Source organism: Sitophilus oryzae, unplaced genomic scaffold (assembly GCF_002938485.1).
Source record: "Sitophilus oryzae breed Bouriz unplaced genomic scaffold, Soryzae_2.0 scaffold_467_pilon_pilon, whole genome shotgun sequence".
Classification (NCBI taxonomy): Eukaryota; Metazoa; Arthropoda; class Insecta; order Coleoptera; family Curculionidae; genus Sitophilus; species Sitophilus oryzae.
In genome coordinates, this window is record NW_022147048.1 from 2,239,561 (window position 1) to 2,311,649 (window position 72,089).

The window sequence follows — 72,089 nt, forward strand, 5'->3', positions numbered from 1 at the left end:
TCTAATCCTATGGATATATTTGCGGAAGAATAAAGGTTCCTTATTCTTCCGTATAATCTAGACAAGAATTAGAAATACTTAGCAGTTATGAGAGGGTATCTTTCACCCCCACTGAGTTAATGAATTCCGCGAGAAATGTTCAAAAACTGCCCCGTCTGTCCATAACAGAAGACGGTCGATATGTCGAAAACCTGTAGCAAAATGTCATGTCTTGGTTTGCTGTTTATTTTTATTGTTATTAGATATAGTTTAAATGTGTTGATGTTGGTTAAATATATTTTAAATTGTTATAAAATTCTGCATCTTTCATAGCAAATATCATTTTCGTTTTAATTGATGCTCACAGCTAGAATTTTTTTGCATTACAGCCGGTGCCGTTCAAAGCCTACTTATTTAAAGCGGGCGAATTTTTATCTACTCTATATATCGAAGAGGAATCGAGTTTTTAAATTCTTTTCAATAAATTAAAATTATACAGGGTGTCCCATATAAAAAATATTTTCTGTTGATAATTCTTAAATTATTAATTTAAAAAAATATATACTTAAACCATTAAATTCTACGTAAAAAGGTGCTTTGGAAATGTTTTCATAAAAATACAAAATTTTCCATAGCAAAAAAGTTACAGCGATTTATTAAAAATGCACATTTTTGAAAAACACCCCGTAACTCCGAAACAGATATCGATATGCGGTTTTCACCATCATGTTTTTGACAAAAATTGAGCTCCAGACACCGATATTAGTTTTTGTCTCCTACAGAAAGTTTCCATTTAAAAGCGTCGAATTTGACCCATCCTGTACATTACTTTTCAGAATTAATTCTTGTGCTAATGATATATAACCTTTACTGAAAAATTTTAGCGCCTCCTTACACACATACAGGGGTACCAAAAATTGCTGGATCTATTTTAAATATACTGATGGGTATTCCATAACACTTTGGTGTGGATCTTAGTTCTGACATACCTTGTACGTTTCAAAATACTTTTAAATTATGCACATTGCCCTTCCCTCATATACCCCTAAAAGATTTTGTTTCTAAATCTTTCCATTTTCGTATAATCAACCGAGGCGAACTCTGTATTTATCATAACAAAAAATACACTAGATAGATAGATATTTTTAAATTGGTCATAAAACTTACCGATCATTTGGTATCTTAGATCACTATGTATATTATGTTTAAACAATACATAAATTATTATACAGGTTGTAACTAGGTAACGTGAACAAAATCAGAAGATATTTAAAAATACTGGATTTTTTTCGTATAAAATTCTTCAATTTCATGTCCATATAAATTAATAAGATTACAAAGTAAATTGATAACGGTTTCTTTAGGAGATCTGCTGCAGATACTTATATATTATTAATTAATACTAATTGATTAGTTATGTTCTAAGCTTCCTCTAATAAAGCCTCTTCACGTCATATATTTCGGGTACTTATTTATCTCAATCTTTACAAAACAACATCCCTGTATATACCTACTAACCCACGGTATTTCTACTAAAAACAACTTTTATACGCTTGTCTCAAATTGCATTCTCCATATAATTCCTCTAATTATCCTGTCTCACGTAGTATCTTCTTTCGTCTATTCCATCGGTTTCCGTAACCAGCGCCCTCTCTAATATAACGCGGCCTTCTTTGTATTTCTGATTGTCTTCCGTTGCGAACTCGTACATCCATCCCAGTTTAGAGTCGCAGGATTTACAAGAAACATCTCGTACCTGAAACATATCGGTGTACAGGGTGAGCCAACGATAAAGTTCATTTTTAAGATTTTTTTAAAGTTTTAAGTAGTTGAAATTTTTAAATATCTTTTGAACACCCTGTAGCATCTGACTGAACTGAAATATCTTTACTCGTATCTTTTTCTTCGCCTCTATAAAACCCCAACCAAATTTTAGTACTCTACTTAACGTCAGAAATACTAGAATTACTGACAATTTGTTACGAAGTTACAATATATAAAAGTTAACAAATTAAAATATTGTTGGGGACCCGCAAGAACAGTTAACCTAATAGGACTGCTCATTCAGCCAAAAGTGTCCGCCAGGTGCATGCGAAAACTACTCGCTTTGTGACGTCATTGTAGCCCTTGTCATGGTTATCAGTCCTTATCCGGCAACCAATAATACACACACGTGCATTATTGGTTACCGAATGCAAAACGTTCATTATTTAGTTTATTTATTTAAACACCTTATATGTATGCAGTATAGAAATTTAACTGTATAAATCGTATTAAATACTCGGATAATGCATTTTTAAGAACAGCAGTTCCCAGCATCACCTTTTGCAAGCATTTTTTTTAGAGTACTTCCATATTTTGCTTTAAAATAATTAATAAACAAAATCGTGGGCACTTAGTATGCACTTTGTCACCATCCACAACACAAAATGAACGTATTTATACACTCTATAGCTCTAAAAACTTTAAAGACACCTTTTTCACATTTAAAATATACAAAATAATTAACTCAAAATTTCTCAGCTGTTATTTTTATAAGTTTACCATAGGCAACTAATAATACACACTATCATGACAAGGCTTTGACAAGGACTACAATGACGTCACAACTGTCAGCTGAAGCGCGGGAAGAGGCGAACGTACGTCTTATGAAGATGAGCAATCCTATTAGTTTACCGTTCTTGGGGGACCCGATCCGTGTGGACTCGACCTAACCCAACTATATGTCCCGCCCCCAGATGACCTTAACATCGCAAAATAAGGACTAAAGAATAGACACCGTAATGATTCATTCGAACGTTCGAGAAGAATCGAGACGACACTAAAACTCACCAAAACCTCGGAAGCACTCGGATTTTACACGGAGAGTTCGGTTTTGTTCGATATACGATTTGTTTTTAAGCGACAATGTCAAAAGTTGACATATGATATGTCATTCTATTCAGAGTGTCATTTTTTATCGAATAAAGTAGCAATATACCGAGGGTGCCTTTAAAAATCAAAAGATGTAATAATATTGGTGAAACAGGAAGAGACCAAAAACAATTGAATACGTCAATAGATCCTAATTTATGTCATATACCTACTAACATACAAATCTGTTTTTTTTTTATCTGAAAAAATAAAAAAATTATAGGAGGTGAGCCACTTTTGAGACGACCCGGTATATTAAAAAATATTGTTTCATAATGTAATACCATTTTAAAATTCTTGTATGTTATTTCAGATTCTGAAGATAATTTTAGAATAAACCGGAATATATTTTTAATAAAAACATTATTAATTATTAACAGGGTTATAATTATGATTTTGTTACAATGTAAGTAAGTAAATAATGTAATGTAAAAGAAAAAATTCAGATTTTACATTTTACTAAAATATTATCTAAATAAGCGCCTTTCTACAACAACGCCACTGACTCCCAATGGGTAAATTGAGAGTTGCCTACCAGTCGAAAGTCGTTTCAAGACTTAAATGGATTATTTAAGTCAAATTTCTTGCAAATTTGGCACTGGCGAATCATATTTTATAGTTCTTGAACAGAAAAGGACTACAAGCTAAGAAAATGCGTTAATACAGCCGGGGACATAGCGGCAACAAAGCTTTACCGCACACGTGCGACGCGTACTACAAGGTAATAAATGAATGAATAGGCTCCCTCGCCTCTAATCGGTGTTGTCATATTGTAAAAAACTTATCCTTTTTAAACAGTATTCGACTTATAATTTAGTAGTATACGGACTATTTAATACATCTATGGAATATTAAAACCTACTTTATTAAAATGTAGTATTAATATCTCAATATATGTGTATAACAAGAAAAAAAATATTGATAATATTAAAGACGTGACAACATAGGCTGGATGAGGAAGGCTCGGTTGACTGTACCCAGAAGTAAACATGTGTACAAAAAAGATTGTTTGACCGCGTTGAGATGTAAATAGTGTAGTCTATATTTTATTTTAAGTCTGTGGAGGGAACTCATTATTCTCGAATTCTACTCTAGTTATTATCATTATGTCCTATATATGAATGAAGACCGGTTAGAAAAATTTGTAATACAGTACAGGGCAGAGAAATATTATGTTCCGAATCAAGATGGAAGTCATTTAACATATCAGTTCTTGAATTGAATCACATTTTCATGGGGGAATGGGGGAACACGTAGAATGGAAGTCGAATTTGTTATCATTGAACAGGGAAAAGAGAAACTGTTACTCCACAGTTATTTGTATAAAAAAAACGAATAAATTTTGGTTTTTATTATATGGACCGTGAGTTTAAATGCCCTGTATTAGTGCCCCCAATTAACTAAAAAATTACTAAAAATATATTAGTTAAAAAAATGCATTTTTGTATAAAAAACAATATTATTAAAATAAGCTAGATAAGAGTATTTTAATTGATTATTGTCTTTGCTTCTGGCATGAAAATTGTCTTTGTTTTCAGTTGATCTAATCCAACGCGAATAAAAGTATTTAAAAATATTTGTTTCTGATTTTTTGGCGATTTTCAGATTTTTTCTTGTATGTATGTATTGTATTTTCTTGTAAGTATTCCATAATGTGAATATTGTATAATTTTTTTTCTTATTAAGAATACTTTACCGTCATTTTTAAATTTATTTTACATGGGCGTATGCATACTATTCGTTCGGAAATAAATTTATTATTATTATAACAAAAAGGCCTATCTCTATTAACCCATTAAGGCCCAAATGCAAATTAATAATAAAATACCCAATTTTATTAGAAAAAGTAACTCAGTTGGGTGTAAGTAATAGTTAGAAATATAAAAAAATGGCAATCTGGGCTTTTAGGAATGCAATATGGCGCCGTACTCAAATAAGTACACTGGGCTAATGGGTGTATAAAAATACTACTCCTTTAATACTACAAAACTATATCTATTTAAAGTATTTTTAACAAAATAAGTGAAAATATACTAGTTATTTTTGTTATACCTATACAAATAAAAAACTTAGGTCATAAATAAAATATTTTTAAGTATGATATTTCTCAAAACACTCTCTTTCTACGCAAAGTGTAACAATGCACTTTTTACAACGCCATCTAATACGCAAATGGCACACGCTACATCTAAGCTGTTTCTCAATCTTCTCTGGGAAGTGACCAACATTGTCATATCTCACAGCACCAGGAACTTGACATGGTCGATTAGTTTTACGAGTTTTATTGTTCAAGCGGAGATAATACCGAGCAACATATCTTGTAAAGTCAAGAAGGCTAATTTTTTCTTCCGGCGAGGCACAAATTTGATGTAACTTCCAGGAATTTGTCATGGTTACATTGACCATATGAGTGAATAAACACCACCACCATTTCTTGCCCCTTATGCTTATTCTGTAAGTATTTGTTGCCTGGTCATTCAAGTCAACGCCGCCCATTCCAGCATTATAATTTTGAAAAACCAAAGGTTGTTGGACCGTAGTTATCTCCTTTTTGGCTCGCGACCATCGCTTGACGTAGTTGAGAGGTTCAATAAAATCGTGATTACTAGCCATTGAGCAAACACTATTGTCTTTCCATTTCACAATCAGTAAGTTATTCTCACAGTTAAATCTATAGTCGTATGTGCCCCTTTCCTCTTTGTCCATCATTTTAGAAGACTGAATGTTACAATTCTTCTGCCGATTTTCACGAATAGTGCCTGTAGCACGTATACCTTTAGCTGTCAATTGGTTCATGAGACGAAGAGTGGTAAAAAAATTGTCAAAGTACACTATGTGGTCAGCTGGGTTGTCTAGATGTTCTAGCAATGAAATTACCACATCAGCACCAAGACCAAGTGATTGCCCCTTCTTCTCACTGTTTTTGCCACAATAGGTGTCAAACGCGTAGCAATACCCGGTTGAACTGCACAACATCCAATCCTTGAATCCGAAGCGGACTGGTTTTCCGCGGATAAATTGTTTGGCGGAGTGGTGCCCAAAATATTTCACCATTGCTTCATCCACGCTCAGAGATTTATGAAAAAATCCCCACTGTCTAAAATTTTTGTTCAAAATGTCCATAAGGGGCCGTAACTTGAACATTTTATCATTTTTATTTATTTTATCATTATCTGCAAAATGTAGGTATCTTTTTATTTCTAGAAATCTATTGCGTGAGATAGATCCCGAAACAATTTTGACACCTAAATCTTCATCTAAAGACCAATACATCCTCTGTTGTGGCAATTTGTGATACCCAGAGAGCAACAAAATTCCAATGAAAATTTTCATTTCTTCCATGGTAGCAAAAAAATCATGATTATTTTTCTGTCGAGAGTAAATAATTGATTGCTCTATCATAAGTTGGAACACATTATCGTCAAACAGTTTCTCAAAAATTTGCACTGGATTATAGCCACGTAAACTTTCCTTTACTTTTTCTAAACGATCATTAGCGCCATTTTCTGTGTCACGTGAGAAAACATAAACCGGCTCAATTTTCTCCCATACAGGATTTCTCTCTTCGGCACGAGGACGCTTGCTGACAAATATTGATAATGGCTCGTCGTCACTGTCACTCCATTCGTCTGTATTGCCAAAATTTACTTCAATATATCCGGGCACATCGTTTGGAATATGGCTTTCCATAATATTATCATCATCAAACTCTTCTTGATCGGTGAGAACATCCGGTTCTGGTGGCAGGACTATTACATCAGCCTCGTCTTCGTGACTCTCAATTGCATCCGCAGCTTCTTGCAATGTAGAAAATATTTTTCGACCATAAAAACTTGTGGTCGTTATTGGTTGAAAGTCGTCATCCATTTCTGAAACAAAACGTAGCTTGAAATTAAAAATTCATACTTGAGCCCACTGTACTCATTTGAGTACATCCGTGTTTGGCGCTGATTCACGTTTCAGGAAATGAGGTTATGAATCTATGGCTAATTTTTACCACTTGTTTAATACATATAAAATAGATATTTGGCGTAATTTGTCAATAATTATACAAATAGCCTCCTAAATATATTATATTCACTTTACTTACCAGGTTCAAAAATAAGTCATATTTTAAAACTGTAACTAATCTTTTCAAAACACACCAATACCTGTCAACTATCAGTAAACACTGCCCAGAGATTAATAAAATATGGCGCGATAGCTAACAACTTAATATATTGCCCATCAGATGGCAGAGTTTGTCCAAAATAACTGTACTCATTTGAGTACGGCGGGCGTTAATGGGTTAAACAACTAAAAATAAATTATTTATTAGAATTTACGCTCAATATATCTTCAGAACGTTTCCTCAATGTCTCCGTTAACACTATTAAAAAATTAAAGACTTTACATTTATTGGCCAAATAAAGAAAATCACTCAATTGCTTAAATTGCTCTCCTGAAAAGTAGCAAAAATCGAGATACGCCTTTTCGTCATAAAGCCGACGATATATGTACCCAATACATATGCTCCCAAAATTTCACTTCAACTGGTCATTCTCCTTGGAGCCTCCGACTCATATGAGAGGCGCCACCCAGTATATGTCGTCTCATGTAATTTTCTATAATTAGGATGTATTAAATTGTTAATACGTACCATATGACGGCCGGTAAGCATTACCCTATCCTGGACCTCGCTGTACGTTAAATTTACTACTCGATTGAAAAGGAAAGCTCTCCCAGTGGCTCCGGTAAATCGGGTACTAATTAGTTCCGACCGGTTAGTTAGATTTGTGTCGCATCTGGCGCAACAAAATAATCGATTGCCGCCCATATGCTCCAGAAAAATTCTTCCCATTTTATTATGGATGTTGAAAACTAAAGATTTTTATATTTTTATGTACACTCATATTTTTTCAAGGATTAAAACTTACCTTATTAATTGATATAATAACTACTATTAAGTTTGATCAGCTTAGATTATTCTTTGGACGACTTTTTAACAAAAATTAGACAAAATTTAGATAAAGGCGTAAAACACGACGGTATTCATTTGAAAAACAAAGGAATTCTCTTTAATCTTGTTGTTTACTGTCAAAATCATCTGATTGGAGCGGTTTTCGTCTGATGTATTACTGGTTGCCTAAACGATTATAAATAGAAGAAAATGGTTGAGAATTGGATGTTCCGCAAAACATTTTTATGATTTTGATCAGTTCTTGATTTATATGTCAATTTTATGTTTTTTAAGGTCGAGCCATATCAGGCCAAAAAAAATCATCCCTTGCAGCCACAGTGAAGAAGACTCTACCTTGAGACCTACCCTCAATGCATGTAACATGTAACGGAGTTTTTTATGATAAATTAATGTCATATTTAGTAAAATGCATATTTAGTAAAAAAATATAGCTACTTTGGAAATCTTTATTTTATATAGCATAATCTTATTTTATTTCTTACATCTTTAAAAGTTGTAGGCATTCAGGACTATATAAATTTTAAGTACTGGTTCATAATTAATTTAAGATTTTTTACAGGTCTACCCATCCCTGGTAAAGTAGTTAAAATATACCTATATCAGAAATATAGAGCTTCTATCAGTGCGCATATTAGAAAATGTGCTTCTACCAGTTTCCAAAAATTTTCTTCTGCTGCCGCCATGTTCGCGCTTATATTTACAGGGGAAAATAATAAATAAAAATATTAACTAAAATTTAAAGCTTTACGGTGTTTTTAATAGCTTTTTCATTATAGAATGACGTAAAAACATTTAATATAACGATGCGAACTAATTTTTGTTCGAAAATATATTTTTATCACAATAATTTTCATTGATTTTTCCGGGTTTAGAAGTGCCAAAATGTGATAGGAAGATAAAAGCTACATATTTTTGTTTGATTAATAATTTGTTATAACTTTTCTATATAACTTTTTCCGCGGAAATTTATCATAAGGGCGGTGTAATGGTAAATCTTCAATATTTCGAAGTTTTCCATAGTATTCTCAACTTTTTTACATACTTTCGGTTTGGTTTTAGTTGGTTTGGTTTGGTTGTTTTTATTGGGTATGGCTCTAGTGGGTTTTGTTGGTTTTGTTTGGTTGTTTTTTAGGTTTTAGGTTGGTTTAGTTGTCGTTTTTATGCTTTATTGACAATTTTTTTTTAATTTTATTTATAGCATTTATTGACGATCGCGAAGTTGATAAGGATAGATATTATTCATTGATCTGTGTCAAAGGTCGGGAAGAAGATCACTGCATACTGGTGAAACAACGCATTTCCGCGGATTTTCATTTTTCTATCGGTGCTTAAAGTAAGTCGATCTACAATATAAAATATAATTTTTTTATATGTATATCTCATTTCGTTACTTCTAAACCATCTTCTAAACCGTATTCAGTAGATACAAAGGTAGTTATAAAGACGTCTAAAATATGAAATAAAATTAATTTTTCATGTATGTCATTTCGCTACTTTGAGCCCTGAGGTACAGTACATCTGCTGGATCTGTGTCTATGAAAGGAATGCGGACAAAAAACATTTAAATAAACAGCAATATATTTTATACGTCGATTTGACGAGTGCGTCACCGCAAATCGCTCCACCCACTCATTTTATTGGCTACTTGCAAATTTGTTGAATTTTTATTAATGAGACGCGTCCGTACTATTTCTTTACGAACAACAATCGAGAGATTATCGTTTCCTCACGGTTACCCAGCTGGCAGAACGGATTTTGACGAAATTGCAACCTAAAATGCCAATTCCTTTTCTCATTTCTAATGGATTTCATTAAATGAAACCTGACCCGAATGTAGTATAACAGCTAATATTTTCTAATTTGTTTAGGTCTCCCTTATATCGCTAACTAACCTACACATATAAAGTACATGGTTATAATCTTGTTATAATAAACAGGGAATTTATACTGTTATATAAAGTTAGATACAAATTTTATTTTATATGATACATATATTATTTATTTCCTAGATTTTCTATATTATTTTAGGTATTCCCGTTCCATTGTAGTGTAATCTGGTATTTCAAATTTGAAAGGGACACTGTTTAGTTGCTTTGTAACTGAGTAAAAGGAGAATAAGAACGCACTCTTGAAGTGAATCGCAAGTATACTTTGTAAAAAAAATAACTGAGAAAGCGATGGCATTGCAGCGCAATGAATGTTACGAGATATGAACTATTATTGACGATGGGATTGAAGAGTTTCTCTGTAAACGCTCACACAAAACATAGCACAGTAAAACGACGCCGAGGATCCCACAATATTCGTATAAACATATTCATAATACAAGCAAGACGCGTATCCCAAAGTGAGTAACCGAGAAACCACTATATAAATAATACCTATATACAATAATGATTTTAATATATCACGAAATTTGAAGAATGTTAAACGCCTTGAACATTCAAAAAAGAGATCACGGTATAACCGGCCCAAATAGAGCCCTAAAAGAAAAGGTCAAGCACCAAATCTTGAAATTATATATATTTAACCTAATGGAACCAGATAAGTAGTTTAACTCAAGCGAAAATATATATCTGAAAAATATGCCATATAATCTACCAAATATATACAGTATGAGTAGAGATACAAAAAATCCCACGCGAAACTAATATTTACTATGAGTACACTAAGAGTTTTCATAGAGGACGTTTTTTTATCCTTTCATCACCTGAATAAGAAACAATGACGAATGGCTGTCTTACGTGGGCCCTTTGTCGTGATCTGTTTTACAGCCCGTCTACGACATAGATTAGAAAGAAATAAGATAAAATAAGAACTAATAAAAAACCAACACACAGGGGCTAACACCCTTACCTGTTACTGGAAACTTCGTCAAACACCTACCCACCTTGAGCAATTTCACGTTATTACAGGGCCCCGATCCTTGTGAGTATATCCCGTGCAGAAGCGGACATCATCCTGTACAGCGCGGGCGACACGGGCTACACCACAGATAGTTCACTAAGGCCGATGTGTCCTGGCATGTAGATTGCGGGCCCCAAGTAACAGGGCTCCGGCCCACCGCAAAATCTTGTGTAGACACACCCGCAGATATCGGGATAAAAATCGTAGGGTGAATCCCGGCACCGTAAAAGCAAATTTACAAGATAATACTGAGCCCTCACGCCTCGATGTTTGAGACTCGAAATGGACTGTCTAACCCAGTATGCTTAGGAATCCGTTAAACTAAAAACGATTTCCGTTCGAAAACAATAAAAATATATACCGCTATGTGAAAAAATAACGGCAGTCAAAGCCGGCCCGGAGACAAAAACGGATTATACTACAAACAGGATGCTCGATCCCCATAAGACTACGTTCGCCTCTTCCCGCGCTTCAGCTGACAGTGTGACGTTATTGTAGTCCTGCCAAAAGCCCTGTCATATAGTGGTTAAGAGTCCTAGGGAAAACTATAAAAAAACCAGCGAAAATTTGAGGTTAAGTATAATGTCAATTTAACAATGGTTTGAAAAAGAAGTGTCCTTTAAAGTTTAGAAGCATCTAGAGTGATACAAATACGTACCATTTTGTGTTGTGATTGTTACAAAGTGCTACCGCCATATAGCAAGCGGGCCAAATACATTACGATTTTCCAGCAAACCAATAGCCAAAGCAACATATTGAAAGATAGAAGAACCTGCAAGTACCATCAGGCGAGACGATGCATACGATAGACAAAGACACACCGACCAACGCAGATTTGGAGAGAGAGAAAGAGCATGTGGTGATAACAGTGACTCGGACCAGGATCAACGAGAAGTGAGAGCGGAGATCCAAGGCGCGAGAATGCGAGGAGAGCTAGACCGTAAAACGTGAGAAGAAGTCATAGAGAGAAGGGATATGAGAAATGCGTGAGCGCGAGAGCACGGGTAAAACACTACAAACGAGACCAAGAGAGGCGAGGCAGAGGAGTGTATGTGTCACTACTGTCGGATCATAGGCGACAACCATTACGAGACAAAACACAAGCACACCACAAAGAGAGAGAGTATGGACTTACACAAAAAAAATCTGAGACAGAGGCAGAGTTGTGGAGAGCGGAATGATCGAGCGATCAAGCGAAATAGACGAGAGAGAGTAGTGACGCGAGCAAGATGCGAAGACAGCAGTCGAGAAAGGCGAGAGAGACGAGAGAGCGAGAGTATCTTAAGTGACCTCAGCTTCCTTTCTCCTTCTTAGAGTGGAGAGGTGACTACGAGGCAGACCACTTCCAGCAGGTGACTTGATATCATCGCATCAAAGCTACTATAAAAAGGCCTACTAGTCTCAGGTAGGAGACATAAAGCCGAACGATTTTTCAGAGAGGTGAGAGAGAACAGAAGGACACGCGTTAAGAAGAGAGCGTAACGAGCGACCGCGCGAAGAGGCAAAAAAGAGTGGAAGAGGAGAGGGAGGGCGGAGCGCAGCGACAGAGAGGGAGCGCGGGCGAGCGACAGAACAGAAGAGCCAAAAGAGAGAGCGAGACGGAAGGAGCGAGAGAAAAGAATACCTGGTTGACCTCCAATGAATAGAGGAGCCGGCGGAAATGAGTCTCCGATAGGAGAGAGAGAGAGATAGGACGCTGAGGAGCGCAGCAACAGAGCGCAAGTAGTTGTGAAGTGGAGAGACAGAGGTAACGAGAAATGAGAGAGAGAGCAGGAGGGAGAGAGAGAGAGAGCACATCCAACAAGGCGGAGAACGTCTTACGCAAATGATATGAAGATAAGTGATTATCACACGAAGTCAAGAGAGCGAGAAGATGTGTCATCTGAGAAAGAAAACGGAAGAAGTTAACAGTTTCATATAAGAGAGTTGACAAAAGGGTGACGTTAGAATTCGAGAGAGGGAGGGAGCGAGGCGAGGGGGGCGAGGCGAGCGGAGGAAGTGAGTAAGTGCGGGCGAAATGAAGCCGAGAGCTCCTGGAGGGAAAAGCAGGGGACGGAAAACACGAAGAGACTAAGGAGCGAGAGCGCGAGAGCGCCAGCATGTCGGGCAGAGAGAACGGAGCGAGGTAGAGTACCGAATATCGAGAGAATAGTTGTGAGAGCGTAGAGAGGGAAAAAGAGGACGACTTATAACTCGAGAGAGCGAGATGAGCTAAATACGAAAAGTTAGATGATACAAAGGGACGAACCAAATTCTATCTTTTAAAACAGTGTTTCAGTACTACTGGAGTATGGAATCTCAGGCATGCTCAGTGAGTAAAAAGTAAATGAGGATAGCAGATGATAGGAAATAGTTAAGGGACAGGCGAGCGTGTGACGAGAAGTGCGAGGCAGACATGTAATTAAGATAAATATCCAGCCAAAATTCAATATTTGTAACACAAGCTCAAATAGTAAATGGAAGAGAATGATAGTGTCTAATACTAAACAAAAATTGGAAGCGAAGCAGAGCGCGATCCGCAGGCGTGAGACTCTGACGAAGGGTCAGAGATACGCTGTCAGGGAAAACAAAAGTTTGGCCCTCCGTAATGCAGCTAAAAAGAGTATAATGAGTACATTGAGAGAGATAGTTCTAAAAAGAACGAGAAGAGTTAGGCAACAAAACATGATCAGTGCCTAAATGCCGTGTCAAAGCGGCGAAGGGCGGAAGAGAGGGGAAGAGTTAGGCGTGACACGAGGGGGGAGGAGAGCAAGAAGAGCGAAGGGCCATGAGAGTAGATAGCCATACGATAGAAACCACGCGAGCACACAAGAGCCACCGGAGAGCGGGCAGAGGTGAGAGAGCAACGAGCGGGAGAGGAGAAAAGCCACAAAGCACGGGGCAGGATCGGAAAGGGGAGTACGCCTGGGGATACAAGGAGTTGAGCGGAGGAGGACAAGAGGCGCCGGGCCGAGCAAGGAGGTAGAAGGGGCGTAACGCGGTCAGAACCGTGGGGACATGGGGGAAGACAGGGAACGACACTAAGGGACGAGAGCGAGCCAAGAGCGAGGCAAATGTCATCGAGAGCGACAGGGGCATATGAGCGAGCGAGCGTAAACGGATAAGTAAGAGAGCCACAAGCGAGAGAGGAGGGTAGGGGGAAAGCGAGGAGGAGCGAGAGAGGGATCAGAACGCCGAGAGAGTCTGCAGCCACACGGAAAATGAATCGAGGAGCGAGAAGAGAGAGCGAAGAATTGAAAAAATAACTGTGATGTAATTGAAACGATGAAACGGGGCATAAAGGCAAGACACAAAGAGCATAGTGGATTATTTTATTTCTACTGAAAAGCAGGAAATAAATAAATAAAAAAAAAAAAAAAAAAAAAAAAAAAAAAAAAAAAAAAAAACAATACAAAAATAAAGCGAGAAGTATATACTAATGAGCGAGAGCGAGAGGAGAGAGAGAGCGACTATAGAGAACGAGAGGGAGAGGAGAGCGAGAACAATTCAGAGAGAGGCCGAGAGCGAGAGCGAGCGCGAGATATAAACTGAAGAGTAGAGACTTAATAGAACATAGAACAGCATTCTACAGTATTTGATTTTTAGATTTACTACAAATCACCTGAAAACATGCCTCGGCTTTAAGTCATCGGCAATGAGTTGTAGCAGAAGCACCAATACCAGCGAATAGGATCCCTTTATTAGAAGAAGTTAGAGAAGAAAAGTTCAAGAGCTGTCCGTATTATGATCATGAATCTTGTTGCAGAGAGATAAAAGGTGTAATCTTGACTTTTGACTTAGGTAAAATTAAAATGGAATGGGCACGCTCCAACCACTCGCAAGTTCCCTCGCACTTAAACATGGCAATCCAGCTACCCTGTATACGCAAGCCGTCTCCCGGTGTGAGATCTTGATGAGTCAGTAATTAAAATAAGTTACACATATTAAGTGTCTTATTATTAGAACACTTGAACAAGATGAGCCAAAAATTCGCGACAAACCACAGGACCAGAAATAGAGAGCGGAGAACACCAAACAGGACTAGATAAAAGAGTAAACCGAACAAGCATTATACAACGGTTTTAATCGTAAGAGTCCTGTAGAATGGTAAGCACAATAGTGTCCCATGACGCCGAAACGTCTGCATCGAAGCGAACAAAATAAAGGAAATTTTTAAGCTCATACAGTAGGAATGACCCGTACCCAAATAAATTGATAATTTCAATGCCAAATATTTAATGATATTACTCTCGTAGAGTAAATCTTTGTAAAAGATAATATTGTGAGCGTACATATTGAAACCGTACAGTAGTGTTTCCACATCTAAAATACATAAAATGTAGTTTACAATATTAAATTTAAGCAGGTTGCAGTAATAAACCAGCCCACATAACAGTCCAGGTCCCCATACCGTAGGACTCAATGTCGTATGATACAGTCAGCCCCACTAAAAGTAACAATCACTGCGAATATGCTAAAATAATGGCCATAGTACCAAATCACATGCCATGAACCACTAAATACTAGTACAAAGAATACAGTAGACCCAGAACAGAGCCCTGCGGATACCCTGTACAGTACATTACAAGTCACTAACCCACCATCAAAAGCTCCAACATAACTGCGTACGCCAAAGGTAATGTTATAAATTTAAATATTTTTTTTTTTTTTTTTGTTTATTTTTGTAAAACATATTCATCCAGACAAAGATACCACAGCTCACACAATCAAGCTGTTTTCCAAGTCGATAAAAAAAACGGCAACACAAATATGTTTCTCTAACTAGTCGTGATAATAATATAATACAGTCAACCACTAGCCTCGGAGTTCCAACTATTGTCATAAGAACGATCCACAGTCTGTAACAAAAGGGATCTCATACATTAACGCATGGTATCAGACTATCAAGTAGAAAAATACGCGTCCAATGTCCTGTTATTGAAATGACCCATAGTTTCAATGAAACCTTAATCGAAAAACAACACTAACACACTGCTATCAAGACGGGGATCAGATAGTTTACTGACAAGGCTTTACGTCACACAAAAAATAGGTTATTCACCGTGTTTAGCTCCGCGGAAATATACCGGTTCAAGAGCACATATTGAATGAAGCAAAATAATATCCGGGAATAATCAATGCAAGTTTTAAGGTACCAAAAGAGAGTCCTGAATCGCGCCAGAGGGCCCGAGATTGTACAGATCTTGTAATTAGTCACGAATGAAACACTCTTCACTCGAAAAATTGTAAATGAATAATGATAGGAAACACACATTCATTTATATATTTTTCACAAATACCAAGCTGAGTAGAATGCATGCCATCCGCTGTGTTTGTGTTACATTACGTACAAAAGAAGTCTAAAAAAAATAACTTCTGCGAGAGTATTAACTATAAGTCGTAACACCTAACTCACCAAACAGATACAATCAGGGAATTAAGACACTGTTTGCTAGGAGTTTTAAGCATACGCTGTATGAAATGCTCAACTGAAAAAACAACAATATGAGTTGTCTTAATGCCGACAATGCTATAGGCACCAATTTTCCGTATACGACACCATATTTGGTTATCTTTTATTCACACAAAAAAAGTACACTGAATCCATTGTTTTATTTAGAGACAGACTCCCATGCTCTCCCATTTCAGCAAAGAACTTTAACGTATTATAAGCAGTTGTTAAATATTGCGTGAGTGTAGCACTATCTTCAGGATCTTGTAAACACACACGGAGAAATTTAAAATACCAGCAATCTGTTAGGGAATTGTTGTGTTCTTTTTTTAGTGTTGAATAGAGGCGAACCAACAGCATTCCTAGCATGCGCAAATGAGACAAGTCCGTGGTTCGTTACACCATGGTATCGTCGTGCCAGAACGGATTAAACTCTAGACTCGAGCTCCTTCCAAACATGTTCGTTAACATTAATTAACTGCCAAGTCAATTAATATGAGTTTACACACTGTTTCTTTCAAAATCGGTAAATATATCTTGATTTACGTGCACTGAATCATATGCTTGTTTTGTAGATGTACTTTATGGCATCTGCTAAGAAGTAATATAGTTTGTTTCATGAAACCATAATTGCTATTATTCCACTGAAAACCTGGTGCAACGCTTGCTTTATATATTCGACTTCCATACAAAGATGACTAATTCAATGGAGCGGATAGTTGCTTGTCTTGTACATAATCATATACTACTGTGTTTTTTAAATAGTTTGAAATAAAGTCGAATGGTGCTTAATGTATTCTGCATGAACATAAAGAGTGAGTTCATCTAGTTTACGTTCAGATACTCATCAGTAAGGATATCAAATAAGCAACGACGAGAACTATAACAATTATGTGAATCGGCGGTCTTCTCCATAAATTCTAATGTGAAAAAGAACTGGCAAAGACCATAGGATGGGACAAGTAATAAGACAAATAAATCTCAATTTCCAAGAAGGCCAACAATCCAGTTAATAAGTGCTGGGTTGTGAATCACAATCCATTAATTCCCATTATGTACATTGATGCACCGCCGCCCCTAGTTTCTCTGCAAGAATGTAAGGCTTTGTAACCGTCAATATCATATAAGTATGTTTCATTTTCAGATAGCCACGTTTCTACCAACAACAAAATATCACACTTACTTTCAATCACATAACATTGTACTTCTTCAAATTGGTCTTAAGCTCTGTGTATTATTTCACGGTAACTAGGCAGTTTTTAAATTTTTTCGACTAGGTTTTTAAATCATTTACACCTATTACATGAACGTTGCCGTTTCGGCTTTTCCATAGGTATAATGGCATAAAACCACAAATATATATTCCAACCGCATTTCTAGTAAACAAAATATATAAAAAAAAAAATAAAAGATTTTTTTGTCAAATCTATTCAATTTAAATCGTATTTATAGTTAAAACCTAGGTTGTGAGGTAAGAAATTTGCGTCGGCCCGACCGCGAATTAATTATTTACCCAAAATGAATATCTAAAAAAGAATGCCTGCAAAAGCGTGACTCGGGTTTGAAAAAATGCTAGGACAACTAACCCATGCACAAGAGAATAACAAACGTCACACGCAAGCGAGTAGTTTTCGCGTGCATCTGGCGGACACTTTTGGCGGAATGAGCAGTCCTATAGTAATTCTTGGGCGATGACAATGCGGTGATAATGGCAGGCAGGCCAACGCATCGTTACTGGGCCCGGACTCTTCTATTCCTGAAGGACGTACTTACTGCCATGGTCCTTAAAGTTGAATATTTTATAATAAAATATTTAAGAAATGAAAAGTTAAAAACATCAAAATATATTATATTTTTAAACAATAGATGTCGTTGTCCCTGAAACGTGCCCCGCCCTGTTGATACAGATCCCTTCACTAATCTTAATTATGTGTTAATGTTGACAAGTTTAATGTCAATTTTAGTAATGACGATTTAGAGATGACCCAGACAAAACTGAATAAGGGGTTGTAGCATACCCATACATTGAAACCGTTTTTTTCATGTTCCATCAAACTAATAATCGAGTTATTTAACTACAAATTAAAAAAAAAAAAAAAAAAAAAAAAAAAAAAAATACTAACATACCAAAATTAGAAAAATAAGGATGAGCAGGGAACTACACAACAAAGAAGGTTAGTAGAGAACTTTATACGTAACCACTCAAATTATATGAGCAGTAGACCATTATTAACCACTCATTCTTTATTCTATAGAGTAAATAGATCGCTTTTCCTTCCAGTAAATTTACGCCCTGAAATTGAAAACAAACGACAGAAACCATTTCTGATGTATTAGTTAGTTGAGAATACTCAAAAATGGACCTGCTGGAATGACATATATAGTGAAAAAATATCAACTCACAACGCAAGATATATTACCTAATACTATCATAATAACAAAAAGGCTAGTAAATTCCTTAGTTTCCATAGATTACTTATATTCACCTTGCAGACAAAGATAATGAAATAGAAAGCAGTACATGGAGAAGTACTAGTGTAGTGGGTTTATTCTCCTTCACTATGAATAATAATTAAAAGAAAGTAGGTATGTTAATGAATCTGAAAATTCGACTTTCAAGTGGAGAAAGATACGTCAAAATATTTTTTTAATGCATTTTTTTTTATGGGAAATTTTATTCTCTTAATTTTAAGAATCAATTAAAACTGGTGTAGTGCTAATAATAAATTATCAAACAATAAGGTAACCAAAGGCAAAACACCTCTTCCTGAAAGGTCGGGTAATTTCATGTAAATTTCTTGTAAAGACTGTAATCAGAAATATAATGGGCAAAAATCTAGCACGATCAATATCTAAGATTAAAGAAACATTTGGCTCAGAATAAGATTGAACCCGATACAAACTTGCGTGCCGGAACATAGTGTGTATAAACGAAATTGTAAATCTAAACTGAATTAATTAAACAGTCTCAAATTACAGGCTATAGATGCATAATTAAAGCACATCAGAATAAAAATGTAAACAAAGAAAAACAAGACAAAACAGGTCCAAATCCTGCCAAGTTTGTTCCTACTACGCTAGTGGCGGAAATCTAATTATTGTTACGCTCAGTGGGCTCCGACTTGGTTGGCTAGATTTTGCCAAGATTTTGTAGATTGTACTTTAATTTATAATCATCTGCTAAAACTTTAGTTTATAATCATCTCTGATGATGCTAACATGGTTGAAACGCGCGTTCAATGTAAAATTAAAGGTGTTTTGGTGTAATGTGGTGATGTAGTGTATTTTTATGCAACTTCATAAGTTGACCAGTTAAATAAGTAGTCTATCTGTCAAAAGTGTCAAACACGTCAAAAGAGAGAAAAGAAAAACTAGGCCCCACCACAGCAAAAGAGCCGACGGTTTACCTACTCTCCGATCCCTACGCCGCTATAACCAACCAAAGCAGACTACTAATAACGCAACGTCTTTTCCCATAGACCGCTCAAATGCCCGGCCGTCCTGCTCTATTAGGATATCAAGTTTAATTTCCAACGTTTTCCAAAAGCATCTAAAAAAATATTAATTTTTATTTTTGTTTTTTTCTGAAATATCACCATCAATAACTACCTTCAAATGATTTTGCCACTACGTTACATAGTCCACAAATACAGCTCTGCACTTCCATATTGCTCCCATATGTCCACTGATTTTTTTCCTACGTGTGCATCAATATCGGCTAACGTAACAGCCTAAAATTTTACCTTTATTTCTCTTCGGATTTTATGATATTTTTCACAAAAATTTATAAACCCTTTTTTCTGGATTAACTCCAGTCAGCACAGTCATACCTTCTTTCCGTATGTACAGTGTGTCCCATTTTGGTTGAAATCACGGTATCTCCGTTACTAGTGAAGATAGAAAGGCTGCGGTTTGCACAAATCTGTCCCACTTTTTTGTCAAATGGAAGATGTAAACAAAATTTTCATAGCCCTCTTCGTTTCCGAGCAACAGGGTCTTTTTGAAAATTTTGCAGTTTGGGACACCCCCTGTATCTCTGTTATTGGTAAAAGTATCGTTTAGCTACAATACAAAATGGGACATACTGTACAATAGAATGTGAAAAAACACTTAAAAATGTAAAAGAATATTTAAAAAATTTAAAAACATAGAACCAGTGATATTTTCTTATAAATATTTTTCGATTTATTTTTTGGAAAAACTGCTAAAAAGTTGAAATTCTGCGACCCAAAATTAAACAGTCTACAAATTTTTGCGAAAAAAATGTTTTTTTTTCTAGTTACCTCAATCTTTAATTTGACTATTTTTCAGTAAAAACTAAGAAGATATACAACGATTTTAAAACTTACCCTAGCTCCAGCTTCTAATAATTCCACTGCAAATCGAAATCCTAGGCCCGCAGCTCCACCCGTGATAAGGGCCACCTTACCTTTGATATCAAAGTTTACCATTTTCAAGCCAAAAATATTCAATCGGTCTTCTACGTGCGACTAATACTGCACACAAATTGTTTATGGTGCACAACAACGTCCTAAAAGGATACGAAACGTCCAAAAGGTTATCGCAACGGCATTACAAACAGTTCACACGTTTATATAGCGATTAAAAATGGTTCTAATCTAAGTAACAACATACAACATAGGAAAATTATTATAGACATGCAGTTTGACAATCAGATCTCATCAAAAACGACGGGGCAACGGTAAGGGGAATGCAGTTTTCTGAAAACATGGGTGATTTAATTCATAAAATGTTCAGAGGCGTGCGCTGTTTTGTTTAAGTATACCAAGTATTTCTATAATAATATCCAGCAAACTTAATACTATTGTTCTACTTTAAACCGTATCTACTTTGTCTTTAGTTTCTGAGAGGTCCGCATTGGATCAGAAAAGATTAGTAGGCCAGTGCAAATAATTTTGAATTTGCAAACATTTTTAGAAAGCTGCGACCATTGAAGATAGTTAGCCTTAGTAACCCTTATTAACATACTAAAAGTCTCCATTTGTCCGATGTGTGCGTCATCAAAAAAAATCGGCCGCCATCTTGAATTTTGGTACTTTTTGGGAAAAAATGTAAATAACTCGAAAACGGTGCCTTATAGCGAAAAACTTCAAGAGGTAAAAATTAAAGAGAATAAAAAATTCTATAAGAATCAATAGAATAATAAATAATAGTTTAATATCCTAACGCAGTGACCTAAATCGACTGCTCTCAATCATTTCAGATCATTGAGCCAATCAGTTATCCGTATCAGAAAATTGCCAAAGAACTTTAACTTCCGAATCTCACAAGTACGAGTAAAAATGTATTTTGTTAGAATGGTATTTTCCAAAATTTCTTTCCTTTTATTTATTATCTTCTTTTTAAACGGTTTTATTTAGCTCGACCCGTACGGTATTTATTTATTTGTTTGGGTCAAAATTAGAAATTGAAATTTAAGTACCTTCCTGTTGTCAGATTGATCTGAAATTTGGTACACACCTTTAGTTCCGATGACAATACAATATAGTAACATCAATAACATCGTAAATCTAAGATGGCCGCCGGTACAAAATGGCGGATTTCATATTTTTCCACAACCCCCTCAATATGGGTATCAAATGAAAGGGCTACACTAGTAGAATACTGTGATTATGACAAAATTTAAAATCCAAGATGGACGTCGTTACAAAATGGCGTATTAGGTGAGGGCATGAGTAGTCGTGTCCAGAACAGTTGTGTCCAAGATTGTGTGACGTTAGAAGGACAGATAAAAAAAATAGGTGATTAGAAGTACCTACGTAGTTAGCTTTAGCACCCAAGTTAAGGTAATAGGTTAAAACGTGCTGAGGACTGTATGGCATTAGGGTGGCTAAAAATGTAATGTCGCAAGCGTTTTCCCCTCAAGATTGGGCGCCTCTTGTTGTATATTATAGCCTTGCCCCTCTACTGAACCTCTGGGGGGTCGACCGTTAAAATGTCCATTACTCGTGGGAACAACATGGAAACGATAAATAAAAAAACAAACAAAAATAAAAAATCGGTAAAAAAACTTTTAAGTTAAACGGTTTTATCTTATGTGCACTGAAAACTAGAAAATAATAATAACAATTAGGTATTTTGAACTTCTAGTTCAGAAATATTTTAGTACTAGGCAGAATAGCTTTTAGGCATATTAGACTAAAATAAAAACGTGGGGCCCCTCTGAAATCCTACCTATGGCAAAGCATATCTTTATACTTTGGTAGATCATGAGCTCGGCGTTCGCTGGTGAAGCCGCCACGGCTGGTTATTGATTGTCAAAATGTCCAGTTACGATTATAGTAAGTCGATGCAATCCACACTTAGTATAGAAGAAAGTATTACAGCAATAGTTAATGGGCCCCACGTTTTTATTTTAGTCTAATATGCCTAAAAGCTATTCTGCCTAGTATTAAAATGTTTCTGAACTAGAAGTTCAAAATACCTAATTGTTATTATTATTTTCTAGTTTTCAGTGCACATAAGATAAAACCGTTTAACTTAAAAGTTTTTTTACCGATTTTTTTTACAATTACATAGTAAAAGGCATTTTCGGCGCATTAATTTTTTATTTATTCCTCCTTCTCCTAAATCTTTTTAGTAACCAATTTTCTGATCTAATTATGACTAATTAGAATGACCCTTTTCTATCCCAGAGTCGGCGCTTATGTTCTAAAACGGTTGGGTTGGGTTACTGATTATTGCAAAAGTTTTGTTGATTTTTAATAAATCTTATCATTAATCCTCTAAATTGGTTTTTCAATTTATTTAATGGTTCGTACAGTAAAAAATAAGTATATTAATGATTTTGCTCGCTTTTATAATATGCTGTATTTGTTTATGATATACACCCATTTTTGCAATTGATAACATATGTATTGCCTTATTACTGAAAGATAAGACATAATATTCATATTCAGGGTGTTTTAATGCTTTAAATATCTCTATACAGGATATGAGTCTCTGTATAATATATTCCCTACGTATATCATGAGTGTTTTACTCTAATCTTTCTTATAAAGTATACGGAAATGACGTTATACATTATTTGTAATTTATGAGAAAAATATCTCTTTATAATATATTTATTTCATAGATTACAAATTTACAAAAAAAATCAAATTTATAAAAAAGTATATAACAACAAACTCTAATGGAACTTCCCATAGGAGATGCAAGACCTTGTAGTTGGTGGGGAAGCTCCTTGTAAGGTGCTAGAATAATCTCCTCTAGCACTTTGGCTCGGTCTAAGAGTCTAAGAAGCATCTCACTGTCTTGTTCCTGGCACTTGCATGGGAATTGGTGGCCAGGGAATTGCACCAAGATACATAACGATGCCGGACGTAGCTATCCCGTCCCTCATACCAGGCACTCTCTACTGTCTGTGGTCATGTCTCACGGGTAGAAGGTGTGGAGGGGTCTTGGCTTTACCGCCCGGACAAAGAGGAGACAACCTCACCAAAAACCTAAATCCTATCCCATACAGCACATCAAATCACATTTACGATGTGTTTACATTATTAGATGTAGACACAGGGTGACACAATTCCCCCGATGTAAATATGCTACGTTTACACATTGTAGTTCAACACGTATGCACAAAGGTTAAACGTCCGCCTCACAATGTAGCCACAGTATAGCATTTACGTATACACAAAGTAAGGGATACACAGTGTTCCGTAGGATACACAGTGCTTGTGTATTACTTTTAAACTCTGTTTACACATTGCAGTTGTGACTACCGCGTGTATACGTATGTATTTTGCTTCGTATATACATCTTGTGCTAGATAAAACTACTTCTTATGAACGAATTTAGGAAATAATACAAGTTTTGATGCCTATCTTTTCGTTCTTTTTAAGAAATATTTATTCAATGATACCAATTATATCTTTTTAGAATGAAAATTACGAAAACAAAACTTTGTATTTTCCAAAAGTATCTCGATCGTCAGTTCAAGAGAAGTAGCCTTAAAATTGTTCCTTTTTTGTTATGTATGTACCATTTTTCTTCCATAAAATGCATTAAGTGGTTAAAAAATAAAATTCGTATATTTCTATAGCGCAAATAACACAATAATAATAATTATTTACACTGCAGAAACCAGAACTAAGAAAACACTGTAAAAGAACAGAATTTGTATCAAATTGTATTAAAAATATAAGTACCTAGTATAACAACATATTAAAATGGTAAACACTGGTACATCGCCACGATTTGGTGGACCTCGTTTAGTCATTTTGTCTCCTCTTTTCCTTCCAAACAGTTGGTTTGTTAGCATACACTTTCATCGAGCACTCTGCTGGACTTTGTTGTATTTTATTTCCAGATTAACAATCTCACCCTTAAATTTTATATGAAAGTGATTATTGAATATTAAACATATCTGTATATTGACCCATCAATAACTTACCGAATATCAGTGTAAGAAGTTCTTTGAAGTGTTTAAATCTTTCTTTCCCTGGTCCATTTAGATTTTTATTATTTCCAAATTAAAAAAAAATATATTGCAGAGCTAACCTCTTTATCATTATACGAGAATATTTGGAGTTTTGATTTATTAGTGTCAAAATTTGGTAAATTGGGTATCGAGTAAGGGAAGAGTCGCTGCTCTAATATTAATAATACTCTTAGGAAGGTGTAACAAGGTAATTAAAAACTTGTGCTTACCTTAAAATCTCTTTTAAACTACACACAAACAGAACATTTATATAGAGCTTCCGAATGATAAAACAATAATGACTGCTAACACATACCACTCCTAGAAAGGAGGAAGGAGAGAGGACACATAAGATACACTTGGTCGGTGTGTCTACGCTGAGGCTATCCGCGCGTGCGCACACCTTCGTTTCATGCTAAAATGTAGACACAACAGTACACTATTACAAAGTGTCTATACAGATATTTATATTATGTGTATACGTCACATTTTTACAAGGTGTGTACTATAGGCACAACTATGATACAAAGTATCACACATACATATGACTTATACATTGTATGTCTCATATACCGACGTCAGATTTCATCATTTTAATAATTATTTGTTACGTTACAAAAAACTCTTTAGAATCTTGAGTGCATACGGTATACAACTAGTAAACACTGTATCACAGAATTCTATCAATAGAAACCTGCGTGTATCTCATATGTATATGCTAGAACTAGATGAACACTTAGGTTCACTTTAACATATTTTGTTTCTCATGTGTCTCCCTTGTAGAAACGTAATTTCATTTGGACGTGCTGTATGGGATATTTGTAGATTTACTTAAGATTTAGTTTCATTAATTTTTATTATTGTTAACAAATATTTTCTTCTCTGTGGGTTAGTTGAACAGGGGGGGGGCTAATATCTAATCTGCTCAACTGAACCTCGCCCTTTTGTACACTACTTTTTTTCTCTTTCTTCTATTATTGTATATGGCACAGTTGTACAAATAAAGTCCTTTATTATTATTATTATTATTAAGAATCTCAACATAAGCAGATCAACAAGAAGAAGAATACTCAATATTGGTAGAGTTCCTAACATTGGTGGCAGCAGTTCATTACAGGGGACAGTTTGCCAGCAGATTTCCTAAACCTCTTAAAGAAACTGACATACCAATCCAGCCACAAAGCCATCACACAGACAGACAGGAAGAGCAGGGCCAAATACTAACCCCTGCGGTACGTCTTGGCGAGTTGAGGTCTCATTGCAGTTGGAAAATCCCCAGTAGAAAAACAATGCCAATTTGTGATTAAACTGACGATTTAAATTAAAGTATTTACACACATATTTTGTTTTCAAACAATTTAAAATAAATTTTCTTGTTATAAATAGAACTTGAATTGGTTTTATTAAATTGAAAACAATATTTCCAGTACATTGACACCACACGTTTCCCTTTGACCTAGCTTTGATAAGCTCCAAATGGAGATTTTTTTTGTTATACTTAATATAGCTGGCCATGAATATGAAACAAATAAATATATCAAATGGTTTGTGGTTATCTATATAACTATATAACTGTTTTATTTTTTTTTATATGAAAGAAAATTAGTCATCAGACAGTTTGTCACTTATTAAAGAATCTTATTGTATATTACAGTTGAGGGTTGGAACCTTTGGTGTTACACAGCAAAATAAAAACACTAAATCACCACAATACACCAAAACACTATTACTTTTACACGGGACGCGCGTTTCGCTAACCATGTTAGCATCATCAGCAGATGATTATAAACTAAAATACAATCTACAAGTTGAGCGTTTATATACTCGCTCAGTGGGCACCGAGTGGGCGTGGCAAGATCTAGCCAACCGAGTCGGAGCCCACCGAGCGTTACAGTTAAATTTCCGCCCCTAGAGTAGTAGGAACAAAGAACTTGAAGGAATTGGACCGTTGTCTCTGTTCATACTATCTTTACATTTATTAATTCTGATGCTTTCATATGCATCTAATTGCGTGTAATTTGAGACTTGTTTAATTAATTTTAAATTATTAAGATCTATACAATGTTCTTTATCAACAATATGTTCGGCAACGCAAGATTTATCCGGTCTACCATATCTTATCTGAGCTAAATGTTCTTTAAATCTAGTTAATATTGATCTTCTAGTTTGCCCAACATATTTCTGATTACGATCTTTACAAGAAACCTCATAAATACTTAATAGAGATATAAGATATATATAATAATAGATAAATAATAATAAATATAGATACCTAATATAGATAAGATATGGTAAGAGATATGGATAATTCGATTTCAATCAAAATTTCAGTGATTAGAATATAAGCAGAATTGGTATAGCTTATGCATTAGATTCATTTATTTCAATAAAATTTATTGAAAATTAAGAAGGAAATAACTAAGAATTTACTAAAATAAAAAATTAAAAGCAACGAAAAAATGGGTAAACATTTTAGTATTTTATCTATAAAACACAATACAGAAGGTTCCACATTAATACATTCACAGTAATTGAATTCCGAGGTAAAAGTATCTGGGCACTGCACTAATATGGAAAATACTTGAATCAAAATGTAGACAAAAAGATAGAGAAAAAAATTGCAACAACTGTATAATCAATTGGTCTCAGGTACCACCAGATTGACAAAAAAATCAACTTCTCTGTTAGGTAGTACGAAATTAGCAAGGCCCACTGGTTGTGAATAAAAGGCTGAACTGAACTAAATGATAGTTATCTTGAATCTTCCTCCTCTACAGAATCATCTTGTTGTAGTCCCAAATATGAGGGACAGAAACAGAAAACATAATTGTAGGTACAATAATTTACTATTTCTGAGCTCTGGTACGAATATAACATATACGAATACTGTAAACAAAATAATCTTTATTGTTTTTAATAACGTTGTAATGTGTATGTAATATTATCCAGTAATATAATAGGGTTATAAATTTTAATCAGGTAATGCAGCGTCTAAGTAACGATTATACACAACACACCAAGGGTGTATTGTGTATTACACTAATAATAAGTAAACCATATCTTTGTTTGCGATGATATTTTTTTTTATTTTCAAGTCCTTACTTATCGTGATTGAATTGGGCGAGCCCCCAGCAACCGAACCGTTTACACAAATCGTTTTTGATCCGAACACACGACAAATTGCTCTTAATAAAATGAAATCTCATCCAATAACGGTTTAATTTTGTCCGACGGCAATAGTGATCCATCTTCAAGATCCAAACAAACAGAATTAACGAATTACAATACACACATTGGCGAGTATACGTACACTCAATGACACCTCGTACACCCCGGTATCACTTTACGCGTATCAGTTTGTGAACGATTACAACTCGACCAACATGAACCAGAACGAAAAGCTGAAGAAAGTTGTGTCGCTGATTAAGGAGAATTGTTTCTCCAAATTGGGGGAAGTCCAAAGCGATGGTGGTAGTACCTGCGAGAGGATTTTCGACGGTCTGTACTGCTGGCCTCGAACTAAAGCTGGACTCTTGGCTGTGCAGTCCTGTAATAATGATCTACTTAAGTCTGTAAATAAGGTAAGATTATTCTATACAGGGTGTTTATACATGTGCAAATATTTTCAAGGCTGATAAATCTCGATAAAAGAAGCATATTTTCTCTTTCCCGTTTTTCAATTAAGTCCTAAATAATCGAGTTATTTTACTTTGAAAATTTAAAAATAATCATTTTTTTACTTAAATTTTAAGTACAGGGTTTTTGTCCTTAATTTAACCTACCATCTATGTTGCTACATTATCAAGATATTATGTTTTTAACTAAAAATTAATAACATTTCCGAAAAATACAAAATTTTCAATTTTTTTCTTTCGCGAAAAGTCATAGTCGTGTTTATTAGTTTTATTATTAGTTTTTTCGATGTACTTAAACAGCCGTTAAACGGTAGCCTACTAAAATGCCGTTAATAGATATTGTGACGTCGTTCATGTCGGCGGAAAGTAAAGGTGCGTATTCATTATCTGAACGAACGAACGAACGAGCGAGCGAACGAATGGAATTCGGTATATTTGGACGGTGGACCGAACGCATGCGGTCGTTCGTTTGTTCGTTCGCTCCGCGATCCGTTTCGAGTCGGTACATCAAAGGCGTTCGCAAACTAATGGGTTAAGGTGTTTTCGTTTGGTTCTAAAATCCGGTCCCGTCCATACTACTACCGAACGAACGAATGAATGAACATTTGTTCGTTCGTTCGGATAGTGAATACGCACCTTAATGCCTAGCCTTAAGCATTCTACAAGAGCACCTGTGGACTGTGGGTCAGTGGCTGCGGCTATCGCTTCGTAAGCGAATGGTCCGTGGTTCAAATCTCACGCCGACCAAGACTTTTTTATATTTTTTTTGCTTGTAGCGTGATCTTATTGCATTGGTTTCGCTCTTTTTAGTTGGATTGGTTTAGTTATTTGGCGGGTTGGTTAGCGTGGTTATTTGGAGGGTCTTAATTCATTGGTTCTTTTTTGATGGCATCTTGGTGAACATCTCAAAGCGCAACTTTGCTCCAATTTATCCATGTTCAATGTTCATATCTATTACGGATTAAGGTTACCGAGATACCAATTTTGTACCTCGAATTTGGCACCCTGTATATACAGTATGTCCCCGGAGAGTCTTCTTTATAAAAGGAAACTTTTTATTATTAACTTTTTGAGAAAAATGATTTTTTTGTGGAAATTTTCGCTTGTTCCAAAATGGTTAATTCTGTTTATGTTTTTCCAAGTTTCCATACATAAAAATGAAAATATGGTGGTTGAATTTTTAAGCTCTAAAAATCAAAACGCATTTCTATCCTAGATTTCTATATCATTTCGTTTTCATTTATTGATGGTTGGTTATAATATTATTAATTTTGATTAACGTCATATTTTTGCTATATGTATCACCAATCAATTGGATTGGTCGATTGGTGTAACATCAGCGTCGCAGCCACCATATTTCGAAGAGCCGAAAACGGCACTCTACACATTATATGAAGAGTAGAGACACAGACTAATCCAGGTGGATGACACTTCTTATGGGAGAACTGGAAATGGTTCAAAACTTGACTACAAGTGATTTTCTAGGAATCTTCCTTACCGATAAATTATTGACAAGAGTGACAGATAAAACCTTGACGTTCTGTCAGTATTACAGTTCACCTCTTTTTCTTTCTAAAGTGTGCGTTGAAAGGAGACGAAAACAATTTTTGGTGACTACTTTTCTCCTTGTCGGGTCGTTGACGTTGACTTGTCGCCATTTTATTTCTTTTGTTTGCAATATGGAGTGTAGAGGTCCTCTACACTCCATAGTTTACAAGCTGCAGTTTGCTTTGCAAATTTAATACATAAATTATTTAGGCAAATATAGGTTTTTGATAAAACTTCTCGAACTAACGTGTAGGTAAGTATTGATAAATAATTTTTTTTCATCTTAACATGCTCATTGTCATTCTCCTGATTTAGGTGACAGAAAAGGACCACCAAATCAAATTGAATTTTATATTTTTTCATCCCAGGACCGATAGTAAAATATATATTTTATGGATACCTTCCTTAATATCAACGAGCCATCGGAAGAAAGGGACCATAGTACAAAACAGAAAGGTGACCTTTTTTCTTTCCACTTAGGATATTGAAATTATATACTGTAGTCGTGTTCGGCACTCTGAGAAATATAGATAAACAAAGAACAACAGATATAAAGTATCCCAGAGGAAAAGAGAGCCAATACCTGTACTCTCTAGGATATTGAAATTATATAGTCTAGTCGTGTTCGGCACTCTGAGAAATATAGATAAACAAAGAACAACAGATATAAACTATCCCAGAGGAAAAGAGAGGCAATACCTGTACTCTCTCTGATATTTGTGAAAGTTACGGCAAAGTATTGTTGTAAATGTCATCTTTTTGATCGACCTGAAAACTTCGAGCAAAAAGATGACACTTTCAACAATACCCTGACAGATATCAGAGACGATACAGGTTTTCCTCTCTTTTCCCCTGGAATACTTTTAATTTATTATTCTTTGTTTATCTAGATTTCTCAGAGCACTATGAACGAACTCAGCTTGTATGTTTGAAATAATCGTCCAGTTGACTTAAAAATGATGATCGATGACATTTCCCATATAATTTTACTTTCAAAATTATGATATATATCTTCATTTCTAAGCCATCTATGAAGCCATTTTTTTCAGTTCTGTTATAATTAATTTTGTCTCTTGATCTACTTGTAACATTATTCTTTTAATTTTATTAATATATTGTGGTGAAATTAATTTCTGTTGTATATTTGATATTGATATTAAACATATTTTTAAAAAATGGTGTATTTTTTCTGTTTTTATGTATGTCATAATTAAAAATAAATGAAGAATTAAATTTTTTTATTTTTTTAAACTTCCCGCCATGCGTGACACTCTAGTCCGTAGTTCCTACAAGCGAAATTGGGGGCGCTAGTAGCAGTAGACTTGTCAACAGTGTCAAATTTAAACGTCAATTTTACTTTCCAATATTTAGCAAGGCGCTCGCACTTCTTCTTGTGTATGTGTTTTGTGGACTAACCTGCGGAACAGACAATCGCCAACGTGCGGCTAAGGAAGCTTACAAGGTAGAGATGGGCGGTTATTGGTAAAAAACCGGTTATAGGTTAACCGGGATTATCTTTAAAAAATAATAACTTGACAAAATTAACCGACACAAATTAACCGGTTATTCAAATAACCTAACCTAGCAAAACTAAATATTTAGTTTTCCTATAGGTTTACTTACCTCTACACTCCATAGATCTACTTCAAATTAGATAATAAACTTAGTTATAGTTAAATAGAGAGTGTAGCAATGTAAATATGTATATGTACAAAATGAATTTAAATAAAAATGCTAACCTCACTTTTTTGAGTAGACATGTATATGATATTAAAACTAGTAATTACTTAACGTTCAAATAAACCACACAACTCACAAGTTCTACAATCTACAACCAAGTTATTTTAATCAAATACCAAAAAAAAAATAAGGAGACTGAATGAATAGATAATGAAAGATTATCTTCATTCATTACTTGAACTTCAATTTTGTATTCTTTAGTCTAAGCTTCAAGAGAGACTTCAAACTACAAATAAAATATATTTACGGTGAAACGTGGGTGAAACTAGGCGAAACCATGGAAAACTTTTGAAGAACCGTTGAAAATCCGTTAAAGTGGGTTAAAATTTAAATATAGAATTTAGAGAATCTATTTGAAGTTAGGTTTGTATCACTTGGCTAGCTGGTGGCTAGTAGTAGTCTATGCCATTAGTACTTTGTTTTACGGCCTGACCTGTCAGGGCCATTCGGCTGTTGTTTTGATTATTATCATCAGGGTTCGCCTGATGCCTGATTTAATTTTGACATTTGATGTTTGATGTCATATATTTTCGTTATGGGAGCAGGGCAGGATCTCCCGTTATCGTCGTAATAGCTGGAAGATCCGTGCCGTTCGCTTCTTCGAAATTTACGATTCAAACAGCTAATATTTAATTGTTACTTGTTTTAAACAAGTACGATTTTTTAAAAAATAACCGGCTATAGGTTATTGAACGTAATGCAAGGTTATTAGGTTAACTGGTGAAAAAATAACTACCTTTAAATAACCGGTTATTTTAGAGGAAAATACCGGTTATTCAAAAAACCAGTTACTTTTGCCCATCTCTATTACAAGGCACAGTAAGAAAATAGAATGCATCGCTCTTTCCGATAACTATTTTCACCCTTTCCGTAGCAACTAACTAAATAAATTTTGTGCTTCTTTTTCATTTTAAAATTATATTGCCATAGATATACTCGTTTTTAGTACTCTCGATTATATTTTTTTTATTATTCTCCAAAACGGTATGGAAATTTTAAAAAGTATAATCGGGATTAACCATTTTAAAGCAAGCATTTTTTTTTAAATTCATTTTTGCAAAATATTGATTATTCATATGAAAGTTCTTTTCTTTCTGATTAACTCAATCTGGGGACGTACTGTATATACATTTTACATATTTTTGGAAATTTTGCCACTTGAGATAGCAGTATTTTTGTAATAAAATACCTACTTGGCAACTATAACGTAATATGCCTAGTCATTGTTGTTTTGACTGTTTTGAGTGTTTTTATATATAAATTTTATTCTCTCTCTCTGAAAAGATATGATACGAATTTGATATGCACAAATTTCTTTTAAAAATTAATACCGTTTGACAAGTTAGGCATTTAAAATGGAAGATAACTAAACAGAAATAATTTCACTTGAGAATCTTATTAGCCGGAACTGGTATTATAAATATGTATGTATATGACAAAGACAAATTATGAAAATGATCGATATGCCCTAGCACTCTTTACAATTGGTTGCTTTTTACGGGGTGGTTCGAATAGTATTTGAAAAACTTCGGTAGCTTATTCTGGTACAGACCAAAAATGACTCCTCAAACCAGTTAAAAGATAATATGTAGATGCGCCCCACAGTGGTGTGAAACTGATAATATAACGAAAAAACCCTATATTTCCTAAACCGTTAATCGAATCGCATTGGAACGGATTTTATTCGATTCAGCTTAATAAAATACATCAAATAACATGGTTTAATAAATTTATCTAAAAGTAAACTGTGTACCAATTGAAACGTAAAGTGAAAATTTTTGCATCAAGTTGAACTTCTTATATTTCCTGAACTATTGAAGGCGTTTTGAATTGCTAGCCAGATTCTGAAACGCTTTTTTATCGACTGTCGAACCGTTCTTTGCAGTTTATTTAATTATTGGCCAATACCCATAATACAGGGTAAAACAAAAAAGCGTGCATTTTTTACAAAATTTTAAGTGACCTCCATTTTGTGGGGGGATGGAGGATTTCCATTATTTGTGGGTATTTTAAAAGAGCTGTCTTATACCTCGGGACGTTTTTGAGTTTTTTTGGGGTATCGCTCTCCATTGCGATGTTTTCCTTTTTTATGATTTTCGGTAAGGTTTTAATTCTAATAAATTTATCTCATTATGAAATTAATATATTGTATTTTTGAGTATTATGCGTATTAACTAATGATTATACTAAGTGATTATACTGTCTCGTTAATGAAAAAGTGTTAAATGCTTCTTTTGTTATGCCAAGATACATAATAAAACCTGTTCATATAATTTAAATATACCAGCTAGATAAATTTTTAACGCCCTGTATAACCGTAACACTTTTTAGTTTTATAAAATTATTTGTTTGCTTTATTTAATTATACATTAAAATGCATAATGCTTAAAAATACGATATCTTCATTTCACAATGAGATAAAATTATTAGTATTAAAACTCTACCGACAATCATAAGAATATCGAAAACATTGCAATGGAGAGCGATAGCCAAAAAAACTCATAAACGTCCCGAGGTATAAAACACCTCCTTCAAACTATCCACAAAAAATGGATCTCCTCCATCTTTCCACAAAATGAGGCTCACTTAAAATTTTGTTAAAAATGCGCGCATTTTTGTTTTACCCTGTATTATGGGTCCTGACCAATAATTGAAAAAAACTACAAAGAACGGTTCGATAGTCGATAAAATAATGTTTTAGAATCTGGCTGGCAAATTCAAAATTCCTTCAAAAGTTTAAAAAATACAAGAAGTTATCAGGCCGCTATCTCCCGTTCGGGATTTAATATCTAACCGACACTTTCCGACAAGTCGGAATTAACTATCTCTGCGCTGTGGTTGTCATTTTGTGGATCTGCCCAAGCTCACCTGATGATGGAGTGGGGCTCCGAAACCGGTAGTGAGAGCAGGTTGATCCACATTATGACAAACACAGCGTAGAATTAAATTTCTATATCAGCAGTTAAGTGGCAAGAATCCTTATATAATTTTATAATAAATAATTTTTGCTCAATATACAAATAAATTACAACTTTCTTAAGACCAACTGCCAGTAAGCGCAATTAAAAATAAAGCAGGGTACAAGTAACTCACGTTTAGGGATTGACTTTGCGAAAATTATCATCCGATTCTCAGTCTCCAGCCGTCTTTTTGAGATACTGATACTGCTTGAAAATTGTTAGATATGATCAATGAGATATTAAATAGTTCAATTCTCTAAACAACCATTTTTTTAGACTGGATTGGCGACCAGGCAATGTACTGAGAATGGCACGTGGTTTAACGAATATACAGGAAGACCTTGGACGAATCTGTCAGAGTGCGGAGTAATCTATATTATGGACGATATCGATGAAGAATTGATTTACGAGACTTGGCTGCCAGTTATAAAGAAAACAGCCCGCTTTGGGTACACCGTATCAATTTTATCGTTGATACTAGCTTTACTCATATTCATCACTATCAAGTAAGTTCGAAACCAGAACACAAACATCATTCTCTAATACCTTAATTCTTGAAACTTACTTTTATTCGTTTCCACTTGATAACGGTCAGTGATGCATCTGACCGAAACGGTGTGTAATTACAATAAATGACAGCAATGGGAAGTCTGACACTCCCAAGCAGCATTTGGACGTCGGGACAACGTTGTGTCAGGCGACCAAACGTCGGGGCGCAACGTCGGCACAACCTCGTGCCAACCCTAATCTGCACTAGTTTGGAGAATAATTTTTGGGTCGAAACGACGTTGGATACCGACGTTGGCTAGAAGCCTAATTTAGTACAAACTGCAACGTTGTTTAAAATCCTAATTCACAGAAATACAAAACTAATATGGCGTCTAAGTCGCGTTTTATCCTAAATTGGGATAATTATAGTAAAAATATTATATTTATAATTTAGTTAGAGACATATGTCAGATGGCAGTGAAGGAAAACAAAACAAAAGTATTTAAGTGTGGAGGATGTTTGAAGATCATAATTATTGAAACACTTTAACCGACTCTGTAACTCGTTACCCAAGGTAAAAAGTTAAACGCAAACAACTTTATTGATAAATGTATTGTTTCTACTTTAAAAAATACTAATGGGCCTTGAAATTAAAGAAGTTTTAAAAATTTTCTTGAATTTTTTTTTTAGTAAAATGAGAATAATTTATTCGCATTCGAAAAAATTGTTTCCGCGTATTTTTTAGGGTCAAATATTTCAAGTTAATGTATTCAAAAAGCAGGAATTGCTATTTTAAGAACGAAACATTTTCTTATTTAACAACATGGCGGCTTTAACTTTGTTGTTTTGGAGATTAAGATGGAGTAGTTCGAGTAGTCGCATACTGGACTAATAAAGTCGCAGTTCGGCCTTAACAGGTAGTATACTAGTCGCAAGATTGCCTAATTTAGTCATTCTAGAGTCTAGCTTGTGCCGCCCTCTATAATCTAAATAAACGAGGAAGTGTCGGTAATATATGTCGATGTATATTTAAATTTAGTTTTATATGTACCTTTCTTATGTCCCATTTTAATTAAGTTTTTTTTTTATAAAAACAAAAACAGCACTGAACTGTCTGACTGAACAGAACAATGAATTGAAAATTTAAGATTTAAGGTTATGGTTCAATACAGTTGCAAAAAGGTAGTGACTCTACGTCCTACCAACGTAAGAATAAGGAAATCTAAACAACGTTGGAATTAGTAAAACAGACGACGTTTGCATAACGTTGGAATAGGTCCTGAAACTGACGTCGGAAAACTCTATATTATCCAACGTTGTAACTACGTTGTCCAAATCACCTAAAGATCACTTAAGCAAAAAAGGTTACAAGACAACGTTTATTCGACGTCGCAGAAGCTTCTACTTTGCTGTAGTACTAGTCCAACGTCGGCACAACGTTATAAAAACGTTTAAATTTATTTTAATACCCAAGGTAGGGAGCTAACTATTTTTTGTAACTAATCCAACGTTGTGTTTAGTAAATATGTGGTCGCAAGTCGTGAAAATGCTACTTGGGCTCTTTTAGTTTCGATACTGTTACGTTTTTCGTCGGTTCCGTGTGGATAGAAAGTCACAATTTGTTTAAACACTATTTATTTAACACTAATTAACAAAACTAATAACGATAAACGACTTATAGAACTATTTACAAACGATTTATAACTAAGAATTTATTTTGAATTTTAGCGCGTCGACTGTATATTTATAACTGCCCTCTCTAGGCCACTGCCGCCGGCTTTTATACCGACAGGTAAAAGAAATCTAGAATAGTCCAAAGATCGTTAGGCGCATAGAGAAGGTTTTCGAATGTTCTCGTATGTACGAGTCCATTCTAGTGGGTCTCGATTCTTCTCGAACGAATGAATCATTGCGGTGTCTATGCGATGTTAAGGTCATCCGAGGGCGGGCCATATTGTGAGGTTAGGTCGAGTCCACACCGGCTCGCAACAATACTAAATCATTGTCTGTCACATTTAGTTTTCATTAAATCCTTATCCCATCAAAAACATAGAATGGAAAACAATGCTAAGTTTCGCAACACAAATCTTCCACTATAAAAAGTTCTGAGATCTGATGTAAAACCAAGTCAATTTATTTTATTTACTTAGTTTCTCTGTAAAGCTGCGTCCTCACTGAATCGGCACTGTCGATCGACCATGTCTATCGACATTGTTGATCAACAAGTCGACAAAACTGCATCGGTCCACACCAGATTGACAGAAATGTTTGTCGATCAGTCGAAATCAACATGTCTGACGAAGATGACGCAATAGTTGCTTGTGCCGCATATATTATTATCAATTTCAAACTTTCAAACCAAACCATTTACTTGCCAGATTTCTTGCTCTCCTTTATTTTTTTCACTTCTCTTGCAAATTGACACTGAAGATTTTTTATTTTTTGTTCTACCGCTTGCTTATCGATGTTAAATTGACTAGCAATTTCCATAATGGCATCGTGCTTTAAGTTTATGTTCTTATAGTTTTTGGTTTTAGAATCCCATAGATTTTTTTTCAGTTGGTATGCATCAATAAAGGCTATGACTTTATCTTGCTGCCATTCCATTTCTTCAACGAAAAAGCACGAATACGATGTCAACTAGCCAAGACATCACTGTGTATAACAGTTTGACGAACGTCGAAAACAGGTCCACACACTAATGTCGATCGATTGTTCTTTGATGTTTACCGACGGACGATGGAAAACAAATCTGTCGATCGACATCGTCAGTCAATGTCGACAAAAAGACAATTTGACAAACGATAATTCATAAACTATGACGTATAATTACTAGATATTTTGGTGATCTAGCCAGCTATAGTATGTCCTGATGTTTAAAAAAATGAATATGGTTGCTTTATCCACAACGAAGTTACACGGTGGTCAAAAGTGCCGGTAATACCTTCGAGAAAAGGATGGTACGGCTGTGCTTGACCTAGCAGACACAATTAATATACCATACGATCGAAAAAAAAATCAAGACGACTAGGGATTGAGAATCTTCTTTGCCCTTACTCGTCTTTATTTTTTAAATGGCACCTACTGATCTTGACTATCCTTTTTTAATCTAATTTTTGACAAGTTTTACTTAAATTTTTAGTCAATGGCGTCTAGACATTGACCTCGCCAAATTATTATCGATTGTCACTCCCCAGCCGTCTTCAACCCTTTTTTTTTAACCATTTGCTAAGACAAAGTTTCATAATAGTAATTTTACCGAATAAATTTTTATATTTCAGAAGATTGCACTGCGAGAGAAACAAGTTACACATGCACTTATTTATTTCTTATATTTTGAGAGGGGCTTCATTTATACTGAAAGATGTACTTTTTATTGAGGGTACAGCGCTATCGAACGATGTAGAGTATGTCAATGGACATACTAACGTCAACTATGTAAGTATGGAAGATTTAAAACCAAACTACTAAGGGGCGGATCCAGGATTTGGGAAACGGGGGCTAGACCCAAAATTTTACTCAAAGTACAGGGTGGGTCAAATTCGACGCTTTTAAATGGAAACATCCTTTTCTACAGGAGATAGACAAAAACTAATATCGGTGCCTGAAGCTCAATTTTCATCAAAAACATGATGGTGAAAACCGCACATCAATATCTGTTACCGTCTCGGAGTTACGGGGTGTTTTTCAAAAATGTGCATTTTTAACAAACCGCTGTAAATTTTTTGCTATGGAAAATTTTGTATTTCTATGAAAACATTTCCAAAGCACCTTTTTACGTAGAATTTAATGGTTTAAGCATATTTTTTTTTAAAATTGATAATTTAAGAGTTATCAACAGAAAAATTTATTTTCTTATTTGGGACACCCTCTATATTTTTATTTAACTGAAAAGAATTTAAAATTACCTTTCCAAAATTATAGCACACTTGATATTTTGTTATAATCCCCTTCGAAATACAGAATTTTTAAAAGTTTGCCACTTTTAACTAGTAGGCTTTGGACTCCTTATTGATAATATGCCCTTAATGGAACTCGAAAACATATTTTTCCAGCAAGACGGCGCACCGCCTGTGAACGCTAAAGTTATCAGCAAATTTTTGCAGCCAATTTCAAGAATAATTGAATAGCTAACAAAGATCCCAGCCGTTCGCCGTCGAGGCCGCTTGACTTAGTGCCCATGGATCTAATCCTTTGGATATATTTGCGGAAGAATAAAGGTTCCTTATTCTTCCGTATAATCTAGACAAGAATTAGAAATACTTAGCAGTTATGAGAGGGTATCTTTCACCCCTACTGAGTTAATGAATTCCGCGAGAAATGTTCAAAAACTGCCCCGTCTGTCCATAACAGAGGACGCTCTATATTTCGAACACCTGTAGCAAAATCTCACGTCTTGATTTGCTATTTATTTTTATTGTTATTAGATATAGTTTAAATGTGTTGACGTTGGTTAAATATATTTTTAATGGTTATAAAATTCTGCATCTTTCATAGCAAATATTATTTTCGTTTTAATTGATGCTCACAGCTAGAATTTTTTTGCATTACAGCCGGTGCCGTTCAAAGCCTACTTATTTAAAGCGGGCGAATTGTTATATACTCTATACCTCGAAGAGGAATCGAGCAAAATATCAAGTGTGTTATATTTTTGGATAATTATTTTTAATAAATTAAAAATATAAAGATGTCCAGATTAATTAAAAAAATATATACTTAAGCCATTAAATTCTACGTAAAAAGGTGCTTTGGAAATGTTTTCATAAAAATACAAAATTTTCCATAGCAAAAAAGTTACAGCGATTTGTTAAAAATGCATATTTTTGAAAACACCCCGTAACTCCGAAACGGTAACAGATATCGATATGCGGTTTTCACCATCATGTTTTTGACAAAAATTGAGCTCCAGACACCGATATTAGTTTTTGTCTATCTCCTATAGAAAAGGATGTTTCCATTTAAAACCGTCGAATTTGACCCACCCTGTACAGGGTGTCCTATTTAAGTTGAAATCATACCTGTTCCACTTTTTTGTCACTTTTTTGTCAAACGGAAGATGCTGTCAACAAAATTTTCATAGCCCTCTTATATGAACTAAAATTATGTTTTTCAAATAGAGCACCCTGTATATTTATAAACCATATGATCCGCCTTGCTATGAGCTTCTCAAAAATATATATCACTCTATTTTTATTTTCACTATTTACTGCAATATTTAAAATTTATCATTTTTTTATTAGTAGGCCGTGATAAATAACAAAATCAAAATGGAATTTACTAAAATAGACATACACATATTAAAATTTTATTTGGAATTGATATATTTTACTTTTGAACTGTTACCACAGAACCTCTGAAAATACTTTTATCTTTTTTAAAAAAAAATGTTGTTTACGGGATCTTCCGTTTGATTAAAAAGTGGCACAGGTTTGTGCCTTTGAATAAGAAGACTAAGGAAGGAGCATAATGCTATCCATGTATTCATGCATGGTGGGCGGAAAAAGCACTCTAGGGTGGGGATCCTTGACAGTTCTGTTTGACAATTCATTTGACACATTTCAATTTGATTTGAAATTTTGTGGATTTCTCAGTCTTTACGTAGCTTATTTTATGTTATTTATTATTTATTCTTCTACTGATAGTTGTATAAAGGTAGTAAATCTAGATGGAAATTGTGGCAGAACTAAAATTAACAGTGACACTATCGCGATTTATCGAAAAAGACTCTAAAATAGTTGGTTGTGTAGCGTGCGGTAGATCTCGGCAAAAATTGAGTGAAATAATGGAACAACTTTTCGCTAGTAAGTGACTATATAATATACATACGTGTAGTAAACCGATCATTTATGAAATTCACTTAAATTAACTAAATTATATATTTTCTTGCATTTTAGCTTTTATTTATTACTTGTCAAAGATTAGATGTCAAAGAATTTAGATACGTTAATTTGACTTACCTGCTTCAGTAGCGTATCGAATGTTTGTGTTAATAAATACTTATTATAACTTATCTGTTTTTATTAGAATTATATATTTTTATAACAATTTTAATAACTACCAACATTTATTCACAACGTAAAATAAAACAACACATTATTGAGTCTACCCCACGTCATAGTTTTACATTTTTTAAATAAAATTAGAACGACACTGATAAACCGGAATTTAAGTCGGCCATATTTGAGGCCCATCGCGGTGTACCTAAGATTTTTGATATGCTCCTTCCTTAGTCTTCTTATTCAAAGGTTTGTGCAAACCGCATCCTTCTATCTTTGCGAATAACGGAGATACCGTATGATTTCAACTAAAATGGGACAGCCTGTACAGTGAAAAACTTTATTTTGCAACAGAAGTAAGGCCGTAAAAAGACTAAAATATATTTTTTGTAGACCTGGCTTTGTAAGTTGTTTATCAGCATCCGTTATTATTTTGTCATATGTAACTTTGCGTTTATGCTGATGGAAGGCGTATATTTACACAATCTTATATTTCTGAATTTATTTTCTGAATCTCATGGAACGGCCATTTATTGCTTCCTCGGTTGGGGTATTTATTTTTATCCTTATGTACTTTTTGAAAATTTGTTTTAACTAAATTCTATTTCAGCTATACCACTAGTTTTTGTCTTTATTTGGGCTTTAATGAGGATGCTTTTTGAAGATACCACTTGCTGGACATTAAACGATCAAAATTACATCGGGCTCTTACTAGAAATCCCTATTGGAATAACCGTTGTTGTAAGACATATAAAACTGTATAAAATATACTGTATAATAATAAATCTATACCGGGTGCGTCCATGCGCGCCGGAAGAATGAAATTTAGGGGGGAAAAGGTAAAAATGAATAAAAAACTGACATTTTTGGTAATTATTGGGAAAACTGGAAATCATCCGATTTTCCCAAAATTGGTATACACCCTATTTTGAAGTCGTAGATTACGAATCTGAACTTTTTTCTTGGCGGTCTCTTACCGTTTTTCAGAAAAACGGGAAATAATTTCAATATCGAATTTTTCTTAATTTCTCATATTTTTAAGGTTTTCTAGCACATATTTTGTTAGGTATTCAATAATCAGTAATGTTTTTGCTATTTTCTGTTACTTTTTTAACCAATTCTATGCATAATAGAGGAAATTTTGCTAAAATAAATTTGTAAACAATCTGAAAACGTTAGGTTATAGCTTTGTTCGGGTTCTTGTTATTACCGATTCTGAACCGTAAAAGAACTCTGCAGCGCATGCGCAAATGAAATAATGTCTTCATATTTCCTTCTGCGCATACGCATCACAGTTCTAGGACGGTTCAGAATCGGTAATAAACCCGAAGTAAGTTTACGTGTTTCTGGCATTTAAAGCAACGTTGCCAATGCTAAACCTAAATTTAGCGTGTTTTTTTCGCTCATTCTGGAATTACGAAAGGCGGTCGCCAGAAAAACGGCTCCTTCCCATAACTGCTATTTTACCAACGAGATCTGACTATTTATACCCACGAAGTTGCACGAAAGAGTTTTGATTGCATTGGTTACAACTTCCATGCAGAGAGTGTTAATCTTTTGTTGTTATATTATTAGATTAACTAAAAAAAGATTAACCTCCTCCGCAAAGAAGTTAAAACCAATGCAATCAAAACTCTTCCGCGTAATTTTGTGGATATAGGTGTATATTTAATTATTGTCGATCTCATAATAGGCAATTTATTTAAAATCCCTAATCACCCGAAAAAATAGAAGATATGGCAACGTTGTAAATTTTCAAATTTCTAAATTAGGTCTAGAATATATTTGTCTCTCTTATTACATAGGAGAGAGAAAGAAGAATATATCAAATGTGAAACTTCCATCTGGTCTCAATTTTCTTTGCTATTTTGTTAAGAAAAGTGTTTTTCAGTCAAATGTGGACACTTTTCTATCCCCAATCAAGTGTGGCTTTTAGATAAACTATAATATAATGAACATATAGTGAAATTATTACTTTATAGGGCCGAAATAAAGAATAATTCAATGTTGAAATAATTTTCCGTTTTTCTGAAAAACGGTAAGAGACCGCCAAGAAAAAAATAGATTCGTAATCTACGACCTCAAAATAGTGTGTATACCAATTTTGGTGGAAATCGGACGATTTCCAGTTTTCCCATTAATTACCACATTTTTTATTATTTGACAGGTAACACCTAACAATTTCATAATAATGATTATTTTTTTTACAGATGGATGTAAGAAGATAGCTTTTATTTTTATTGTTTCAGTGATCCAGGGGGGGGGTCAAATGCCCCCTCTTGCCCCCCCTGTCCGGCGCCCATGGGTGCGTCTCAAAAGTGGCTCAACCCTATAACTTTTTTATTTTTTCAGATAAAACACAGAGATGAAATAACGATACTTGGTACGTTAGTATATTATGACATAAATTAGGATTGATTGACGTGTTCAATTGTTTTTGGTCGCTTCCTGTTTCACCGGAAATGACTACAACTTTTGATTTTTAAATGGCACCCTCGGTATTTTTTTACTTTATTCGATAGAAAAATGACATTCTGAATAGAGTGACATATATATGTCAAATCTTGACATTCTCGCTTAATAAAAAATTGTATTTTAAATTTCAATCTAGAGTGCCATGGCTATGTTAAAAACACCAATACTTAATCAAGGAGCCTTGGAAAAATAGATTGGATCGTCTAATGTTTTTAGTGTCTTGTCCTGGCCTGTTAGAAAATGCTCAAATCGTATTTTTAATCATATCTCAATTTTGTCAAATGGAATGAGGGTGGCTCATTAGCATATTTGGGAAAAGCATTTTTTTACGAATAATTTGATACCATACACTTGGTATTTCGATTTAAATTTTTGTTACGAACGGCAAGTTGTAATTTCAAATAAACCATATACGAAAATGTCAAAAATTGACATATGCTGTGTCATTCTATCCAGAGTGATATTTTCTATCCAATAAAGTCAAAAAATACCGGTAAATCAGGAAGTGACCGAAAACAGTTGAATACTTCAATCAATTCTAATTTATGTCATATACTAACATACAAAATCTCGTTTTTTTAACTGAAAAAATAAAGAAGTTATAGGGGTGAGCCAATTTTGAGACGCACCCGGTATAGATAATAATAATAAAGGATGTCAAAAAATAGTGTATCTAACTTCGGTGGTTGATTCTACAGATAAAAATAAGACAAAAAGCTCCTATGAACATATATGCTCTAAAATGCTTCCCGAGGAAGTTACAGTCCTCGAAAAGATAAATAAGAATAATATATTTTGTTTATTTTTAAGAAATTTGGCAAACTTTTTGCAAAAAAACTGTTTTTTCAGGAAAAACGTTGACCAATATTCTTAAAAACAAACAAAATATATAATTTTTATTCAACCTTTCGAGAGCTGTTACTTCTTCGGGAAGCATTTTGGGGCAAATGTTGACCTATAGGAACTTTTTATCTTATTTTTATCTATAGAATCACCCACCAAAGTTAGATACACTTTTTTTGACACCCTGTATAATTGATCATATTTTTAACAGGTAAATTTTCTACTGTTTCTACTTATTGTAAAGGTTTTGGTACTCAAGATTCATTTTACTTCCACATTTATTCAACAGAAGAAAGTCAAATTCAGGTTAGTTCATATACTTACATTCTGTAAATATATTTATCGATTTATTCTTTTCACAGGAAATTATTGAAGTCCACTTTAATTTTGATACCATTATATGGAATCCCTTATACTATGACGCTGATTCTAAGTTTTTACGTAGAATCGAGCAAGATTCTTGAAATAATATGGCTTTTTTTGGATCAGTCCTTTACATCATTTCAGGTGAGCAAAATATACAGGGTTGTTCACCACATACGACACGGAGTATTGTAGCTAAACGATTAGATTTTTACAAATTTTAAGTTTTGGGTTCGTTGAAGGACTATTAGAGCTACAATTTAGAAATAATTTTACAAGATACAGAGTGTCCCAAATAAGTAAAAAATGCTATAGTTGTATTTTTTTAAATGGAACACCCTGTATATTATTCTATTTTTAGATTCTACGATTGAAATAAAGGTAAATTTTATTAAGGTTTATCACACTTAAACCTTACCGTTTTTGAAATATTTTCAATTTTGTGAAATTGCAGTAACAATTTTCAGGCTTTATTTCTCCAAGGGTATCAAAGTTTTTAATACTAAATATTTACTGAAGTTTATTTATTGATCAGTTATTGTGTTGCAATAATAAAAATTATACTACCTTGTACAGAGTGTCTAATTTTTTTTTAAATAATTACTAGCTTTAAACAGCAATAACCTGTTTAATTTAAAGGGAACGCCCTGTATATTTTAGGAGAATCAGATGCATAATTTAATTGTCTATCAAATTGTATTATACCGCTTTTTACCTATCCCTTCAAGTTTTCGTAGAAAATGCATTTATTTTATAATTTAGACCTCATTTATCAATATACCCATGGAATATTGACATTTTAGATTGTTTTTAAAGCAACAAATGTACAAAATGTACAGGCTAGTAATATTATCGTTTTTAACAAAAAGATAATATTACTAGCCCATTTGTATGCAAAAAGAAAACTATTTAAATCTTCATAAAAGAGTACATCATTAATTAAACATACCACCATTATTTCCGCCCAAAGACTAATTAATTACATACTTAATTATGTTCGTGAACAAATTAATCTAAATAAATGTGGATTTGAATCAGAAATCAATATAATAATAAGTTATAAAAATGAATGTCTCTGTTGTTACAAATAACCATTTGTCAAAAAATTAAATATCATTTTTAAGGTGTTACTTTTTACCACACTGTCTAATACACAAAGAAAATTAAGTTTTTTTAGTTTTTGGAGCAATTATTATTAATCAACGTAAACAGTCAATTAATGTAGTTTGAATACTGGAATCATATTAATTGGTCCTCTTTAACAAATATTTCAAATTTTTTTTTTGGTTTTTAATGAAATAAACAAACTATATCGACAATATTAGTATCTGTACTCTTTAAAAATTTGGTACGTCTTTAAAAATAATCTAAAATGTCAGTATTCCATGGGTATATTGATAAATGAATTTAAAATTACATGAAAATGCATTTTCTACGAAAACTTGAAGCTATAGGTAAAAAATGGTATAATACAATTTGATAGACAATTAAAATGTGCATCTGATTCTCATAAAATATACAAGGTGTTCCATTTAAATTTTACAACTTATTGCCGTTTAAAGCTAGTAATTATGTAAAATAAAATTTTAGACACTCTGTATAAGGTAGTATAATTTTTATTATTGCAACACGATAACTGATAAATAAATAAACTTCAGTAAATATTTAGTATTAAAAACTTTGATACCCTTGGAGAAATGAAGCCTTAAAATTTTGACTTGATTTCACAAAATTGAAAATATTTCAAAAACGGTAAGGTTTAAGTGTAATAAACCTTTATCAAATTTACCTTTATTTTAATCGTAGAAACTAAAAATGTAATAATATACAGGGCGTTCCATTTAAAAAAATACAACTTTTATATTTTTTATTTATTTGGGACACTCTGTATCTTGTAAAAATATTTTTAAATTGTAGCTCTAATAGTCCTTCAACGAACCCCAAACTTACAATTTATCAGGTGTTTCTGACGCTAACAACTCTCTCTGTCTGTCGCGTTCTTATGGTAGCCTAGACTCATGACGCTCAGGTGTTTCTGACGCTAACAACTCTCTTTGTCTCTCTCGTTGTGATGCCAGCCTAGACTCATGACGCTCAGGTGTTTCTGCCGCTAACAACTCTCTCTGTCTGTCACGTTGTGATGCTAGCCTGGACTCGTGACGTTCAGGTGTTTCTGACTCTACCAGCTGCCTTTGTCTCTCATCGGAACTAAAGGTGTGTACCAAATTTCAGATCAATCTGACAACAGGAAGGTACTTAAATTTCAATTTCTAATTTTGACCCAAATAAACAAACAAATAAATAAATACCGTACGGGTCGAGCTAAATAAAACCGTTTAAAAATACTTACTGATTTCGATTTAATATTATATAATTTTTATGGAGCCGCGCTCACATTCAATCAAATAGTCGGCCGATCGGCTCCATAAGTATGTATTGTTTTCACTTTTACAAATAATCTTATTTAAACAAAGATGTAGAATGTAGAATGAGTAAGAAGGGGGGGGGGTAATCACTTCGACCTTAAAGATCAATTGTGCCCCCTTCCTTGAGTCATCACACTATCAATAACCCCTCATAATACCCCTGTTGTAGAGGGGACAGGGTATTTTCCATCCTCTTTTGACAACAGTTCTTCCTCCGAGGGTACACACCCTTGTTTTTTGGTTTGGCCCTCCCTGCTGCCCTTCACAGTCGAGGAGCTTGCCTTCGACTGAGGAACCCGTGAAGTAGAGGCTGGAGGATCTGTCTCCATTTTCTCCACATCTTTAACTTGGTCTTTCCTTAGACCTGATGCCGGTGATGTCCCGTATCTATAATAGAGGATATGTCCCTCTTTCTCTATTACCTCCTTGGATTTGAGGTCAATTCCTATTGTGAGGACCTGACCATGACCTTCCTCCCTCGAGTTGATGACTCGCCAACTCCATGTCCTTACATTGAAGTTCTGATCTTGGATGAGGCTCAGCAGGTAGGTGGTGTCTTTCGCGCATGCAGAAGTAAGGGGTAAATACAATGGGGTGCCCCCTGATGCCCCAAGGTTGAGGCCAGTAATGGCTAGTCCTCCATCTAGCCACGCACTTCTTTGACCTGGTCCCGCCATCGTAGGATTTAGGTTTTCTCCTCTTGGTCCAGGCGGTTAAGCCAAGACCCCCCACACCCTTTACCCGCGAGACATGACCACAGTCAGTAGAGGGTGCCTGGTATGACGGACAGGGGTAGCCCCGTCCGGCATCGTTATATGTCTTGGTGCATTTCCCTGGCCACGACACTACAACAAGACGATGAGTGAGATGCTGGTTAGACCAAGCCAAGCGCTAGGGGGGATTCCCCGCAGAGCCTGATCAGGAGCTTCCCCACCAACGACAAGATCTTGCATCTCCTAGAGGAAGTTTAAACAGAGATTACAGTTGAGGGTTGGAACCTTTGGTGTTACACAGCAAAATAAAACACTAAATCACCACAATACACCAAAACACTTTTACACTGGACGCGCGTTTCGCTAACCATGTTAGACCAAGACAATCTACAATTGGAGCGTTTGTATACTCGCTCAGTGGGCACAGAGTGGGCGTGGCAAGATCTAGCCAACCGAGTCTGAATCCATCGAGCGTAACAGTTAGATTTCCGCCACTAGAGTAGTAGGAACAAAGAACTTGAAGGAATTGGACCGTTGTCTCTGTTCATACTATCTTTACATTTATTAATTCTGATGCTTTCATATGCATCTAATTGCCTGTAATTTGAGACTTGTTTAAGTAATTTTAAGTTATTAAGATCTATACAATATTCTTTATCAACAATATGTTCGGCAACGCAAGATTTATCAGGTCTACCATATCTTATCTGAGCTAAATGTTCTTTAAATCTAGTTAATATTGATCTTCTAGTTTGCCCAACATATTTCTGATTACAATCTTTACAAGAAATTTCATAAATACCCGATAGATTGTGTTTTAGTATATAATCATCTGCTGATGATGCTAACATGGTTAGCGAAACGCGCGTCCAGTGTAAAAGTAAAAGTGTTTTGGTGTATTTTAGTGATTGAGTGTTTTATTTTGCTTAAACAGAGATGCAAAAATATTAAATAAAAGAAGCAGTAAGTATTTTTAAAATATTTAAATAGTTTACTAGAAAACGCATATGTCTCCCACGCTCATAGTCACGGCTGAATAATTTTTGTGTTTAGAGGATGTTTAGCCATTACAATCTGTCTGACTGATTAAATATAACTTTATAATAGCTGTCTTAATAACATATGTAAAAATCAGACATGTAAAAATAAGTAAAGATTATTTATTTCTTTTAGTAACCTTTCTCACCTGCTATCGGCCAAGGTGTCACAGGGCGAACCCCACAAACACACCGGTATTCAAAGCACATGAGAGTACTACTGAGAGCCTAAGGTTTCATCCTTGTGAAAATAAGTTATGTCTGATCGCTCTCTATCTTGGATCTTGGACTATAAGTTTTATTTTTTTTTATTTATGATGATGGTGAATGTATTTCAGGGATTTTTTGCTGCTCTCGTTTACTGCCTTTTAAATAGCGAAGTTCATGTAGAAATTAAACGAAAATATAGCCTGTTTTATAGCAGACAAGTAAACAAGGAATGCTGCCGAAGTAGAACGATATCTAGCAATACTCAACAATTCTCTCTTCAGAATAATGATGATGCACTGGAAAATTTAAACCTGTTCGGCATAACAGATGATGATTTAATTAAAAAACGACGAAAATCTATAGAGATTTAATCTGCTTTATATAAATTTATGTACCTACTTGTGTTTCTGTGCTATTAATGTTAAGTGTAATTTTTTGTATGCTGCAATGTTTCTTGCCTGATGGCTTTGACTAATCACGGGCACGAAAAACGGGTACCTTAAAATCTTGATGTATTTTAAAGTTTAATATATTTTGTTCTAATGAGCCGATTTTGATAATTGCCATGGCCGTGTATCATCCTGTAATCCTGTATGAAACTTTAAAATACATGAACATTTTAAGGTACCCGTTTTCCGTGCCAGTTAGTGTATATTTTTATATTTAATATTGTCTTTCATACGATAATTTTTATAACAAATTATTTATTTTTTCAAATTATCTCCCACTCTATTTGCTTCTACATGTTAGAATAGGTATAATTGTTAAGTAACTAAATATGATTATTTACCAGCACATTAAATATACATATAATTTTTGTAAAAGAATCTCGTAATATATGGTTGCTGTACCATAATGCGGCTATGTACTACCCTTATTACTATGTGCCTTATATGTTTTCAAAATAAAATTGTAGATTCCATGTTAAAGTTAATAAAAGTGTTGTATTAAAATAAATAAAATGGTGGTATTAATTAAAACAAATTAAAAGAAAGTCCATTCATGAATGAGTTCAGAGAAATCATTATCCTATTAGAAAATTTAAGTGGGAATTTTTCAAATGTAGACTTTAGGAGTATAACTGGTTGCCTTGATAGAAAATACAACCACAGAAAACATATAACCGGATATATTCCGAGATATAGAGGTAAACTCTCGTAAACCTCTATATCTCTTATAACATTTTAATTTGTAAACTGCCGCCATCTGCTAGGCAATTTCTACAGTAACACAATGCGATAAATTCGAGTTTTCTTTATTAAGTCGAATTGTAAGTTTGCCAGTAGATTCCTGTAATTGAACATCTGCTTTTTTTGTTATTTTTTTTCTGTTGAAGGACACAAATGATTGTGATTTATTCAGATTGGATTTGTTTTTATTAATTTCTTTGGTTTTTGTTCGCTTGGAAATGGGCGACGAAGGTGAAACTATGACAAACAATGTATCCGAAAATAGTGAACCAACCGCGAACCAAGATGAACTGATTTTGGCTCAGCAGAGACAAATCGAAAAAGAGGTGAGATACCAAATGGAGGTTAACGAGCATTGACCGGCGCTTAATAAAAACATTCTTTATCTTGTATTTGATTAAATTTGTGTTTGAAACTATGCAAAATGTATTAAATGGTTTGTATAGTATTGGAAATACGTACCATATATAGTGTACACTTGTAAGGTATTGTTTTATTAGTTTAAATAGTTAGTTTGAATAAGGAATTCTGTGTGCATTATCTAATTTAATTATTTTTTTAGATATCTGATAATATCCCTTTAGTGGGGGAATTAGACTCAGTCATCTCTTTGAACAAAGAATACTCGACCGATGATATTTACCTTGAAAAAATCAAAGACTTAGCTTCAAAATATAGTTACGTTAGAAGAACACGTCCTGATGGAAATTGTTTTTTTAGAGCTTTCAGTTATGCAATTTTAGAAAAATTGTTGTGCGATAAGGATAGTTTTATCAAATTCTATAAAATAGCAGAAAATAGTAAGAATGTATTAGTGGAGTTGGGATTTCAACAGTTTACTGTAGAAGATTTTTATGATACGGTAAGTAGGTGAAGAATAACATTTACAAACTAGTCGATAATTGCCATTTTTTTAAGTATATGGAAGTTCTTAAACGTCTAAAAGATATAGAAAACATAGGTGAGGCTAAAAAAGAACTTCATAATGTCTTTAATGATCAAGGGTATTCTGATTATATGGTTGTTTACTTAAGACTGTTAACTAGTGCTCAATTACAGAAGGAACACGACTTCTACAGTTGCTTTATCGAAGGAGATAGAACAGTAAGAGTTGCTTTCAAAATAAAAATTAAAAATACATTCTATAAATATTTTTCAGGTAGCCGATTTTTGTCATCAAGAAGTGGAACCGATGTATAAAGAGAGCGATCACATTCATATTATGGCTGCTTGTTCGGCTCTGAACACTGGCGTGCGAGTACTCTACATGGACAGAGGAACAGGCAATAATGTTACTAAGCACGATCTACCCGAAGGCTGTTCACCTACAGTGCATTTGTTATACCGTCCTGGTCATTACGATATTCTTTATCCATAATTCTTGCTATTTTTTTATATGATCAGTTTGTTAATTTTAATTTTTTGTGAGAGTGTTGGACTCATTGTGGTAATTTTTTTCAATAAAACTTATTGAACTAAACATATTTCATTGCTTATTATATACAAAATTTTTGTTAAAAAAAGTAATTAATGCCGTATGGTCGAAAAAAAAAACGACGTCTAGTTGGCTGGCTAATATAAATTTACATATAAAATGACTGCAATCATATAGCCATCGCTGGCGCCGTTTTTTTTATCATACAGTAGTACCTACTTTGAATAAAAATAAATAAGCATCGATTGTCATTCCCCAGCCGTCTTTGACGCCTTTTTTTTCGATTGTATCGTTTAGTTAAATAATCTTAAATTCAAACTAAATTTAATAATAACTTTTATTTAATAAGCAGCTTCTATTTTTTCTGTTTAATCCTTTGAATAAGAAGAGTTTAATCTATGGAGTGTAGACATTGGCGTAACTACAGGGGTGCCTGGCCCCCCCTAGGTAGTGCTGGGCAGGGTTCGGAAGTAGTTAATTAAGACGTAGTTTACCTGATTAACTACGTGTAGTTTTTCTTCAAAAACTACGTCTTTGCCCGTTCATTAACTACATGAAAACTACGTTAATAAACTACCTATTGATATTATGAATAATTTTGCTTTGTATGAGGAGTCTAAATAATATGATGTGAATAGTTATATTTAAAGCCATATTTCTTCTGTTTTCTTGAATACATTATGTGTTTTTAAAGCTCAACTTATTATAACCTCACCTCAAACCTTTGATATTTGAAAGTTACATACATAGGTTACATAAACTACACCCTCTACATAAACTACATTAACTACATGTAATGTAGTTTATGTAGTTTTTAAAAGTAACATGTAGTTTTCCGAACCCTGCTCTTGGCTAAATATTAATTTTTATTTGCTTGTCATGTAGTAAAAATTAATTATTTATTTTATTTTTATTTAGTGTTCAAGAAATGTGTGTTATTAGTTTTTATTTTTTTACAAAATCACGGATCACGGATTGATATAACCTTGATATAACCAAGTCTATCAAATCTATTGATAGAGAAATTCATGTAAATGTTTTATTCAAAAAATGTATTTATTTTTAATGATATATTATTCTTCATTTTTTAAAATACAAAATCCCTAGGCCCTCCCGGGGTTCAACCCTAGCCCCCCCCCCCAGGATGAATTGCTATAGTAACGCTAATGAGTGTAGACCCTCCATAGTACAGGGTGGGTCTTAAATAAGGGCAAATATTTTAGAGGTAATTTATTTTTTTTACTAGAAACACGATTATGAGTTTTTTTACAAGAAACAAACCCAGAAAAGATTTAATGATTCTAAAAATATAAGCAAAAAATCATTTTATTTTGGAAATTTTCAAAGTAAAAAACTCTTATTTTAGACTTGTTTGAAAAACGGCAAAGAGAATATGTTTTTTTATCGAGATCTACGTACCCGTCCTGAAAATATTTGCACTTAATTAAGACTTATCCTGTACATTAGCGTAACTAGCAATTCATTCGGGGGGGAGGGCCTGAGGTTGAGCCCAAAGGGGGCCTAGGCCTTTTGTTCTTCAAAAAATGAAGAACAATAAATATTAAAAAACACATTTTTTGAATAAAACGTTTACATGAATTACTTAAATACCTACAAATAAAAAAAAACAAAAATTAACACATTTTTTGAACACAAATCACAAGCAAATAAAAATTAATGCGTAGCCAAGAGTCATAATTCAAGATTTCTCTGGGTGGCGCCCGGCAGTATCTGGGGGAGGGGCCCGGCCAAAGCCCGGCACTTTCGGGCACCACTGTAGTTACTCCAATGATCCTGTATAATCAGTATCAAACTGAGATTTTTTCTCGAATTTTTAACTACACTATTTAAAATAATTTTTATTCAATATAAAAATATTAAATTACAACCTTTTTAAGATCAACCGGCAGTAAGCGCTATAAAAAAATAGAGACGAGTACGGGCCTAGTAATGATGACGTTTAGAGCTTGACTCCCCACAATTATCATCGATTGTCGAATGGGGGATCCTACCCGACTTTGACGTCGTTTTTTTTCGATCGTATGGTATTAAAATAAAGAAAATAGTGGGAACCATTTTAGAAAAAAAAAACGATACTATTGCATTTTTGGGACATCCTATTCCGGGTGCGTCTCAAAAGTTCACCCCCTATAACTTTTTTATTTTTTCAGTTAAAAAAACGAGATTTGGTGTGTTAGTATATGACATAAATTAGGATTGATTAACGTATTTAATTGTTTTTGGTCACTTCCTATTCCACCGGAAATGTCCCCAACTTTTGATTTTTAAATGGCACCCCCGGTATTTTTTTACGTTATTCGATAGAAAATGACATTCTGAATAGAATGACATATGATATGTCAACTTTTGACATTCTCGCTTAATAAAAATAAAGTATTGTGTTTTTAACTATATCGAGTGCAGAAGAGGTATATGTAACACCACTAATTCATTTATTCAGGTCTTAAGAATTTTGTAGGCCCTTTGTCCTTGGCCCGTGTTTAGAAAATGCTCAAAGTCGATTAAAAATGCGTGTTCTCAAGTTTTTTCAAATGAAACGAAAACAAGGGTGGATCATTAACATATTTGGAAAAAAAGCATTTTTTTTTTCGAATTAATATTTGCATAGCCACACACATTAGTATGTTTCGAAGTCAAATTTTTCGAGTAAAAACCTCACCGCCTGCTATTGAACAAAATCAACGAAGTTTGTTAGTCATTTCCGGTTTTGAACAGGAAGAATACGAGTCCAGTCCCCAATATTCAAGGTTGACCAAAAAAACCAATTGAATACGTCAATCAATCCTAATCTTCAAAGTGGGCCGAACAGTATTCCGGAAACTTCTTTTTTTTTTAATTGAAAAAATAAAAAAGTTATAGGGGTGAGCCACTTTTAAGACGCACCCGGTATGAACAAATAATATTGTAAGGAAACGTTACATCGAACAATATACGAAAAACAAAATTGTCTTTCAACAAGTATACCGGGTGTTTTTCAGTACTGGCTTACTTTTATAACTCTTTTACTTCTTCTAATAAAAATGTGAAAATCAAAAGCCATTTCCAGTGAACAGGAAGTGAACGAAGCCAACTAAAAACATCAATTAAGCCTGATTTATGTCCTATACCAACATACCAAGTCTCGTTTTTTTTATATGAAAAATTACAAAAGATATAGAGGTGAGCCACTTTTGAAAAACATCCGGTATAATAACCTAATACTTTTTGTATTGATACTAGCGATGGGAACTATCGAATGAATTAGACTATCGAATGGTTAATGAATGAATGATTTCAACTATCGAATGGTTTTATTCGAATAAAATCATTCATTCATTTGTACTAAAGCATATGTGACACCTCGCCGTGCGACTAAATGGTTATCGTTGAGTCACGACTATCGAATGCCTTTGATAAATGAAATTTAGTATTCGTTTGATTTTGTATGCGTCAGTGCATTATAGTTCTTCCAACATTTTTAAACTTCGCCGTATAAATACTGTGCTATATTTGCGTTATTAAAATATTAAATAAATGAAAAAACATTTTTTTTTTTTTTTTTTTTTTTTTTTTTTTTTTTTTTTTTAATTTTTATATTGGTATATGGTCTATTTTTTAATGGAAATTTTGAGAAGTAGCATTTTTAAGAGAGATGAAGTGAACTTACAATTAATTTTAAAATACCATTATTTGTATTTTAGGATGTTTTTAATAAATATGAATTAGTGTGAACTTAATAATCATATTGAGTAATGTGGTTAAGTAAATGTGCGGTTATCGAACTCAAACTATGGGGTGAGGAAAATTAAAAATGAAAAAGTTTTACACGTGCCAATTTAAAAAAAAAGTTAACGATGTTTGTATTTGTTTATGCTAATTCTCTTAATGTAGTTTTTTGCGAAGATATTTCATTGTTTTTTTAAAAGTAAATGCAGTAAAAGTTTAAGTATAATTTTTAAAAATAGTAATATAAAGCACCTAATATAAATAACTTTTGATTTTAATTTTTTATTTATATTTTCCTTCCATTACAACTTCATGCTTAGAAAATTATAAATGTTTATATTCATGATTTTGAAAATTGTTGTAAAAGTAGTAACAAATTAGCTCTTGGTAATTATTATATATTATAACCAACGTTGCCACACACAAAAAATTTAAGACTATATTATTTTAAAAATGAAAAAAAAAAAAAAAAAAAAAAAAAAAAATTTGTTTTATATTTTTGCTACTACTGGAAAAAAAATATTTTATATTAGAATTGATTTTAAATTGTTGTTATAAGTCATAACAAAGATATTACTGTTATTATATTATTTCCACCCTGGCGACTTTGCTATGAAAAAACATTATAAAATAGTTTTCCTGACATCCAAAATAACAAGTATTACTGCAGTGTAACAACAGAATATAATAAAAAAATGCAGATATATAGACATACTATCCTAACCTAACTTAAGCCAAAAATAATATTCTTTGCTAATATCAACTAATAGCAAAATATGGCAACAGCGCCCTTCATAATATATTTTTCTGTGTAAATACTAGCACCTCAATAAAAAAATAATTGTCCTTATCTATATCTGACTCCGCAAAAAATCAAAAGATGAGCCGGCTTCTTTCATAGCATTGCTACCGACCGCTGTCGGGTTACGTCGCCGGGCGACAACTAAGAATTCATTAATATTTATTAATAATCCGATCCTGACGAATAAATGAATTCCATAAGGATATTGAATTTTATAATGAATGGTTTGCTTGCCGAATTACTAGAAGTACAATATTTTCAAGGCAGATGGACGGACTAGTTCGATAATTTTTATTCGAATAGTTTTCAACGAATGTTTTCTTACTAACTATCGAATTATTCGAATGAATTGCAACTATCGAATGTTTCGATAGTATTCATTCGATAGTTCCCACTACTAATTGATACACCTACACCCTCAATGATATACACCCTAACTACATGATATGAATCAATTAATTTAAGGAAAGATTCCGTTGTAGTGGGTGTTAAATAAATTATTAGTTTATCGTTCGGTTTTAATGAAATGGCTTTCAGTACTATATCAAAATATAACAATTAATAAAGAAGTTTTGTAAGCTGGTAAAACTGTACTCGGTTATTAGATTGTGCAATAAATTTTGAAACTAAGTATTTTAATAAGCAGTCGTCCCTAAAATTTAGCGTGGTGATTTAAGAACAGGATTAGGGATATAGCCAGACAGGGTCTATTTCGCAAGTAATAACAGTCAACAAAACACGTATAGGATATTTATTGTGATAAATTAGACTTTTAAACTATAAAATTATAGAAATATCCCAATCAGCAGATGAAATAGAGCTTATTGTTTTTGAAATGTCACTGTAATTCATATCTGTAATTGAAAAGTCATGTTATTGTTACGTTTTTCGTCGGTTCCGTGTGGATAGAAAGTCACAATTTATTTAAACACAATTTATTTAACACTAATTAACAAACAATAACGATTAAAAAAAACTTAAAGAACTATTTATAACTTATTTACAATTTATCTAATTATTTATCTAACAGGAATTTATTTTGAATTAGCGCGGAGATTTGACTTAAAATAAAATATAGACTACACTACTTACATCTCAACGCGGTCAAACAATCTTTTTTGTACACATGTTTACTTCTGGGTACAGTCGACCGAGCCTTCCTCATCCAGCCTATGTTGTCACGTCTTTAATATTATCAATATTTTTTTCTTGTTATTACACATTATATTGAGATATTAATAACTACAGTTTAATAAGTAGGTTTAAAATATTCCATAGAGGTATTAGATAGTCCTTATACTACTAAATTATAAGTCGGATACTACTTAAAAAGGATAAGTTCTTACAATATGACAACACCGATTAGAGGCGAGGGAGCCTATCTATAGCCTAATCATTCATTTATTACCTTACAGTACGTGTCGCACGTGTACGGTAAAGCTTTGTTGCCACTATCTCCCCAGCTGTATTAACGCATTTTTTTAGCTTGTAGTCCTTAAGTGTTATTTTATTGAGCTTGTTTCTGTTGCAAGAAACTAGTAAAGTATGATCGGCCAGTGCCAAATTTGCAAGAAATTTGACTATAAATAATCCTGTTAAGTCTTGAAACCACTATCGACCGGTAGGCAACTCTCGATTTACCCATTAGGAGTCAGTGGCGTTGTTAGAAAGGCGCTCTATTTAGATAATACTTTTAGTAAAAATGAAAATCTGAATTTTTTCTCTTACATTACATTATTTACTTACTTACATTGTACAAAAATCGATAATTAAAACCCTGTATAATTAATAATGTTTTATTAAAAAATATATTCGGTTATTCTAAAATTGATCTTCACGAATCTAAAATAAACATACAAAGAATTTTAAAAATAACTCTAAAAATACATATAATAAAAAAAAAATATTTTTTAATATACCGGGTCGGTCTCAAAAGTGTCACCGCCTATTTACTGTTTTATTTACTTTGATCAAAAAAACAAGATTTGTAGTTATAGGTATATACATAAATTAAGATTATTGACTATTAATGTTTCACGAATATTACATCTTTGCATTTTTAAAGGGCACCCTCGGTGTTTTTTTTTTACTTTATTCGTTAGGAAATGACACTCTGACTAGTAATGAAGTATCATATGTCAAACTTTTGACATTGTCGCTTAAAAAAAATCTATTAAATTTCAATCCAGGGGGCCATAGCGGTTTTAAAACACTAAGTTTTAATGCAAGGAGCCTTGGAAAAATAGTTTGGATTGGCTAATGTTTTCCTGTCTTGTCTAGGCCGGTTTAAAGATGTACAAATCGTATTTTTTAAATCATACATATGTCAATTTTTCAAATGGAAACAAGGGTGACTCATAGCCATATTTGGAAGAAAGCATTTTTTAGAATATATTGATACCCAACACTTGGTATTCGAGTCAAAATTGTCGTTTGAACCGCGTGTTACAATTACAATTAAACCATATGCCGAAATGTCAAAAGTTGGGACGATATTGATATGCATTTCTATTCAGAGTGTTCATTTCCGATGAAACAAAAAAATATTAAAAAAAAAAAAAAATTTTAAAAATCAAAAGTAGTAGTCGTTCCGCGCTGAAACAGGAAGTGACCGAAACAATTGAATGCGTTAATCAATCCCAATTTATTGCATAACTATGACATACTAAATCTTGTTTTTTTATTTGAAAATATAAAAAAAATATGGGATGAGCCACTTTTGGGACGCCACCCGTATAATAAAGACAGTACCGAGTTAAATAAATGTAGTTACATTTATCCACTTCCGATCACCTTCCTTGCCTTTAATGGAACAGATTTATGTTTTCTCTAATTTACATAATAAGACATCACTTAACCAGAAAAAAAATTACAACAATCATATTTTTTTTCTCTCCCTCTCTCCGATTCTATTATATCTGTGGAATAGATCCTGTTTTGATTAATATTAGGGGTTGTAAATGTTTGACTAAAATTAATTATAAACAAATGTTTATTAATAACAACAGAGACGTTCATTTTCATAACTTATTATTGTATTGATTACTGTGTGAAATCCACATTTATTTAAAATAATGTATTAATTAAAACAATTAAGTATGTAATTAACTAATTTTTGGGAGGAAATAACAAAGATTTAAATAGTTTTCTTTTTGCACACAAATGGGCTTGCAATATTATTATTTTTACCATACCAAATTAGAACAAAATTGAAAATATTTCAAAAACGGTAAGGTTTAAGTGTGATAAATCTTAATCAAATTTACTTTTATTTCAACCGTAGAATCTAAAAATAGAATAATATACAGGGTGTTTTATTTAAGAAAATACAACTATAATATGTTTTACTTATTTGGTACACTCTGTCAAAATTATTTTTAAATTGTATCTCTAATAATCCTTCAACGAACCTAAAACTTACAATTTATAAAAATCTAATCGTTTAGCTACAATACTTCGTGTCGTATGTAGTGAACAACCTGGTGAATAATTGCGTCTATACACTGGATTAGCTTGCATCCCTTTATGAGATACTTATAATTTTATTATTTCATAATCAGTTTTATTTGTTGTCCCTCGCCACCTAGGGAGAGCATCTATTAGAAATCTTGGCACGCTGATACGCGATCTAACGATAAATAAAGATTAAGCTCTAAAAGAGAGACTACTTGGGTATTATGTGGCGAGATAATAAAGAAAGAATTCTTTCCGTAGAAATTTTGCTGTTGCCGCCCCCAATTCCGTATTATATCTGTTATTCTACGTGTCTGGTTGTAGAAGGAGCAATGATTGATTTTAAATTTATATATTATTGTTTTAATATGCGTAGGAGCGGAAATAGGGTAATCTTAACTTTAACAAAAGGGAATATGAGTATTGTCAGTTGGAAAATTCTATAATTACATCTATGATCGAATAATTTTCACTTATTAAAACCATTACAGTTGGGGGTTGGAACCCTTGGTGTTACACAGCAAAATAAAACACTAAATCACCACAATACACCAAAACACTTTTACTTTTACACTGGACGCGCGTTTCGCTAACCATGTTAGCATCATCAGCAGATGATTAAGACTGTCTTTAGTCTTAATCATCTGCTGATAATGCTAACATGGTTAGCGAAACGCGCGTCCAGTGTAAAAGTAAAAGTAAAAAAAAACACTTTGCCTTTTACACTGGACGCGCGTTTCGCTAACCATGTTAGCATCATCAGCAGATGATTAAGACTGTCTTTAGTCTTAATCATCTGCTGATAATGCTAACATGGTTAGCGAAACGCGCGTCCAGTGTAAAAGTAAAAAAAAACACTTTTACTTTTACACTGGACGCGCGTTTCGCTAACCATGTTAGCATCATCAGCAGATGATTAAGACTGTCTTTAGTCTTAATCATCTGCTGTCTTAGTCTTAATCATCTGCTGATAATGCTAACATGGTTAGCGAAACGCGCGTCCAGTGTAAAAGTAAAAGTTAAAAAAAAACACTTTACTTTTACACTGGACGCGCGTTTCGCTAACCATGTTAGCATCATCAGCAGATGATTAAGACTGTCTTTAGTCTTAATCATCTGCTGTCTTAGTCTTAATCATCTGCTGATAATGCTAACATGGTTAGCGAAACGCGCGTCAAGTGTAAAAGTAAAAGTAAAGAAAAAACACTTTTACTTTTACACTGGACGCGCGTTTCGCTAACCATGTTAGCATCATCAGGAGATGATTAAGACTGTCTTTAGTCTTAATCATCTGCTGACTTAGTCTTAATCATCTGCTGATAATGCTAACATGGTTAGCGAAACGCGCGTCCAGTGTAAAAGTAAAAGTGTTTTGGTGTATTGTGGTGATTTAATGTTTTATTTTGCTATTAAAACCTACTTTGATGGCGAGGTGAGCCAGTTATCAGCTAATAGGTATATACCGTGTGCGTCTCAAAACTGGCTCACCCCTATAACTTTTTTACTTTTTCAGTTAAAAAAACGAGATTTGGTATGTTAGTATATAACATAACGTATTTAATTGTTTTCGGTCACTTCCTGTTTCACCGGAAATGACTACAACTTTTGATTTTTAAATGGCACCCTCTCTATTTTTTTACTTTATTTTATAGAAAATAATTCAGTCAGTTTTTGACATTTTCGCATATGACTTTAAATTATTCACACGGAACCCAGTAAAACGCAATAAATAATAATAACAATAAGTACAAAGCACTTGAAATAATAACGTCAAAAATGTAGTAGCAGGTATATTGAAAATAACTCCTGATAAAAAAATAGCAAAAAAATAAATTAAATTTAATTTTTTTCGTTTAGTAATTAAATTATTTAACCAGAGTGTTTTACTTGCATGTTTAAACTGATCGTTAGGAACATAAAACTATTTTTTTATTAAAGTTGCTATACATATATTGCGCGGTGTAAGTTACGGCTTCTAAAAACTAATGGTGGATGCTCTCGAGCTTTTAGTAAACGAAAGTAAATTGTGGCACTAATGGAGTTGGCCATATGTGAAAACTTTCCTATATTTATGAATATAAATTGTTTTTTAACTTTTAAAAATTAGCTTTTTCAATAAGAAGAGAATGTTTATCTTGAGCTATCTTCTAATAGTTAAAAAGTTAGGTTTATTTTTTATGCAGGTATTAATCGTTTAATATTTTTATTACAAAATATTTGTCGGTAGCTATTTCCGCCATAGTATCATTTAATCATTTTTGTTTTTCTCTTTAATTGAATATTTCGTGACACAAAAAAATGTTTTGGACTTCAATGCTTCAAAAATGTATCAACGTCAATGTTATAAATAAATAAATAATAAATAAATGCCTTTATTGTCAAAAAAGCTTACAATTTGTAGACAAAGATAAAGTAAACAAACAAAGTAAGCAAACAAACAAACAAAAAGAGTATATAAAACATTATACAAATTACATTGTCAGTCTTATTGTTTAAAATAAACATTTATAAATGTTTACAATGTTAAAGAATAAATAAAAAAATCGGTAAAAAAACTTTCAAGTTAAATGGTTTTATCTTATGTGCATTGAAAACTAGAAAATAATAATAACAATTAGGTATTTTGAACTTCTAGTTCAGAAATATTTTAGTACTAGGCAGAATAGCTTTTAGGCATATTAGACTAAAATAAAAACGTGGGGCCCATTAACTATTGCTGTAATACTTTCTTCTATACTAAGTGTGGATTTGTCCAGAAAGAAAAATAAAATATAGGGCTGAACCACTTTTGAGGCGCACCCGGTATATCCTGAACCGATGCATAACCCGGTATATTATTATAACATGTGAAAACTGAAATCTCACTATGAATTTGCTATGAATATGACATTGCAGCTGTACAGGGGAACATAAAATAGAGAGAATGCTTAAGTTTTCTTTGACATAATATGCAAATGCAACGGAATTATTTACAGATGCCGTGAAAAACGGCATGTTATCTTATTCGTCTAGTAGGTACTTAATATGTACGGCTTTGAAGTATATTAACTTGATTTAACCGAGAAATTGCATTAGAGTACGACGTACAAAGACAAGTAAATTATATTTTATAATAAAATAATTAGAAAACTTTATGCTAGAAAAAAGTTATAAAAAAATTAACCTTTCTTGAACAAATTTAAATTAACTCCAAATGAATAAATACCGTATGATCGAAAAAACAGCGTCAAAGACGACTGGGGAATGGAAACCGACGATAATAAATCTTGTCAAAAATTAAAACTAATTATAGAAAGATTAAAAAAGGATAGAACGTTTCCAGGCACAAAATCTGTTTCAAAAAAAATATTATTGTTACGTTTTTCGGCGGTTCCGTGTGGATAGAAAGTCACAATTTATTTAAACACAATTTATTTTACAATAAGTATCAAAAACAATAACGATAAAACTACTTAAAGAACTATTTATAAATTATTTACAGTTTATCTAACTATTTATCTAAAAGGAATCTATTTTGAATTTAGCCCGGCAACTGTAACTGTACGCGTCGACCGGTTATGTCTGTCCTCCTCAGGCCCCAGGCGTCGGCTTATACAGGGTGGCCCATCGAAAACGTTCCGCAAGGCATAACGGCCAGGGTAATTTTTTTTTCAGAAAATTCAAAAACACGTCAATTTTGTTTGTGAGGGGGGCAACTTTTGCCCCAAAAATGATTGCAAAATCTTCAACCCTCTGAGCGGGGGCGTCATCCCCCAATTTTTTTCAAATGGGAAGCGATTTCAACGAAGTAGAGCGCAATGCCAGGATCTCGTAGAAGACCTGTCCCCGGCGCTACAAAACAGCAGTAATCCAACCAAAATAAAATAAAATAACCAAAATTAATTTTAGAACGAACTTGTCTAAACAAGTATTTTATACCCATACGCAATAAAACACAAACGAACGTTTACCGATCTAGTGCGTCTGTCCTACAACTCTTGTGCACTTTAGCTACACTTGTTAGAAATATTCGCCGTTATTACAAGTTATTTTAAGAACTTTAACGATAAACTACTTAAAGAACTATTTATAACTTATTTTACAATTTATCTAACTATTTATCTAAAAGGAATCTATTTTGAATTTAGCCCTCGGCAACTGTAACTGTACGCGTCGGTTATGTCTGTCCTCCTCAGGCCCAGGCGTCGGCTTATTTCTATAGTGGCCTATCGAAACGCCCGCAAGGCATAACGGCCAGGGTAATTTTTTCAGAAAAATTCGGAAATCAACTCGTCAATTTTTTTTGTGAGGGGGACAACTTTGCCCCAAAAATGATTGCAAAATTCTTCAACCCTCTAAGCGGGGCGGTCATCCCCAATTTTTTCTTCAAATGGAAGCGATTAACGAGTGAGCGCAATGCCAGGATCCTAGAAGACCTCTCCCTGGCGCTACAAAACAGCAAGCAGTAACCAACCGTAAAATAAAATAAAATAACCAAATTAATCTTAGAACGAACTTGTTCAAACAAGTATTTTATCCCATACGCACAATACACAAACGAACGTTTACCGATCTAGTACGTCTGTCCTACAACTCTTGTGCACTTTAGCTACACTTGTTAGAAATATTCGCTTTTTTACAAGTCATTTTAAGAACTTTGACGATAAAACTACTTAAAGAACTATTTATAACTTATTTACAATTTATCTAACTATTTATCTAAAAGGAATCTATTTTGAATTTAGCCCGGCAACTGTAACTGTACGCGTCGGTTATGTCTGTCCTCCTCAGGCCCCAGGCGTCGGCTTATATAGGGTGGCCCATCGAAAACGCTCCGCAAGGCATAACGGCCAGGGTAATTTTTTTTTCAGAAAATTCAAAATCACGTCAATTTTGTTTGTGAGGAGGACAACTTTTGCCCCAAAAATGATTGCAAAATCTTCAACCCTCTGAGCGGGGGCGTCATCCCCCAATTTTTTTCAAATGGGAAGCGATTTCAACGAAGTAGAGCGCAATGCCAGGATCTCGTAGAAGACCTCTCCCCGGCGCTACAAAACAGCAGTAATCCAACCAAAATAAAATAAAATAACCAAAATTAATCTTAGAACGAACTTGTCTAAACAAGTATTTTATCCCCATACGCAATAATACACAAACGAACGTTTACCGATCTAGTACGTCTGTCCTACAACTCTTGTGCACTTTAGCTACACTTGTTAGAAATATTCGCCGTTATTACAAGTCATTTTAAGAACTTTGTGTTACAGAAATTAACAGGAATTGTAGCTACAAGTGAATCTTCAACAAGTTCTACGCTTGTTACAGTTGTAGATTTTGTGTTACAGGCCCCAGATCGTTCAACCTTGTGACAAGTGAAAAAATGCGAAAACATTTAGAAATAATAACAAAAAACAGCAAATTGGTCGAAGGAATTTATCCTGATAAATGTTTAAATAAACTTTTCAAATTTCAATCCTTCATATTTTCTCAATGACTCGACCGATTTTCAAAAACGAAGCGGGAAAGTATAGATAACAGAAAGCCCTTTTCATTGCGGTACCACTTGACTCCCTTCTCCTTTGAAAAAAATTGGGGGATGACACCCTCGCTCAGAGGGTTGAAGATTTTGCAATCATTTTTGGGGCAAAAGTTGTCCCACTCACAAACAAAATTGGCGTGTTTTTGAATTTTCTGAAAAAAAAAATTACCCTGGCCGTTATGCCTTGCAGAACGTTTTCGATGGGCCACCCTGTGTATGAGAGAAACAGACAGTCCAGATTTGACTCGAATTTTCTTAGCAGCGTTCTTTGTCTCACCAGCTTCTATTCGTTCTCGAACGGCGCCGGGCGTATAGTCAGCTTTAGAGATGAGCGATATCGTGATTTTTTAATCACACTGATATCTGTTACTGTGATTTTTTAATATCAGTGATTTTTAAACGTGATGTGATCACAGTTTCAATAACAATAACAAGTCTTGTCGCTCCGTCCCCGTTGCCCCGTTCCCAGTTAAGGCGTAATACTCACGTGTTTATTTATATCTACTTTTTTTTAGATTTCAGACAAACAAGTTTGGATTTGATTCATTTATCCAGTATTCAGTCAAGTTGCATTTAAGATCGGTTACATGCCGGGTTGCAAGGTCGCTGGTTTGTTTTGTTTATTTAAGAATAATTGTTTTTCTAACCTCAAAAAATAAATAATTTTATTGCAGTGATCTCAAATCTCAAAGATTTAGCCGAGTATTCGTACGATCCGTTCTTAAAACGTTAAAATATTAATTGTAGAATATATTAATATCAAATTTACATCAATAACTTCAAGATTGACGACGTACCTAAAATGTACCATCACCGTTTATAGTTTTAAAAAAAGCGATATTAAACGAAAGCGAGGCGGCCGGCAATAGTAATCGGTATCGGTATTTCCATTTTGTTTATGTTATATTAAATATTTAACGGATAAACAAGTCGACTTTTTGCTCGTTTGAATAGTGTGAAAATCACATATCAATTCACGCTTTCTTCTCAAAAAAAGTAACGATCGTGATATGTGATTTTTAAATATCAGTGATAAAATCACAGTTCGTGAAATATCGCTCATCTCTAGTCAGCTTAGACTTTTGTCTCTGGCTTAGGCCGGGTTCACACGGGACCGCAACATTATTATATTTGAATTTTAAATTACGCACCATTTAAAAATCATTTTTGCTCAATATAAAAATAATTTTCAAGGTCAAACGCCAACTGGCAGTAAGCGCAATTAAAACATTAAGTAGAGTACGGGCTAAGAAATTGACGTCTAGGGCTTGACATCGCTAAAATTATCATTTCCCCAGCAGTCTTTGACGCCGTATCATTTGGTAATATTTACCTATCAATGATATTTTCAATTATGTAATGAGAACTATAGATATTTCCAAACAATTTTAATATCTTTTGTATAAGAATCAAAACATACAAAATTGTAAAGCGTCTATTTCCAAAAACCGTCAAGGGGATGTTTCTGTTTGTGTATCTCATCAAAATGCGTGTTTAACTTAACGTTTTACGCAGTTCAACCCCTCTTTAAGGCTTGAAAAGATCTTTTAATATCGCGGTGTTTAGCGAAATATTTACTTTTTATATATTTTTGAAGTTACGGCGAATTCAGCTAATTAAAATCTGAATAAATCTTCAAGCTAGATTAAATATTTCAGAGAATTTAAAGTTTGCATATTCGAAATACACACACCGGAAAAATCTAGGGATATCATTTTATTAAAGTTAAAAATAAATGTTTTGAATAAACAACCACATATTTGTAGGCCGATTCTTTCTACTTCGATTGAAACGAAGTAGTCACACTAGTTATTTCTAAATTTGGGATATTTGCAGAAGTGTTTGTGCATTTTTTGTCAAATGTATAAAAAGCACCTACCATCAATTGTTCGAATTTAACCTGTACTGGCTATGTTTTTTATGATAACTGGCCAGAATTCATTCAAATAACTCTGTTTAGTATTAAACTACATTATGGAGCGTAGACATCTTAACAGAGACGAAATGCTAAGGGCCATGGGTATGCTCGAAGCTGGAATGCGCCAAATCAACGTAGCTAGAGCATTAAATACAAGGCAAGGTGTAATATCGCGATTAAGTGCACGCTACCGTGAAAGTGGTGATGTTGCAGAAAGGCACACAGGGCGACATCGCATTACTACCCCTCAGGAAGATCATTTTTTACAATTAAATGATCGACGCCGACCGACTCTTACAGCACCAGAGCTTAGTTTAATTCTCCAGGAAACACATAATGTAACCGTTAGTCCTGACACTGTTCACAATAGATTAAGAGAGGTCAACTTAAGAAGCAGACGCCCCTGGAGAGCTCAACCCTTAACGAGAGGAAATCGAGAGGTACGATATTTGTGGGCTCAAGATCATGTTCAGTGGTCGAATGAACAATGGACCAATGTTCTCTTCACGGATGAGTCACGCTTTGGAATTCATCCGGATTCAAAAAGGCTTTGGTTTTGATTCGGTTGGATCATGTTCAGGAAGTGCACCCTTATCAAGGTGGAACAGTTATGGTCTGGGGAGGAGTCCAGTTAGGCCGAAAAACCGATCTCGTTTTTCTTGAAAGGTTTCTAACAGGAAGCACATATCGTGATTTAATTCTTGAGCCTGTCGTGTTACCATATGCCAATGATTTTGGGGGAAACTTCATTCTCATGCAAGACAATGCACGGCCTCATACAGCCAGAGTGGTTAATGAGTTTATCAATGCTCATCAATTAAACATCTTACCCTGGCCGGCCCAATCTCCTGACCTCAACCCCATCGAGCACGTATGGGACGCGGTCCAAAGAAGAATTTTGAGAATGGGTATGCCTCGTGAAACTCGTAGGGATCTAGTTCGGGCCGTGAATGCAGCGTGGCAGGCTGTACCTCAAGAAGAGATCGACAACCTGATCAGGAGCATGGAGAGAGGATGTAGGGCTGTAATGAACAGTAGAGGAGGCCATACCCTTTATTAAGTAAACATGGTTTTTTTTTAATTCACAGTTTAGAATAAAAAAAAAATGTGTGTATTTTTTTGAGTTCAATAAAAATCAAGGTAAATTTGAAAAATTCGGTAAATTTCGCATTTTTATTTCCAATACGTCCTGTAAACTATTTGTTTATTTTAATTTTATTATATCAGAAATGCAAATAATAAAATTACTGACGATGGCTGGATAAAATTGTAATATCCCTAGACTTTTCCGGTGTGTGTATGTCAAAATCCTTAGGTTTTAGACATATGCTTCTTTAATTAAATTTACCGTTATTTTTTTATCTAGAATACGATCAATTAATATATAGCGTGTTTCATTACAAGAAACATAACTTTGATGCTTAACTCTTTTTGGGGCCACCCTGCAGAAGTCTATACCGGGTGCGTCTCAAAAGTGGCTCACCCCCTATAACTTTTTTATTTTTTCAGATAAAAAAACGAGATTTGGTATGTCAGTATATGACATAAATTAGGATTGACTGACATACTCAATTGTTTCTGGTCACTTCCTGTTTCACCGGAAATGACTACAACTTTTGATTTTTAAATGGCACCCTCGGTATTTTTTTTACTTTATTCGATAGAAAATGGCATTCTGAATAGAACGACATATCATATGTCAACTTTTGACATTCTCGTTAAATAAAAAATGGTATTTTAAAATTCAATCATTGGCATGGGTATGTTAAAAACGATAATCCTTAATCAAGGAGTCTTAAAAATAGATTTGATCGTCTATCTCTATGCTCAAATCGTATTTTTAATCATATCTGAATTTTTTCAAATGGAACGAGGGTGGCTCGTTGGCATATTTGGAAAAGGTATTTTTTTACGAATAATTTGATACCACACACTTGGTATTTCGAGTCAAATTTTCGTTCCGAACCGCAAGTTATAATTTCAAATAATCCGTATGCGAAAACGTCAAAAGTTGACATATGATATGTCATTCTATCCAGAGTGTTATTTTCTATCGAATAAAGTAAAAAATACCGAGGGTGCCATTTGAAAATCAAAAGTTGTAGTCATTTCCGGTGAAACAGGAAGTAAACGAAAGCAATTGAATACGTCAATCAATCCTAATTTATGTCATATACTAACATACCAAATTTCTTTTTTTATCTAAAAAAAATAAAAAAAGTTATAGGGGTGAGCCACTTTTGAGACGCTCCCGGTATACTAAAAAAATCTTACTAGTTAGGTATAAACAATATTTGTAAAACTGTTTTTTATAATTTAGAAATAAAAAAAAATATATTCAAATGCTCATAGTTATAACTTTGTAAAGTATGATAAGCACTTTGTTATTTATTTAGGCACTATTATTTTACGAATTGTATTTATCTTATCGATGCTGTTTCGTACTATTTATGGATTTTAAAAAAAATATTTTCTAATTATTACGAAACCGAAAACATATTTTGTTTGAGCTTTATGTAAAACATTTTGTTTCATTAGTTTAGTGTACATATTTGGCCAAATTTGTTAAATAGTTTACATTGATTATAGCCTTTTTCTATACGCCATTAATTTGTAATTTCTTCTCAAATCGGTCCATAGTATTTAATAAATTGAAATTATTACGGGAACATGAATTTTTCATTTATCGTGGGCTGTTTAAAATAAAACAAGTTTTATTTAGTTAAATATTATATCTTATTAATATTAATATTCTACGAGCAGTGGATAAACAATAATCCTTTGATATACGTGCTAAATATTTAAAATTCTTGAATACTTTAGTGAGATCATTTAAAGCATAAAAAGTTAGTTAATTTTAGGATTAAATCTCAAAAATTACATAAATAAATATAATATTTCAGTTAATACTACGAAATTTATTTATAAACATTGGTGTTATTAATTTGAGGTTATAATATATTTTTTTCTGTTAGAGTGTTATATTGTTTTTTAATTACATTGCTTCGTTGTTGAAAAAAATCAATAACTATACAGGGTGGACCAATTTGGTTGTTTCTATAGGGTATCTAGGAAACCGTGAGAAATATTCAAATTTTGATACTGCAGTCTCGGGTTCTTTTTTTGAAAAAATTACAATGGCGCAAACGGATCGCGGCTATCTTGATCGGTTTCGAAGCTACAGGGGGATTCTCAAATTTTGTACTTTTAGAAGATGTTCGATAGTTTGTTTATTTCAGCAACCACGGAAAAATGGATTATACATTCTAAAGGCACTTTTCTGTGTAGAATACAGCGGCGTAATCAGACTTTTTTCGAAAAAAATATTTTTTGAGATATTAACTATACTTATGTTTTTTTAAATAGAACCCCCTGGATATTTTTAAATTTTCTTATTGAGCTTGACATGGGCTTCTCGAAAATATATAACACTCTATATTTATTTTCACTATTAACTTCAACATTTTAAATTTTTCTTAAAATATCCACTTAGTAGATAGTAGGCCGCGCCGAGTAACATAGTAAACGGTCATGATACAAAGAATACAAGGTATGATATTGCGCAGGTTGGTCACTACGTTACAGGTGATAAACGACACCATTGGTCGGCAAGCTCCGCGCACCAATTTCAAATTGTCAAACAGATGACACAATAAATGTGAAAATAATTTTTCAAATGTCAAGCTAGTTGATTTGATATAACTTTTGGGGTTATGTCCTAATTCTTCCCTATTTTAGGTCTTTTTTTTATTAGTGGCAATTGAACAATATGGATATTTTTTTGTATGACGTATGACGTCACAGGTGGTATGCGCAAACTTAACGAAATTGGAGCCGCTATCGATCATACCTTGTTTTCTTTGTATCATGGTAAACGGTTGTCATGGTGATCGGGACATACCTTTGATGGATGCGTGACATTTCATCTCAACAGATTGAAGTGTGAATAATAAAAAAATGAGTAAATTTGAAAATGTTGAGAAATATACTATGTCAGAATGTTATATTGAGTCTAATAAACATAAGCAAATGGCAGCTGATTTATATTTTGAGCGGTATCCAGAACGCGAGCAACCAAACCCAGCCATTACAACATACACAATAACACGTCTCGTTATATCTCTGTACATTATAAAAATTATACAGATCATACTGTGAATAGTTCTGACTGACAACGAAACGCATTAGCAAGCAAGGGGGATGTCAATGTTAGTCGGGAACTATTGTGATCTAATGACCTAGTTCAAGGAACTCTTCCTCTGGAGGAACTAGTACTAAGGAACTAGAATTCCCACCTCTACTTTAGGCCATCTTTAGGCTATCCTTACCACTCTTCGTTATAAATCGTTACCACCAGGGGGGTGACAGTAAACCGGAAAATTGGAAACAGTTGTGGCGCGGTTCTACCCAGGCAGAAAGCATGGCCTTCTAGACTGTCCTAGACAAAAATCTGAATATTTCTATATGATTTCTGTCAATTTCTGCTACGGAACATTTTTATGCACGTCGGCGTCCTGTTCTTTTGTCTGTGTGTCTGCGTCAGCTCCCAAGGCCTCTGGCAAGGTCGGGCGCCATTTTAATTTTTGCCGTTTTGATTTGATTGGAAATTTGTTTCTGATATTTCGGCTCAAATTTATAAGTACAAAGATGTTTTTTGATATAAAGTTCCTTGTTAACACTTTAATAAAGTATATATGATATTAATTACATGAAGAAAATGATGAAATCGACGTTTCTGCGTGTAGTAGGTATGGGCCATATTATATGTAAAAATAGGTAATATATTAACTGTTTTTATATTTTTTTAGCTTTAAACCCAAGGATCTTGGGATATTCTTTCAAGGATTTTTCCGTATCTCTACTTTAAAGACTGATCGGTGATTTTGAGCAATTGAAAGCAAGTTATACAAGGTAAATTATGATTATTGAACTATTATTAGCCTACGTTAAATTTCTACAAGATGAACAGAAATGCGTAATTA

The 72,089-nt window shown here is 33.8% G+C and overlaps 2 protein-coding genes and 2 long non-coding RNA genes across 5 annotated transcripts; 2 read left to right on the forward strand and 2 right to left on the reverse strand.

Annotated features, from left to right (window-relative positions):
- Positions 1–801: 801 nt before the first annotated feature.
- LOC115886099 lies at positions 802–7,957 on the reverse strand. Its single transcript, XR_004050830.1, has 3 exons — positions 7,809–7,957; positions 7,532–7,752; positions 802–1,735 (listed from the first exon to the last, which is right to left on the reverse strand). It is a non-coding gene; the product is annotated as an uncharacterized LOC115886099 (long non-coding RNA).
- An 11,919-nt stretch (positions 7,958–19,876) lies between these two features.
- LOC115886100 lies at positions 19,877–21,076 on the reverse strand. The gene is made up of 2 exons (XR_004050831.1): positions 20,540–21,076; positions 19,877–19,921 (listed from the first exon to the last, which is right to left on the reverse strand). It is a non-coding gene; the product is annotated as an uncharacterized LOC115886100 (long non-coding RNA).
- A 6,117-nt stretch (positions 21,077–27,193) lies between these two features.
- On the forward strand, positions 27,194–50,026 carry LOC115886075 (parathyroid hormone/parathyroid hormone-related peptide receptor-like). 2 transcript variants are annotated; one of them, XM_030905115.1, is made up of 8 exons: positions 27,194–28,211; positions 34,790–35,019; positions 38,284–38,440; positions 41,392–41,401; positions 41,609–41,739; positions 44,528–44,622; positions 44,679–44,823; positions 49,194–50,026. In XM_030905115.1, the coding sequence occupies exons 1-8, from the start codon at positions 28,014–28,016 to the stop codon at positions 49,434–49,436; spliced, it is 1,209 nt and encodes a 402-aa protein (XP_030760975.1). In that variant the 5' UTR covers positions 27,194–28,013; the 3' UTR covers positions 49,437–50,026. The 2 variants fall into 2 exon arrangements, with proteins under 2 accessions (XP_030760975.1, XP_030760974.1); XM_030905114.1 differs by having other exon boundaries at positions 27,566–28,211; positions 41,392–41,548.
- Positions 50,027–50,382: 356 nt separating this feature from the next.
- On the forward strand, positions 50,383–51,739 carry LOC115886076 (ubiquitin thioesterase otubain-like). Its single transcript, XM_030905116.1, has 4 exons — positions 50,383–50,581; positions 50,818–51,117; positions 51,174–51,359; positions 51,415–51,739. The coding sequence occupies exons 1-4, from the start codon at positions 50,474–50,476 to the stop codon at positions 51,631–51,633; spliced, it is 813 nt and encodes a 270-aa protein (XP_030760976.1). The 5' UTR covers positions 50,383–50,473; the 3' UTR covers positions 51,634–51,739.
- The last annotated feature ends 20,350 nt before the right edge of the window (positions 51,740–72,089 follow it).

Bases quoted from the DNA above. Each gene is read 5' to 3' on its own strand.
- LOC115886075 (XM_030905114.1), top strand. From the start codon at position 28,014: ATGAACCAGAACGAAAAGCTGAAGAAAGTTGTGTCGCTGATTAAGGAG. The intron at 28,212-34,789 runs GTAAGATTATTC...CCATTTTTTTAG, and splicing joins TACTTAAGTCTGTAAATAAG to ACTGGATTGGCGACCAGGCA. The intron at 41,740-44,527 runs GTAAGACATATA...TATTTTTAACAG, and splicing joins CTATTGGAATAACCGTTGTT to GTAAATTTTCTACTGTTTCT.
- LOC115886076 (XM_030905116.1), top strand. From the start codon at position 50,474: ATGGGCGACGAAGGTGAAACTATGACAAACAATGTATCCGAAAATAGT. The intron at 50,582-50,817 runs GTGAGATACCAA...TTATTTTTTTAG, and splicing joins AGAGACAAATCGAAAAAGAG to ATATCTGATAATATCCCTTT. The intron at 51,118-51,173 runs GTAAGTAGGTGA...CATTTTTTTAAG, and splicing joins TAGAAGATTTTTATGATACG to TATATGGAAGTTCTTAAACG.